The 71,922-nt window shown below is 50.0% G+C and overlaps 2 long non-coding RNA genes across 3 annotated transcripts; both read right to left on the reverse strand.

Moving 5' to 3' along the window:
- Window positions 1-15,012: 15,012 nt before the first annotated feature.
- Window positions 15,013-50,206, reverse strand: LOC122215545. Of its 2 annotated transcripts, XR_006200440.1 has the most exons (4): window positions 50,042-50,206; window positions 38,269-38,357; window positions 36,589-36,817; window positions 36,118-36,319 (listed from the first exon to the last, which is right to left on the reverse strand). It is a non-coding gene; the product is annotated as an uncharacterized LOC122215545 (long non-coding RNA). The 2 variants fall into 2 exon arrangements; XR_006200441.1 differs by lacking the exons at window positions 36,118-36,319; window positions 36,589-36,817 and adding an exon at window positions 15,013-15,217.
- A 17,353-nt stretch (window positions 50,207-67,559) lies between these two features.
- Window positions 67,560-69,838, reverse strand: LOC122215544. The gene is made up of 3 exons (XR_006200439.1): window positions 69,463-69,838; window positions 67,766-68,322; window positions 67,560-67,622 (listed from the first exon to the last, which is right to left on the reverse strand). It is a non-coding gene; the product is annotated as an uncharacterized LOC122215544 (long non-coding RNA).
- Between the last annotated feature and the right edge of the window lie 2,084 nt (window positions 69,839-71,922).

A 71,922-nucleotide genomic window follows, 5' to 3' on the forward strand; every position in this document is an offset into this window, starting at 1 on the left:
AGAGCCTCAAATCTGTAGACAAGACCAGAATGATAAAGGCCTGACGTCATCACCGCTTAGGGAGAGGAACCGCTGACCCTTTGCAGCCTGCATGAGCACGTGTGCGTGTAGCCCTGGGTGTCTCCACGTGCGTGTACTTGGGCACTATCGGATGTAAGTTTCCTCCTGCGGGCTTCACTTTTTTTAGTATTTATTTATTTATGGGGAGAGCACAAGCAGGGGAGGGGCAGAGAGGGGGAGGATAGGGGCTCTGAAGCAGGCTCTGCGCGCCGACTGGCTGACAGCGGCGAGCCTGATCCGGGGCTCGAACTCACGAACCAAGAGATCATGACCTGAGCCGAAGGTGAACGCTCCAACGACTGAGCCACCCAGGCGCTCCGTGCCGCCGGCTCCTTGTATGAGTGCACACTCTCTGTGTACCCACACTTCCCGGGCATGCGCGCGCAGGGAAGGGAACACGCCCAGGTATGTGCACGCGCACACTTACGTGTAGGCGTGAGGTTTGCGTGCCTGCGCTGATGCACGCAAGGAAGGAGGGGACGCGGTGGCCGCACATCCCCGTGGACGATCTGCAAACGGCTGTAGGTGAATGAAAGCGCTAATGTGTGCATGTGTACTCGTGTGTATTTTTAGGAACAGAGAGTACAAATAAAGAGCATAAACAAGATGGTTGGGAGGAGGGGGGGTTTCAAATACTTAGGAAGACAAACAACCCCCACAAGGACTTTGGAAAGCACTCATTAGGTACAAATAATGTATATGCTAATTACAAATTACTCTTTCCTGCTCATTAAAGCAGAACTGCTACACTTTATTAGTTCAGTTCTGGTTACTCTGCAGGCTCGAAAATAATAAAAATGGCTTTGGGGTCAGGAAGATGCCTGCTTGGGGCTCAGGGAGCCATCTCAGGCGATGCAGATGGTCGCCCAGACCAGGGGTCAGGGCGGGGATGTTGACTTCTGTCTGTTCCCCCCACTCGCATTCAATCAGTCACCAAATTCAGTCGAGCCCACCACCTCTCTCTCCATCTCCACTGACCCTGCACTGGTTCGGGTCCCCATCCCTCCTCCGACAGCCCCGGGGCACAGCTACCCAGACTGCCCCTCGGCTGGCCCACCCACCCCCTGCCGACTTCAGTCCATCCCCAGAGATGATGCCCACCCCACTCCCAGCTTAAAATCCACCACCCCTGAGTAAAGCTCCAGCCCAGTAACTTGTCCACTCACGCCCCGGGCCCTGAGTGCCTCCCTCCCGTCACATCCATGACTATGGAGTGACTCCCAGATGGTTTCCTAAGTCCATTCTCCATCTGGTTGAGCAAGTCCTTCTTTCCGTCCCAGCCCCACTGGCTGGCTCTGCGCGACTGGCCTTTGCTCCCTCTCAGAAACTCCTGCTCTGGGAAACCAGCCCCTTGTGTCTCTTCTTGACTTCCTCTGCACTTTGTAGCCAAGCGCGTACTTGTTTTCTGCCTATCTCCCCGACTAGACTGCAGGCAGGGGCTTTGCTCTGCTGACTGTTATGTGCCTACCCGGCACCTAGAACCGTTTCTAGCACATAATAGACCTTCAGTTAATATGTGCTGAATGAAGACTTAATGAATGTCCTTCCTATGCTGCACGACCCTCCGAGTTATCGGCATAACCGACACAAGCTGCTTCATCCCCCAGGGATTTGGGGTTTTATTATGATTAAACACTAGCTTGGGCTCCCCATCCTGTACTCCAAGGCTGTCCTTCTCCTCTCCCAGGACCACTGCTTTTTGATAACTCCCAGTTCTATTCATCAATCCTGCACTTTTCAGAATGGAGCAGCTCAGACTCAGGTGCACCACCTAGGGGCTGAAAGGCGAAACAACTCTCAGAAACGGAAGGCGCCAGAAGCAGCCTCCTGGGTGGCAAGAATGCGGTCACGGCAGTCATTATTGCCAACACACTTCCATCTGAATTCGTTGGTCAGAAGAGGCTCTCAGTCTCAGCTTCGGTGATATGACAACCAGTCTTTGTCACACATTCCTAGGTCCTGGTCAAAAGTCCAGACTCTGCTCTGCACCCCTCCATCCTACTTATGTTTTCCCTTTGTGCCCTTTCTACCCAACTGACTTCTGCCTGTCCATCTTTTTCAAAGAAGATCTCGTGTGGGACCTGGAAAGTCAAACCACTTTGTTTCTCCTGATGGTCCACAGCCCTGTGTGAATATTTGCTCATCCCCTACCTTGTAGCTTTCTAGTCTCAGATACGAAGAAGTATGGACTTGGTAAAACCACAACCATTTTCTGCTTACAACCTTTTCCGAAGCCGCTGGCTGTCTCCTCACTTTAAATCTTCCTAACAAAAGGGTCCACTCATGTCCCTCTTTCCAGAAATATTCTTCACAATAACTTTTTATCCCTCCCTATAACACAGAAGCAGTGCTCCACATTTAAGAGGCAGCGTCTTTTAGCAACAGCCAAATAATTCACTTATCTGGAAACAATATAGTTATTTGTTCATAGGTTTGCCTCCTTCAAGGCATCAAGACTTTATGAAGGCAAGTTTTAACCCATCAATTTCTTTTTCCTAAGCTCCAACCCAGGCTTCTTCCTGAAAATCTGGAACTTCTAGAGGGACGATGATACTACCTATCCACTTCTTTCCAGCTCAGGAGTCTAAGAGTTCTTGGAGTTTCCTAAAAGGTTAAAATCTGGACATGAAGATATCAGGCTACACAGGAGAAGGAAAAGCAGCTGTCAAATCAACGTAAGGAAAATGGGAGTGTTGCTAAATGGACCTTTGAGAGTTTTGCAAGGTCGTGCGTGTAAGTGAACAGCAGGGAATTTCTCCATAAAGGAGGGCAACTGGAGCTTGTCCAAATATGACAAAAAGAAGATCCAAACAAACGGAGAGATATACCATGTTCATGGATGGGAAGACAATGATCAGAAGATGTCAACCCTCTCCAAAAACAATCTATGTCTAAAGTCAGTGAAAGATCTGCCAAAGTAAATAAATAGTGACATACAAGTTATCTTAAAATCATAAAGGTGAGTTAAAAGCAAAAAATAGCCATGATAATTCTGAAGAAGGAGGAGCAGGAAAAGAAGGAAGAGAATGAGGGTGGAGGGAAAAGCTTCCACTACCAGATATAAATAGTAATTATTCTTACAACTCAATAATAAAAAGACTCAGCTTTAAAATAGGCGAAGAATCAGGGCGCCTGGGTGGCTCAGTCGGTTGAGCATCCGACTTCGGCTCAGGTCACGATCTCATGGTCTGTGGGTTTGAGCCCCACATCGGGCTCTGTGATGACAGCTCGGAGCCTGGAGCCTACTTCAGATTCTGTACCTCCCTCTCTCTCTGACCCTCCCCCATTCATGCTTTATCTCTCTCTGTCTCAAAAATAAATAAATATTGTTTAAAAATTAAACTAGGCGAAGGATTCGAATCCGGATTTCTCCAGAGATACCAAATAGCCAATAAGCCCATGAAAAATAATCCTCAACCTCATTAGTCATCCTGCAAATGCAAATCCAAACCACAGTGAAATACCACTCCATACCTGCTAGGATGGCTATCCTCAAAAAAAAGAAAATTCACAGGCACTGATCAGAATGCGGAAAAATCAAAATCCTCATACACTGTCGGTGGGAATGTAAAATGGTGCAGCCAATTTAAAAAATAAAGTCGAAGTTTCTCAAAAAGTTAAGCACAGAACTCCATATGACCCAGCAATTCCACTTCTAGGTATATAGTCGAGAGAATTTAAAAGGCATGAATTTAAAATTTCAAAACAAAATTTCATAACAACATTATTCATAATGGCTGAAAAATGGGGGGGAAAAAAGCCACATGTCCATCAACTAATGAACGGATAAACAAATTGTGGTATGTCCATACAATAGAATGTTATCCAGCCATAAAAAAGCAGTGTGGTGCTATTACATGCTATAGCATGTATGAACCTTGAAAACATTTCATCACAGGTATAAAATTTTCAGAAAAGGCAAATCTATAAAGACGGAAAGCAGATCAGTGGTGGCCGAGGGCCAGGTGGGTGGAGAGGTGTATGGGATGAGGAGTTGAGCACCGATACTTAAAAAGTAACGGGTTTCTTTTCAGGTGGTGAAAAATGCCTGGAAACTGATAGAGGAGACGGCGTGTTAATTATAGTCTCAATGTTTAAAAATGGTGATTTAGCTGTGGCAGCTAAAATAGGCCGGGCTGGCATGAGGGTAAATAAATCACAGAAAAGCTCCCAGAGCTCCCCCTCACGTAAAGGAACTTGGGATAGGAGAGCGCTAACATCACAGCTCAGTTGGTCGAGCATCCAACTCTTGATTTCAGCTATCGTGATCCCAGGGTCGTGGGATCGAGCCCCGCATCAGGCTCCACGATGCACAGGGAGCCTGCTTGGGATTCTCTCTCTCTTCCTCTGCCCCTCTCCCCCACTCACATTCACTCTTTCTCTCTTTCTCACAGATAGATAGATAAATAAATAAATAAATAAATAAATAAATAAATAAATTTAAAACTTTGGAAGAACCACAAAGAAAGTGAAACATCGCCAACAAAGAGCTGGTTTCTGGAAGGTTTAACTCCTAAAATTAATTTTAAAAAAATCAATCGAACGATATGAAAATCATTAGAACCAGCAATTTAGAGAAGACACCAATGACAAATGTGAAAATTTTTCCAAATCGCTAGCAATCAGGGAAACACAAATTACGACAATGAGGCACGGCCTCTCACTCTTCAAACTTTAAGTATTTATGAGTAGCAGTGAGCATGTGAGGAAATGGCAATTCTGATAAACTCCTGGAGGAAGCAGAAGTGGATACAACCGTTGTGAAAAGAATTTGGCAGTATCTGGTAAAGATGCTTATGCCATGATGCTCAGCTAGTCTCGTTTTAGATCTGTGCCTTGCAGGGGAGAAAAAACACAAATAGACAGGGACCCATGAATACAGATGTCCTTTGCAGCCCTTTGTATGTTAGTGAAACCCTGGATACGACCAAGATCAGGGAAATGGATAAGGAAAGGATAGAATATGGCTACAGTTCAGTGTAGAAGTTCAAATGAATTACTCAGACCTCTTTGTAAATTTTTTTTAATGTTTATTTATTTTTGAGACAGAGAGAGACAGAGCATGAACGGGGGAGGGTCAGAGAGAGAGAGAGGGGGACACAGAATCTGAAACAGGCTCCAGGCTCTGAGCTGTCAGCCCAGAGCCCGACGCGGGGCTCGAACTCACGAACCGCGAGATCGTGACCTGAGCCGAAGTCGGACACTTAACCGACTGAGCCACCCAGGCGCCCCAGACCTCTTTGTATCATTGTGGATACATCTCAAAAATGTGACATGCATTAAAACTTTTAAAAATCATAAGTGCAGTACGATATGATTGATGTAAATTTTAAATATTCAAAACACTATGCCTTTTGTCAATATACATTTACCTGTCAATTTTTAAAACATGGAAAGAAACGATATACACCAACTTTGGTCGGTAATTACCTCTGGCTTAGAAGGTAGGGGAGAAAAGAATGGGGTGTCCATTTCTGTATCTGTACTGGACACTGATTGGATCTTTGAACTAACTTATCCAAACAGGGCAAAATACTAATGTTTGTTCAATCTGAGTGGTAGATAAGTGGGTGTGTGTTCTGTCACTGTGTGTAATTTTCACTCCATTTTAAATAGTTTATGATTTTTTCAAAAAAGAAAAGATGTATCAGGGGCCAAAGACTGGAGTCAGGAGGCCAGCTGGGAATCCGTTGCAGTGATGCGGGCAGGAGGTGATGAGAGCCTGGGTTGAGCCAGTCTAAGGAGGCGTATGCAAAGTGGATGGAGTTGAGGAGGTGAGGGGACGGGGGCGGGGGATGCAATTGAACGGGTAGGACTGAGAGAGCTTGACGACTGATTACATAATGTGGGGAAGAGAGAAAGAGAACAAAATGCCATGTGAGTTTCAGCTAGGGGGGCTGGATGAAGGCGTGGTAGCCATTGACTGAGTCGGGAGAGGGGGAAGGAGGGACTGACTTGGGCAAAATAATTGACTAAATGAGGAAAATGTCTGTTTTGAGAGATCAGCAAATAGAGAAACCTCTTGCCCAGGGATCAGAACCAAGATTCGGCGGCTCTCGGGGAACAGTTGGTAAATGAAGTCCTAGGACAGCGTGTAGGGTGCAAAGGGGCAAAAACATGGAACCCTGGGGCACCCCAAAATGTGAGATCGTGGGCCGAGAGAGAAGCCTAAAAATGTGACTGAGGAAAGACCCAAAAGGTAAAAGGAAAACAGAGCATGGGGCCCCAAGAACCAAGAAGGAGGAGGGTTCCAAAATTGCATGCATGTGGCACTCTTCCAGGTGAAATAAGTCCCATGTAACAATACAGAAGTCACTGCTGACCTGGGAGAAGGGGTCTAGTTGTGGAGGAGTCACTGCAGGTGCAGGAACCGGGTCATCAAGTGTCACGCTTACTCTGAAGGCAGACTGCCTGGGACCAGATCCCACAGTACCGTGTGCCTCTGGACACATGACCCCCTTTCCCTCTGCTGTAATTAGATGTCGACCCACCCCGTCTTAATGTATCATAGGCTCACCGTGAGGGTTAAATCGATGAATACTAGCACCTTCGCTGTGTGTTGTCACTATTCTGACAACAGTCAGGGTATACACAGCACAATTACCACGAGCTGGGGTTGAGATGGGGAAAGAGATAGGATAGGATCTAGAAGCAGCATCGGGCCAAGCGATGGCAGATGGCCGGAAGATATTGAACATGTTTAGGAGCTGAGGGAAAATTGGTAGGGGGGGGACGTTTAGAGATTTGAAGAAGAAATGGTGGTTGAAGGAGAGCGTCGCCTGGGGAGCCTGGGGCTGGAGTCCACAGAGTAAAGGGGATCAGTCTTACGTTGGAGGCAGTAAACCTCTTGTATTACGGCAGGTAGACACATGGGCGCGGGCAGAGATACGTTTGAAGGTGGGCAGGCAGGGAGAAGGAGGTTCCGATCGTATCCTTCCTCTCACCACTTCTCGTTTTCCGGTGAGCCGGGATACGAGGTTGCCTGTTCATTGTAAAGAAGAGATTGGATGTCTGAAGATACCAGCTACGAAGGACATGGGCACTTGGGAGAACACAAGAGAGCCAAATAGAGAGGCGGGTTTCTGGGCGGCATGGGGAACCCAGGGCAGGCTGGAGACCAGGAGTTTGCAAGGCACCGAGCACAGGCATCCAAGCATCCAAGCAAACACTGCTCTACCCAGAATTTTCTGCCCTCTGATTAAGTGAGGAGATAGAGGAATGGGCTAGACTCAGACAACCAGGTAGGTGACAGGTGGCACCAAGGAGGTCAGCTGGGCCCTGACACACAGCTGGCAGTTAGTGGCAGGAGGGACAAGGCTGCGGGGCAGGTGGGCAAGACCTGGAACCAAGGCACGAGGCCAGCGCACAATCCTTGCCAGGTCGACGTGATTCTGAGTCCCACAGTGAGGAGCTGGGGAAGTTTAATGGTCTTTCCCGCTACAAGTCAAGGCTAGCCCCGGAGCACTCATTCACCTGTCTTTGAATCTACCCGAGAGCTGGTTAAACATGCAAATTTCCCCTCCTGATGCTTTAAGATTCTGAATCAGTAGATTAAAGCTGGGAAACCTGCCTTCAGCCTCCCACCAAAGTTTGGAAATCACAACTCCAAACCCTGGGGCCAAGTTTATCCTGCTGGTGGTTGTCTAAAGACTCGGCTGGGCACAAGCCAGGTCCCAGACAGGGCTTGACAGACGGCGGCGCCCCGTTCCAAAGTCCTGGAGGACTGAGGGGACTGGCTGACCCACAGCATTCTCCAAGACATTAAGGGGTTAAGAAAAGTGCTGGGAACCTGCATACTTTTATTACATTATAGGGATGTTATTGCATTATAAATAATGCCACAGGATGCATTATTTATACATTTAATATCGGGCTTGCTTATAAGTCCGATCTCTTCACTTTTAGATAAATACTCCGTCTGCAACCCACCTCCAGCAGCCAGGCGCAGACAGAGAGTGGAGAGAGAGCTCCTGCTCCCGCAGACAGCGGAGGGAGGGCAGACACATGTCAGAGACAGCAAAAACCCTGTGATGGGAAGCAGATAATGTCTTTATGAAAACTAACAGATGGCTCTTTTGAAAGCCCTTGCAGTTCTCCTCTGTTCTGATAAGAGCGGGTAAGCAAGATGGGCTGAAGGGAGCTTTATGGGTTTGTACTTATTGTCCTAAGAGCCCCGAGAGTAGGAGACAGAGAGGCCAAGAGCAGAGGGTGGGGCGGGGGGAGAAGGCGGGAAGGATGCCCGGCTCCTTAGGCTGCCTGCCGCTGGCATGGATCAGGGCCCTGGACTGGCCTGTTACCTCTGACTGCATCCATGTCAAATTCCTGGTTGCAATCGATCAGTGTACAATTGATCGGTAAGACACTGTCATTGGGAAAGATCTACCTCAAGGAGCTTCCGGTTTTGCATCTACTACCGTTTTCAAAAAATTTTTTAATGTTTTTTTTTTCATTTTTGAGAGAGAGAGCATGAGCAGGGAAGGGGCAGAGAGAAGGGGACAGAGGATCCGAAGCAGGCTCTGTGCTGTCGGCAGCCAGCCCCAAGCGGGGCTCGACTCACGAACCATGAGATCATGACCTGAGCCGAAGCCGGATGCTCAATCGACTGAGCCACCCAGGAGCCTCCTGTATCTCCCTTTGCTGCAGATTTTTGGTATTTCCGGCACCAGCGCCGTGTCCAGCATGGAGCAGGTGCACAGACAATGGGAAGCGAGGAAAAGACAGAAAAAGAGCAGAGAGAAAGAGAGAGGGAAATAGGAAGGAAAGAAAAGATGGATGGAGAGAGGGAAGGACACCGTCAGTCATGGGAAGGAGGAAGGGGATGAAAAGCAAACCCGCGTGCTACGGGAGCAGCGGGCATCCCAGGCTGGAAGATTCCAGCGACACCTGGGAGCACATCTGAAAATGGGCCAGGGGAGCCAAAGCGCCCAGGCCTGGAAGCAGGGAAGAGGCAGTGCCTTGGGGATCTGGGCCACTGGCCTGCGTCTGAGCGGGCAGTTCTGAACTGCACCCCAGCGGGGGAGGCCCAGGGAAGGGACTGACCTCAGTGAAAACAGAAGCCAGTTTCTGGTGGCTCCTCGACTGCAGAACCATGCCAATGATCTAGGCCGACCCCAGAGAACTTCAGAGGCCGGGACGCTGAACTTGCGTGAGTCCCATTACGGGCTGAATTGTGTTCGCTCAAAATTCACGTGTTGAAATCCTCATCCCCAGTACCACAGAATGCGACCCTATCTGGTGATAGTGTCTTTAAAGAGGTGATCAAGGGTAAATGAGGCTGTGGGTCCTAATCCCGTTCCACGGTGGCCTCACAAGAAGGGAGAGGGGCGGCGGGGGGGAGGGGCTAAAGGGGTGATGGGCACTGAGGAGGGCACTTGCTGGAATGAGCACCGGGCGTCAATCTGTAAGTGATGAGTCACTGGGTTCTGCTCCTGAAACCCATACCACACTGTATGTTAACTAATTTGAATTTAAATAAATGGGTTTTTACAAGTAAAGAAAATAAAGTCTAAAAGACAGCAGGGGAGGTGAAGACAGATCCACACCGAGGGAGGAGTACATGAAGAAACGAAGAGACGACAGCCATCTGCACCCCAAGGAGGGAGGCCCCAGAAGAAACCCGCCCTCTGCCAACACCCTGATCTTGGACCTCCAGCCTCTAGAACTGTGAGAAAATGAGTTTCTGGCCTTGAAGCTCCCCGTCCTGTGGTCGCCCCAGCAGATGAAAACGAATCCCAGCCAGGTGGCCAAGTGCACAGTTGAGAATATCCCAGAGGAAGGGATCCGGGCCCAAAGGAAGAGTTACTGCAGAAGCAGGGATCCCCATGCATGAGTCTGCCCCTTCTCTGGCTTCTGGAAACCGAGCAAGCAGACGAAAGGGGGCGTCGTGGTCCCAGGGACAAGGACGCACACTTCGCAATCGGACAGAAGAGCTTCAAGCCCCAGCTGGGCCACTGACTTGCTGTGCGGCTTCAGACAAATCACCCACACCTCCAGGACTCCGTCTCCTCGTCTGTAACATGAAGACAGCGGTAACAGCCACACGGGAACGTCGCGAGGATTCCAACAGTCTCACGAACAGAAATCTCTCAGCCCGGGGGTTATGGAGTTAGTGGGTCCTGGTGGTGTAATCGTTCTGGTTAGTTTTTCCGATGCCAAAGAGAAAGAGAGAGAGAGCCAAAGAGCCCGCGTTCAGATTTTTATAGAGAAATGAGCCCATGACTCCTGGGGCCACTTGGCAGCTAGTTCTGTGACCCTGGTGCCTCCCTCGGCTTCTTCGAGTCTTACTGTCCTCGCGCACACATGGAGACCCATTTTGTCTGCCCCACCGCCCCGCTGGGTGCCCCTGGGGAAGGCATCAGGGGCACCGAACAGCACCCCGCACAGACAGAGAAGGGATCGCCGCTGTGCTCGGCTTCAAATTCCGCACCTGCAGCTTGAATCCTAGGCTGAGTGGGAGAGACCAGAAGTGCACCTTTACTGACCTTCTGGCCAGGTGAGCCCAGGCCTCGCCTGCGAGCACAGCACATCCCCTCCTCTGGGTGCCCCAGCCCCGGGATCAGAGCCTTCCCTCAGCAAATCATGCCAATAAATATGGTCTGGAGCAACTCCTGCTCTTACAGCCTTAATAAATGGCTTGCCACAGTGGCAAATTCAGACGCAGAGAGCATCTTTTCAATAAAGGCTGAGAGGGTTATTAATAACGTTAATGTAGTGCCTCGTGAAGTCACAGCCTCCCAGAACGAGCCTCTCGCCCTCTTCCCCGGCCCGTCTCTTCCAGGACCGGCCGGCAGGTCTGCCTGGCTGTGGCCGCCGTGGGGTGTGACCCGGGAGAGGCAGGAACCAGGCTGGGGACAGAGCCGGCGGGACCCCGGCGGGAGTTCACAGAGAGGAGCACTCCCCCCCACTTGACCATCCTGCGAACTTCCCAGCACCCACTTTCCACAGACCATGAAGGGCACAGCAGCCTAGCAGAGAGGTGGAGAAGACATTCTTTCAAGGTGAACAGACCTGGGCTCAGACCCCCACTGAGCTCTCCTCTGTGTCCTCCCGGCTGCATTATGTAAGACATGAAAAGGTCCTGGGGCTCCCAGCAACTTCCCACAGCACTCGTGGCCATCAGAGCCACTGGCCGCTCACCCAGCATCTCCGGCCCTCCACCTCCCGAGACTGCGGCAAACCTGGATCCCTTCTGTTGGGTGATGCCCGTAAATCCTGAGCAGAAATGACACATGTCAATTCCGGGTCAGGCATTTCATCGTCCCCGTGAGACTCTTCAGAATCCCCCTTTCCCTTACAAACACTGAAGATTGTGGGTGCCCCACGGGCCTGGGTCCCTGACTGATGAGTGGTGTTTCCAGGCCAAACCAGAAGGACCGACCGAAGCCTGGGCAAGCAATAATCCTTGGTTGTTGTAAGAAACGGGCCACATCCCTTTTGGAGTTTTGAGAGCCAGCCGGGTTCTGCTGTAACTGCCTGGCCCTGCCTTTGTAGCCCCAAAGCAGGCGTGGATAGAGGGACGTGACCGTGATCCAATAAACCTTGATCTTTAAGAAGAGGTGACAGGGGGCGCCTGGGTGGCTCAGTCGGTTGGGAGGCCGACTTCGGCTCAGGTCACGATCTCGCAGTCTGTGAGTTCGAGCCCCGCATCGGGCTCTGTGCTGAAAGCTCAGAGCCTGGAGCCTGCTTTGGATTCTGTGTCTCCCTCACTTTCTTTACCCCTCCCCTGCTCATGTTCCCTTTCTCTCTCTCCCTCTCTCTCTCTCTCTCTCTCAAAAATAAACGTTAAAAAAAATTTTTTTAAGTGCTTCATAAATGGTAGCTGATATTTTTGGCCATGTCTGGAACAACAGCCTGCCAAGGCCAGCTCTAAAGCAGACCTTTTGCCTGCCGACAACTCAGGCTTCTCCTCTGTAAAATGGGGACACAGATCCTGAGTCAACGTGAACTAAAACGGATGTGAACCTGCACATAGAAAGATTACTTCCTGGGGATATGCCCTCTAAATCAGGAATTGGCGAACCACTGCCCGTGGACCACATCCGTGGGCTGACTCTTTTTTACAAATAAAGTTTTATTGAAACACAGCCACGCTCCTTTGCTCCCACGGTGTCTACAGCTGCTGTCACTTTACGGTGATACAGTGGAGTGGTTGCAACAGAAGCGGTAGGGTCCTACAAGCCTCAAATATTTACCAAAACTGGTGCCAACCTGTGCTCTAAATGAAAATGGAATCCACGCTTGGGTTTGCATAACTGGCTAACAGGATCAAAATGCAAGGGCTGCCCTTTCTACCCATCCAACCGGTTAGGAGATGGTCCGGGATTCCAACCCAGAGTTTGTCATTTTTCTTTCCACCCTATTACGTGGCCTCCCACGTGGACAATTATGACTCCAGCTTGACGGGAAAAATCACATAATTCACCTTTCTTCACCCTCTCCTCCAGGATACTGAGGATTTGGCACAGCATACCGTTCATTCATTCACTCATTCATTCAGTCCATAAATGCCTGTTGGGTGATTACTCGCTGGGAGTGCCCACGACAGATGTGATTCCTGCCTTCACCGGGCCTGTGATGTAGGGCACATAATAGGTGCTCAACAAATACCGGTTGAACGAACTTATTTCCCAGATGCCGGAATTTAGATTTACTCTAAATTTAGATTAAATTTGGATTTAATTTAGATTTACTTGGCCATGCTGTTTGCCCATCAAGGCAGCACTGTGTGGCAGAAAGGCCTTTAGAAGCCGCTAGAGGTAAAGAAACGGTCTCATCCCTCTTATACACCAGCTCTGTGACTTTAGACGAGTCACTTGAGCTCACTGAACTTAAAAACTTTTGTCTGTGCACTGTACCAACAATCCACAGAGAAGCCACGGGGATTCCACGAAACTATGCTCCAGGAAGTCCCCAGTACTGGGCCTGGCACTTAAAAAGGGCCAAGCTAACCGCCAGTGGCGATAACGGCTAATATTCATCAAATGCCTAGTCAGTGCTGTGCTCATTTCTTGCACTCCGCACACGTCGGCTCACGCGAAGCCCACAGCCAGCCTGCAAGGTAGGACCTGTGATCACCCCCCAGGTTACAACTGAGGAAACTAGCAGAGAAAGACTGAGCACCTTACCCAAAGTCCCACAGTCACTAAGCCAGAAGCCAGCCACCGAGTGTGCAATAAACCTTGGCTCTCTCCCTCTCCTCCTCCCCAAATCTGCTGAAGGAGAACACTCCCCGTAAACATATCTGCCGGTTCCAGTGGTCCCTGCTCCTATAAGAGCCTTTCTTTACCCTGCTCTAGAACCCACCAGACCACACAACCAGCTCGCTCTCAGCTCCTGTGGTTTCCAGCTGGGCTTCTCAGGGCCCTCGGGTCCTGCTCGGATGTCTGGGGATGCTGTGGGTGTAAAAAGAAGTCAGCCTTTCTGTCTCCCCCTCCCCCGTGTCTCGTGGGGACCATGGGCTCCTTCACCTATCAGGAAACTTATAGAATAGCAACTCCTTTCTTGAGTCTTCTGGGAAGACCACTGGGCCGGCTTTGGGCATATTTCTAGAATTTGCTCAGGAACTGGAAGGCGGTGTGTTGAGATCTGTGGTCCTCTGAGGATTTCTAGAGATGTGACCTTGTTTTCTAGTGACCTCAGCCATCGTGGAATTCAGCACCACTTAACTCTGCCACGTCCGCAAGGAATGAACACCCGTGATAGGGAAGGCCTAAGACCTGATTCTGGAGCCTCCAATATTAGGTGACGTTGGGCAAGCCATTTATCTCACCGTGCCTCAGTTTCCTCCTCTGCAGACAATAGCACCAACCCCCCAACATTACTGATAGTAGTAGAAACAGCACCTAGCACGGTGCCTGGTGCACAAAGTAAGCACTGACTGAATACAGGGTAATGGTGAAAGTGCGTGCCTCTGTATAGTTTATCTTCAGTGGTACGTAGAATATTAGAAATAAAGATAATGATCCCAACAGCGGCCACTATTTTACGTCCACTCTACACCCCGCACTACGCTAAGCTCTTCGCAGGCTGCTTTCTCTTTTTCTCCCCGCAGCGACCCTTTGGGGTGGCCACAACTGTCGTTCTGCAGGGAAGGGCAAGGCGCCAAGATCACGCAACTAATAGGTCACAAAGCTGGCATGCAAACCCAGGCCCCTCCTGCTGGAGACCCAGAGGGCTAACCCACCACTCTCCACCACTTCCGGGACTCCCACGGCCCACCCAGACCCACGCCCCTGGGAGCCCAGCCTCCCCAGCGGCCCCAGGCCCCCTCCTGTCCAGACTGGCACCCTTCGATCTCCTTCCTGCTTCCTGAGCTGATGCCCGAGAAGTGACCCACTCCTTGCAGGGCCCCCGCAAAGCCCTCCGCCTGACCCCCACGTAATGAAGGGAATTAATATGGCCGAGCCTCCAGCCCAGCCGAGCAGCTTCCCAGCAGCCCTGGCCAGGCCTCTAATTGATTAGGCCATAAAGCCTGGGCACTAAATTGAAAGGAGCCGCACTAATTCTCTTTTATGTTAAATTTCTGTCTTTCCCCTTTATCGAATCCCGCGCCCAATGTCCCCTTCCCTCCCCATCGCGGGCTTGCTGTGGGCCTGTTTTTTCCGTGCACAGATTAAGTACCTAATCAAAATCTTGTCTCCCCTAATGGCATAAAATTGAAAGATAGATATTGCACTTTACACAGCTGATTAAACACTCGAATGTGGCTAAATGCTTAAAGGGCTTGTTACATTAACTAACTCTGTCATCTGCCCACTGTCTTATAATTGCATGTGCTCAAGCTGCTTCGGGGGAGGCACACACGGCAGACAGCCGTCCAGCCCCCTCCCAGGGGCCTCCTGCACCATTGCTGAGCGGAAGTTCAGGGAGTCAGAGCCCGGGAATGGCCACCACACTCCCCTCTGGCTTTGGGTGGCAGGGACTGGGCATTCAGACGCCCCCTCCATGCCCAGGCGACGAGTGCCCTCCCCTTCTGTCGCTGGGACCCATCCCACCCCTCACTCCCCACGCCAGTGCTTGGCCTCTTGCCTCAGAGGGGATAAGCCTCCCTCCGGCCCGTTCCCAGAGTACTTGCGGCCAGCAGTGTCCCGATCATCTGCAAAGCCTTTCGAACCTTGATATCCTTCTATCACCCCCAGGCACTCCAGCATGCCTGCTCCTGGAAAACAAGGAAGTTTGATGGCTATGACCGTGAAATCTGGCAGGGGTGGGGGTGGGGCATGAGGAGAGGGACACACACCGTGCTCCTGGGTGCCCCTGGCATGGTGTCTCTGTCTTAACTTAGCACAGGGTACTCTCAGCCATGGGGCTGGCACAGTTCCCCAGACAAACTCAGCTGATAGGAGATGATAGATAGATAGAAAATAGATATATAGATGATAGATAGATAGATAGATAGATAGGGGGGATTGTCTTACACCACCAAGGAGGATCACAAGTCCAAATCTGCAGTGTGGGTGGGCAAGACCCAGGAGAGCCAATGGTGTAGTTGAAGTCAAAGGCCGTCTGCTGGGGAAGTCCCCCTTGATCACAGAGGCCAGTCTTTGTGTTCTATTCAGGCCTTCATTTGATTAGATGAGGCCCACCACATTCTGGAAAACAATCTGCTTTACCCAAAGTTGACCTATTTAAATGTTTATCTCATCCCCAAACCCCCTCCCAGTTGGCACATAAAATTAACCATCACACGGGGAGGTTAAGAGACACGCAGGAAATTGACCTGCCTAAGTTTCCACAGCAAATTACTGCAACCCTGGGTCTTGAGCTGAGTTGTTCTGACCCCCTTGGTTCTCAGCACTGTGGCTCATGTCAGAGCATAACATGGGGCCCACCGCTCAGACTGGCAGGAAGCAGCCCTTTGTGCCACAGCTGCCAACCCAGGCAAAAGGCGCGTCTCACAAAGGCGTAATCGAACGTGGGGAATTTCATGGCATGACAGTTCAGGAGCGTAGACTTGAGTTGGATCAGACTGGCTCAACCCCCACCATGGCTATTTGTCTTCGCAGAGACCCTGGCAAATTTCTCAATCTTTCCATGCTTCCATGGCCTCGTGGGTAAAATAAGGACACCAGCAGGCCTTCAACAAACATTTATTGAACACCATCTATATGCCAAGTTCCAAGTGAGGCAGGGACATTCCACAGTGAAAACACAGGCCATTCCTGTCTGCACAGAGCTTACAGCGGCGAAGAGAAGAAAGGCGTGGGTCATCAAATCTGTGCACGAATAGGAAAGGGACAAATTGCGATGAATGCAACGTGGACAAAAACTAACCCGTGAAAAAATAACACTGACAGCACGTGAAAGGGCTCCACTCTGGAATAATGGGGTGGAAGGGGTCCTGCAAGGCAGGGCGACCAGGAGAGTGTCTCAAGGTGACACTAAGCTGAGGGCTGAAGGAGCAGAAGCAGCAAACCACACGGACGTCAGGCAGAGGCGCTGTGACAAAGGGACAAAGCAAAGAGACAGCAAGTCCGAGGCAGGCAGCCTCAGTCTTGCTTCTGTGCGCCCCCCCCCCCCCACCCAGTGTGGACCCCCAGGCACTTGTCATCACCAGGCCTTCATCTCCTCAACTGTAAAATGGGAAACGAAACACAGGGCCGTGGGGAGGATCCGGTAAGAGGGCATCTGTCCCATGCCTGCCTGCGCAAGGACTGGGTACCAAGACCCAGAAGCTCAGCACTGGGCGGGGGGGGTGGGGCTTGAATTCATTCAAACCCACTCCAGGTAAGGGAGGAGGAAATCCTTATCGCTTCCCCTCTGTCCCTGTCTCTGTCTCTGTCCTTTGACCACTTTTCCCTACAGGCGGCTTCAGACTGGCTTCCTCCACTGTATGCTGTGTGCCCGCCCACCTCCCACCTGCCATGCGACAATTCAAATATATGAAGTTGTCGGGACACTGACTCAGCCCCCACCGGACGTGAAACTCCGTGCACATGCCTGGCACCAACCCCTGCCTCGACACCTCCAAGGTAAATTCTGGAGAGAGGACCCAACATGAGGAGACAGCCTCGTCTGACAACTGACAGGCAGGCCTTAGCGGGTACCCCTCAGGGCAGTCGATGTGGCCAGAGGCAAGAACGAGGCTTTGGGCACCACGGGCGGCCAATGGGAGGGATCCAACTGGCAGGGCTCGGAGCCATCTGCAACTTGAGTCAGGAAAGCCTCGGGCCTTTGGCTCTGAGAAGAGACACCCTGGCCCCACATTGTCACACTTCCCAGGCCACCCTCCTTCTCCTGCCAGCCTGACCAGATGTCAGTCAAACACAAGGATCCTCTGTCTTTTTAGAGTCAACCTCCTTGCAAGAGCTGCACCCGAACCAGAGCCTTGATGGTTCTTAACCACCCGCTCCCCATGGTCCTGTGGGAACTGCAGCCCTCTGTCTACAGGAACCCCCTCTCTGTCTCTGGAAACCTCCCTGTCTGTGGGAACTTCCTCTTTCCTGTCTGAGGGACCCTCCCTCCCGTCTTAGGACCCTTCTCCCTGTCTGAGGAAGCCTCCTCCCTGTCTGTGGGAGCATTTTTCCTCTGTGAGAAACTCCTTCCTATCTGTGGGACCCTCCTCCCTCTGTCTGTGGGAACCTCCTCCCTCTGTCTGTGGGAACCTTCCATCCCCACCCCCACCCCCAGCAGCCCCTCCTCCCTGCAGCCTCTGTGGAAAGCGTTCATCTCCCCAATGGCCTCCTGTATATAGCTCAGTTGAAGGATTATGGACTCCTCGCTAAGTGCTTCGCATTAAAGATTCATAGAGGCACAATATATATTTTAATAAGGCAGGTTGCACAATACAGAACTCAACTCTATGCAAAGCACAATGCAGAGAACCGGGCCAAGGCTCCTCTGGGGTCCGTGAGCACCGTGCCGGGGTGCAGAGGAATGTGGTGGTTTCGGGACCCTCCTCTCCCCACACCCTGGATCCCCCCCCCATTCCACACCCACCCACCCCCTAAACCAGGAGCCACCCTGAAAGCTTCACACGTGCATGTGCACGCGCATGGAATGGCACGTGCTTACGCATGCCTACACACGCACACACACATTCACACAGATGTGCACACCATAAGAGGGCGCTTAGCCACACTCCCCAGACCCGCAAGGAAATGACAGCAACGACTGCCATTGGCCGAGTGGTGACCGCGAGGCAGGCCCTCCAAGACCTTGGCAAAGTCACCCGCCCGAGGTCACGCGGCCAATAGTGGCTGTGCAGCATCCGAACCCAGATCCATCCAGCTCTAAATTCCATGCTGTCGGCCGCTGAGAGCGGGGGCCCCCTGGCCGAGAAACCGTCACGCAGAACCACCTCAGATCCTTTCTGGAAAGGCAGCACGGGGGGAGGAACAAGCAAACCCGCATTTAGATATCGACAAACTCCCGGCAACACCCTTGTGTCGACACGCTCCCTGGCCCATCCTGTTTTGTGTAACTCTGTGTCTACCCACTTGTACAGATCCAAGAACTCACGCACTCATGCACACAGGTAGGGTGACCAGCCTCCCGCACTTTCTAAGACTGAAGGGGTTCCTGGGACACAGACCTTCAGGAGTAAAACCTGCACGGTCCCAGGAAAATCGGGGTGAGTGGGTCCGCCTACACACAGACACACACAGAGACACTCTTTGGGTACCACACCCACACCCCTAAGTGCTCAGCCACTCAGGAATCTCAGATCCGCTGGAGGCAGGAGGATCTGAGGTTGGAAATGGAGAGAAAAGGGTCCTTAGGCCTCTACCTTCAGGGTTTCAAGGCTGCACTGAGTTCATCTCCCTGGTTCATCCGCTCTGCCCTCCTCCTGACCTGCCCTGGCCTCCAGGATCCAAGCGTGGCACGAATCACAGCCACGGGCCCACACATTTCAAGGAAGCGGGAACCCTGCACCCCAGATTCACCCATAGTGAGAGCAAGAGGCAGTTTGAACTTCCCAGATGCCTGCCCGGTCCCGGAAAGCCGGGCGTCCGCCCACCACACCCTCATAGGCACACATGCCCAGACACCCCTCTTGATGCCTCGGGCAGGGCCCGGAATCCACTCTGTGTCCCTCCTCACCCAGGAACCACAGACAGAGGAAGAGGAGGAAACCCTCACTCTCCAGGCCCCCCCCCCCCCGACGGAGCATGGCTGATCGGGGCTTCGTTCCTGGCACAGCCCCTGGTTGGCAGGATGACTGGGGAACGTTATTTACTCTCCAAAGCCAGCCTCCTCGGCAGCCCGATTCTCGACACCTTTTGACGCCGGTAGCTCCTACGGCACATCTCTGGGATCCCATCTCCGCCCACCACATCGTCTCCTATCACCCTGGCCACCGTCATCTCTTACCTGGACTGCTGCTCTGGCCTCCTAAAAGGCTTCTCACACGGTTTCTCCCCAACCAAGCTAAAGGGCCGGTGTTTGATAGCTTTATTGGGGTATAATCGACATACAATAAACCACACGTGTTCATATTTAATGTGCTGAGTTTTGACAGCTGTATACACCCAAGAAGCCTCATGGCAATCGAGAGAGTGACCGTATCCAGCAACCCCAAAAGTTCCCTTATGCCCCGTTAATGTTTTTCTTCGTGTAGGGTTTTGAGAGTTCTTTATGTATTCTAGATACTAGTCCTTTAGCAGATACATAGCTTGCAAAACTTTTCTTTCCATCTGTGGCTTGTCTTTTCATTCTCTTGACTGTGTCTTCTGAAGAGGAGACATTTTAAATTTTGATGAAGTGCAAGTTATTCATTCATTCTTTTAGGAATCATGCTTTTGGTGTCCTATCTAAGAAATCTTTGCCTCACCCCAGGTCACAAATATCTTCTCCTGTTTCCTTCTGTAAGTTTTATAGTTTCATATTTTATATCTCGATCCATGATGCATTTTAAGAAAAATTTTATGTATGGTAGAAGGTATGAATCAATATTTATATTTTTTGTATATGGATGTCCAAATACTTTAGCACCATTCATTAAAAAGACTATCCTTCCTCCATCAAATTAGCTATGCTTTTGTTGAAAATCAGTTGTCCATATATACGTGAGTCTATTTCCAGACTCTGTAAATCGTTACCTTTATCAATTTATATATCTTGATAACAACACTCACTGGCTTCATTACTGTAGCTTTATAATAAATCTTAAAATCGGGTAGTGTAAATCTCCAAATTTTGTTCCTCTTTTCAAAGTTATTTTGGCTACACTAGATCCCTAGCATTCCCATATGAATTTTAGAATCAGTGTGTCGGGACGCCTGGGTGGCTCAGTCGGTTAAGAGTCCAACTTCAGCTCAGGTCATGATCTCGCGGTCTGTGAGCTCGAGCCCCACGTCAGGCTCTGTGCTGACAGTTTGGATCCTGGAGACTGCTTGGGATTCTGTGTCTCCCTCTCTCTCTGCCCCTCCCCCCACTCACGCTCTGTCTCTCTCTCCTTCAAAAATAAATAAACATAAAATAATTTAGAATCGGTGTTTCCATTTTGATCAGAATTGTGTTAAATCTATAGGTTATATGGGGGGAAACGTACTTCTCGACAATACTGAGACTCCTGACTCTTGAACAAGGTCTGTCACTTTATTTCGATTTTTTTTATTTCTCTTAGCAATATTTTGTAGTTCAGGGTATAGGTCTTTCACACCACTTGTTAGATTTATCCATAAGTATTTCATATTTTTTCATCCTATTGTAGTATTTATTGCCATTTTAATTTCAATTTATAATTATGCATTGCTAATATATATACAGACAACAGATTTTATATATTGATTGTTGTATCTTGTATCCTGCAACCTCACTAAACTCACTTGTTAGCTCTCATAGCTTTTTTGTAGACGCCATGGGGCTTTCTATATAAACGACAAATCATCTGTGAATAAAGATAATTTTACTTCCTCCTTTCCAATCTAGATACCTTTGATTCTGTCTTGCAGAATCCCACTGGCCAGAATACCCAGTACAACGTGGAGTAGACTTTAATGAGAGCAGACTGCTTTAATTCATCCCTTCACCTAACAAATGGTCTATGGCAGAAGCCCATGAGGGTCAGAGGTTTCCCGAAGCATCCTCTGACCCTCATGGGCTTCTGCCATAGACCATTTGTTAGGTGAAGCGATGAATTAATGAATTGGGTGTGGCTAGGTTGTCCGTGGGAATATTCCTAAATTTTCTGGAAGAGCTTATGTTGAACTGGTATTATTTCTTCCTTAAACACTTGATTAAATTCACCAGTGAAGCCATCTGGGCCTGGAGTCTTCTGTGTGAAAAAGTTGTTAACTACAAATTCAGTGTCTTTAATAGATATAGAGCTATTCAGATTTCATTGATTTTTCTCTGTTGTTTTTCTGTTTTTTAATCTCCTTGATTTCCACTCTGAATTTTCTTGTTTCCTTTCATTTGCTACCTTCGTATTAAATTTGCTTTCTTTTCCAGTTTCTTTTTTTTTTTAATTATTATTTTTTTAATGTTTATTTATTTTTGAAAGAGAGAGAGTGCAAGCAGGAGAGGGGCGGGGGGCGGGGTGAGACACAGAATCCAAAGCAGGCTCCAGACTCCGCACTGTCAGCACAGAGCCCAATGCGGGGCTCAGACTCACGAACCTCAAGATCATGACCTGAGCCGAAGTCAGACGCTTAACCAACGGAGCCACGCAGGTGCCCCTCTTTCCTAGTTTCTTAAGGTGGAAACTGAGGTCATTGATTTGAGATGTTTCTTCTTTCCTCATACGGATACTTTGTACTATAAGCAACCCCCTCAGGACTGCTTTAGGCTCTTTGCATAAATTTACATACATTGTTTTAATTTTCACTTTGTTAAAAAACACTTTCTTACTTCCTGCTTTGACCTATGGTTTATTTTGTTTCCAAATATTTGGGGATTTCCCAGAGATCGTTCTGTTATGAGTTTCTAACCAAATTCCATTGTGGTCAGAGAACCTATTATGTATGACTTGAATCCTTTTCAGTTTATCACGACTTTAGCTCAGTTTGATGGCCCAGAATATAGTCTGTAAGTGTCCCATGTGCCCTTGAGAAGAATGTGATTTCTGTTCTTGCTGGAGGGAGTATTCTGTAAATAAATGTCAATCGGTTCAAATCGGTTGAGTGTTAAGAATGGTAACATCCCAGAATAGGAGGATCTTGAGTCCCAGAGTCAAAGACATAGACCAGGAACTCCAATATAGGACTTCGTGTAAATGAGAAATAAACTTTTCGTCCACTGCACCATTGAGATCGGGATTCTATTTGACCCTACAGCACAGCCTATTCGCGCAGGGTCTCACTCCTGAAGGACATTATGCTCCCACCTCTTTTTCTCCAGTGGAAAACACAAAGAAACATGGAGAGGAAAAAAGTGTCTTTTCCCACTATATAGTATTCCACTATAAAATGAGCTGTGGCCAGAATTAGCTGTTTGAACAGGCTGCTCCTCTTCTCACGCAATCTGGTCTCCCACCCTCATCTTTAAACAAAATTCATCAGCAGTTTGCTCATGACAATGACAGGCTGTTGGATCCAACCCTTGGCCCAGGGAGAAGTTTGTGAAGGGGCACGCTGTTCCCTTGAATCCTTCAGGGGAGTCTTGTTAACATATCTGTGAGTTGCCCCCTTCCACTCTCCTCTCTGAGTCTGTCTTCTACTATGCCCGTTTATTAGACGACAGGTGAATGATTGGCTGAATGAATGAATGAATTGGGTGTGGCTAGGCTGTCCATGGGAATCTTCCTACATACAGGTAGACTAGAAAAGGTCCCAGCCAACCCTTGGGAGATAGGGTAGAATTTTCCATACCAGCCTTATCTGAGGTTAAAGAAAGAATTAGAAACTCCTTTGTTACCGGAGTAAGGAAGGTAAGGCTAACCAGTTGCAGAGTTTAGGGAGCCATGGCAGAATATTTTCACTGAATCAGGACTTAGCCCTCTGTTATGAAACAGATCAGACGTGTCCAACCCCTGTTGGCCCCCAGAACATGGGTATCTGATTCCCTGACTGACTGGTCTTTCCCTGGTTTCATGTAAATGGGGTCATCTTCAAACTAATGTCCAAAGCTATGACAGGCGAGGTACATTTTAGGGGCCACCTAACCCTTACATTCGAGAGTCATCTCCAGATGATGGTTCCTGCCCACGGTTCAGCCATGATGGCCTCCACAGAAAATCCCTGGGCCAAAAACCCATCTCCTATAATACGGCAGACTAAGTATTGGAATGAGCCTTCCTGCTAACAACTAAATATACTGGCTAAATACATTTTGTTCATCTTCCTAAAGCCACGATGGGAATTATCAGACCAAAATCTGAAGGAAGGTTAGACCTCTGAGAGGTGTTGAATGCATAAGAAGCTTTGCCCTGAAGGCGTTTGCCAAACCTGGACAATTTAAATTTCCATTTTCACAGCCTTTTAGAAAATGGGGGACCAAAGACAAATCCCAAGGCTCACTCACGATTCTAAGTCTATGAGGAGCCCTTCCTCCATCACGCTGATGCCTCGAAGGTCTAGACTGTCCGTGAAAAGGCAAATGCCAACCCCCTACCGTCCCCAGAGCACCTGAATGAAAAGTCACTCAACAACAAGCAGGGCAAGATTGGTTAGAGCCCTAAAGAAGTGGTACCACAAGCCAGCCCCCCAGTGACCTTGAAACTCAAAGCAAAATTCCCAGTGGTCCAAAAATACTACAGGCCATAAACGTAGTGCACAGTGACCCCACATACCCTTCGGGATAAGGCAGAATTATACACAAATATTCTCCGGAGTGATGCCCCTGTAGTCTAGGCCACAAAGAGCCTCCAAAAATAATTTTCCAGCAGGATCCCTAGGACAACACTTGGACTCCCCACATGCGACATCAGAAGCTCCAACTAACATCAAATAGTCTAGGACATGTCCCTCCTTCCCCTCAGTCAGCGTGGATCTCACACAGCCGGGTTGGGCTAGACTCCAGCGCATCTCTGATCCACAAAGAAGAGGTCTGATATAAATTGATGGTGGCAACAAGACTGGGGGGAGATGATTAAAACCAGCCAAGATCGCACCGTTCTGAATCTCCCTCAAGTATTTCAGAAGCACCTATTACTGAAATGCAATTGATATGCTGATTACAAATCGTTCCTATTTATTGATTAAAATAATAAGCAAATCGTGGTTAGCCTGATTCCAGTTACTATATATACTCAAAGGTAAGCAAACTACATCCGTGAAAATGTCATCAATAATTACGTTTCTTCCCTAGGTCAGACTTTGGGATGCAGATCTGCCCCATGCGCGTGTGTCCTAGAACGCGGACCACTGTTGATGCCCTTCACAGCACACGCTTTGCTTGTTTCACTTTCTTTTTTGGAAAATCCCTTAGGTTTGTTTTTAAGCAAACCTTCAGACTAGAATTGGGGCGCAAGTAATTTATCTGAGAGGTGATTTCAAAAAATACCGTGAGGATTGAGAGAGAGAGAGAGAGAGAAAAGCCGATAAAGGGTATGTTAGTGAGCGACAGAAATGGGGCTCAGTCCCATTTGGGCTCTGACTTCTGAGAACACAGCTCAGGGTTGTCTTACTAGGGGGGAAAGCCGGGGGTCTTTATCTACCAACCCCCGGTCCCCATTGGTTGAGGGCTGCTCCTGGGGCATTAACTCCCCCGTACTTCTGACCAGCCCCATTTGCAGGCTAAGTCACTCCCTCAGGCAAGGCACATCCTCCAGCAGAAACAGGAAGCTGGGGAAGACCAGAGGGGTACAGATGGGGCACCAACCCTATTGGTGCACCACTATCAGCCCAGCTGGGTTCGCCATCAACCAGAAGGGACACCTAATATGTGCAAGTCTTCATTCACCCGTTTACCTGGCCAACCAACAATGACTGTGTAACCACGATGCCCCAGGAGCTCTGCCGGGCACTGACGGTGTAGGAGACACCGGACAAGCATGGCCTCTGGGCTCAGGTTTCTTACAGTCTGGACGCTCCTCAAACTCCCTCCCCTCTACTTCATGCAATGAACACCGAGACTAGATGGCATCGTGGCTGAGATCCTGGGCCCTGGAATCAAGGAAGCCATGATTCTGAGTGACCTTGGGTAATTTACTAACCTCGTGGAAACTCCTTTTGTTTATCTGTAAAATAGAGATACAGTAACCGTTGGGAAAGCCAAAGACAACAATTCATAGGAAGCATTTAACACGACACCCGGCACTTGGTACCAGATCTGCTAGAGAAGGAGAAAAAGGGAAAATAGCCAGTGCCTATCTTTGAGGGGCTCAGGAGCTAAAAGGGGACACACGGACACTGACATATAATCATAAAGCAACATAGACGTGCACTGATCCAGGGACTATTGCTACGTGCAAACTATTTTATTATGCACATGGCTTCTGTGGGTCGGGAACACATACAGGAGTTCAGCTGGATGGTAGAAGGAGGACAGGGACTCAGTCGCTGGGGTAATAATCACCTAGAGGGGCGCCTGGGTGGCTCAGTCGGTTCAGCGGCCGACTTCAGCTCAGGTCACGATCTCGCGGTCCCTGAGTTCGAGCCCCGCGTCGGGCTCTGGGCTGACGGCTCAGAGACTGGAGCCTGTTTCAGATTCTGTGTCTCCCTCTCTCTCTGCCCCTCCCCCATTCATGCTCTGTCTCTCTCTGTCTCAAAAATAAATAAACGTTAAAAAAAAAATTTAAAGAATCACCTAGAGCGTGGACTGGCAAACTACAGTCCGCGAGCCCCATCTGGCCATGCCTCTCCACTTACGTACTGTCTACAGCTGGTTTTGAATGGCAATGGGCACAGTTGGGTCTTGACAGCCGAAACCGTACGGCCAGCAAAGCCAAAAACTATTTACAACCTGCCCTTGACCGAAAACCTTTGCTGACCCCCTCATCTGGAGGCACTTCCTTCTCACGACTGGCAGTTGATGCTGACTGTCCCTTTGGGCCCCCGCTGGACCATCAGCGGGCACATGTGACTTCTTCACACGGCCTCTCACCTTGAGCTGACTCGGGTTCCCTCCCAGCATGGTGGCTGCGTCCCAAGAGACCAAGAAGGAGTCTGCCTGGTATCTTTATGACCCAGCCTCAGCAGCCACAGGGCCTCACTTCCCCACTATCCTACTGGCCAAGACGGCCACCAAAGTCCACCCGGGGTTCAAGAAGAAAGGACATAGACCCCACCGCTCACTGGGAAGACTGACAAAGTCACATTGTAAAGCAGCGCGTGGGATGGAAAATGTCGTTGCTGCCCTCTTTTGAAAACATGCTATTCTGTATACCGGGGCTTTAAAAAAGTGGCTTGAGGCAGAAAGGAGGACGCTTCTCGGAAAGGCTGCCTGGAACAGTTTAAGCTTAAGCTGAGGCTAAGAGCATAGATAAGAATCGGCCGGGAGACACTTTTCCCTTGGTGATATTCAAGCCCTCTCCATAGCAGTACCCATCTGGGTTATCTGCCTTTGGAAGCATGCCCCAAATACGGGCAGGGGAGAGGGCGTGGGGGGGGGGGTGACCTCCAGTTCCAGAGGATTCCTGGGCTACACCTGAGGCAGCAAAGAAAAATGGACCAGAACAGGTGCCATCGTTTTGGATTTAGATCGGCGTGGGCCGAGAAGAACAGGGCCGAAGTACACATGCGGCAAAATCATTATCATTATAATAACAACCAATATTTGTCGAGCCCTCAGTATGGAGTGAGCATGATTCAAAGTGTATGATTTAATGCCTCCCCACCAAGTCCAGTAGGCTTTGTTTCTGGTTCTGTTTCCTTTCTTGTTTGTTGGTTTGCTGCTTTAGTGTAACATCGGATGGCTTTTATTTATTTATTTTTTTTAAGACGTTTCTTTCAAGACAAACACATCTCAGGTCGAGACTGACTCCAGCCCTTTCTGCACCTCGACACGGGGGGGCCACCGGCTACCGGGAATCTGGGGACCACGCTGACGGCGTGATGCTAGATTTGCCCCCGTGGCCGTTCGACACGGCTCGCGAAGCCAGGCACGGCCCGAGATGAAGGGTGTTGTCTTTCACGCCTGGAGAGCTAAAGCGCTTGACTTACAGGCTAAGTTTCCCCTGTAGCAACTCTTCTGAGATACAGCCCAGCCTATTCGCAGAGCTGCACGAACCAGGGAGGCGCTCCTTTTCCCAGCTAGGGAGGAGACAGGTCGGTGGAGTCAAGGGAGGAGTCGAGCCCCGGCTGTGTGAGAAGGACACCCCAGCCGGGTCCTCAGAACCCCGAATGTCTGCCCTGCACCCTGTCTCTACAGCCTTACCTGCGAGTCCTGGCTGGAGCCAGCCAGGCCTGGGCCTGCGCGGCTACCTGTCTCCACCTCTGTGGCCATAGACTCCAGGTTACCTGGCACGGTGACCGCGCTGCTTCGAGAGGCGGGACGCTGTGGGCGGGATCGAGGCCGTCGTCATGAGCTCTTTCTCTGTGACGCTCCTTGTCTGCACTGGGTCGGGCCTGGTCCGAGCTCCATCAACTGCTGGGTAAAGGAGCAGGTGAAAGGCTCCGATACCGTGGCCTGCTCTCATCGTGCTGCTCCGTTTGCCCTCGAAGCTTTGGCCTCGGACGTTGGGAAGCTTGGACCTCCATCACGGCACCTGGGGCCTACTGCTGCCATGCCTCCCGAGGTGGCTCTGCCTTCCCTCTCATCTCGGTAGAAAAGAGACCTTGGGAAATCTGACTCTTCTGTTCCTTTAAGTACAGCTACCCATCAGCAGGGGGCCCATCTGCAGCTGGACACCTGCCCACACTTTGCACCTGGGGCCCAGGATCCTCTGCGCAGGCGAGTCACGGGCAGGCACAGCGCGTCCGAAGCCAGCTGAGCATCTAGGGTGCAGACCTCCGGCCTTATCAGCGAAGGAACCAAGCCTAACGTTGGCGAGATTCCATCCAAGATACCTTTGCGGACGTCTGAGCCGGAAGTCTTTCTCTATGGAGAGACGTCAAGCTGTCCTCCTTGCCCCTCCCCCACACTTAGAAAACAGCCCCCCCCCCCCTCCCGCCCAGGCCTGGCATCACAGATCGGACCAGGTTTTGCGGGCTGGACCGATCGCATTCGCCCCTCAGGATTGTGCGACCCGCGTCACCTATCTCCGTTTGTAATATACACGTGCTTCTGGGATTATTTGAGGCGGTAACGAGTCATTGAATCCACAAACGAATGAACGGTTGAACTGCAAGGTCGGGTAAGGGTTGAGGCTTGCTTCTCCGAGAACCAAGGAAGAGTCCACCCGGCAGCAGAAAGGGGAAGCCTTGCGAAGGAAGCTGGTCTCTGGAGGGGAATGGAGCAGAAGGGCCCGGCCAGGGTTCTTGGAGGCCTCCAGCAAACCCTCCGACTGGGCTGGCTTGAGTTGACTTCGGTTCCCTGAAGCTGGCTGTCTCTTAAGTGTCTGCGGTGTAAAACACCTCTCGGCGAAACGAGCTCGAGAGAGACACAACGTTCCCTCTGGAAGAGCCAGTGGCCTCCTGTGAGTGCACCAAGGCTGCGACTACAGTGGCCCGACCTCCAGGGAAAATGCAAATACGGCCCCTGGCCGGTCGGTGGGCCTTTAAGTTAACCGGCGTAAAGCATCCCGGCGACTGAAGGAACGGTTTGCTTCACCGCTAGACGGAGGCTGGGAGGAAAGACAGTCCGGCTTCCGCCGCGTGTCGCAGGTGCCCCGCTTCTCCGGGACGAGAGGGAACCACCTCTCTCCTCCAGGCAAAGCCCGAAGGCTGGGCAGAGTGATGGTACCCGAGGCTGCTCCTTGCATCTCATCGGCCAAGCGGACCCGGTGACGGCCGGCGGCTGGCAGCCCTCGGGAGAAATCCAGGTCGTGTCCTCCACGGCTGCAACAAGCCGTTCACACCAGCCCTATCCCTGCGTCACCCTGCCACCCCGGGACGGGGCCGCTGACAAGTGAGGGAGGAAGACGTTCACACTCATGTTTGCAAACTGTCACCTTTACCAAACAGGCGGCATCTTTCGATTACAATTAAAAACACTTATGTCAAGTTGGCTTTTAATTAAATCCCGCGCCTTCGCCTCGCTAAAGAGCAGCAAGGAGTGGCCTGCGATGGCGCCGGAGGAAAATGAAATAAATCCAGAAGCTTCCAAGAAGGCTGAAAACCCCTCTGGCAGCGGCTGACCCTAGCTGGGGTCAAACTTTACTTTAAAAATCTGCGGTCTTCGCTCAGGAAGGCAGGTGGGAATATGAAGAGGCATCATATGATGATGAAGGACATCACTATGGTGTCCTACCCCGTGCTTCTTTCTGGCCGACGAAACCCCAACTCTGTTCCAGTGTCAGGTAGCGATTCTTTGACCCAGGGTATCACTCTCTGATAATCAACGTGACCCTGGGGAAAGTTTCCTCTGCTCTTGTGTGACCCTGGGGAAAGTTTCCTCTGCTCTTGTGAAAACGAGGCACTTAAAGAAAAACTGTCTGCTCCCCTACCGTCCCCAGCTCCCCGCCTGCAAGCATGGCGTAAGGACGCAATGATTGGAGCTGTGGCAGCTATTTTGTGACCATGAGGGAAAAGCCAAGAGAATCATAGGGAGACCAGCCCCGAGACATGACATTGTTGAGCTGCTGAACGAACATTTCATACCTCTAAACATATGATATGAGAAAATGATATGCTTGCTTATATCTCCTGTTACTGGATGCTGAAACATTCTTCATTGGCATGAACCGAGCAGCTAAGTTTACACTGAAGAGGAAAAGGGGCATTAACTTCGTGCCTGCTTCCGGTTACACCGAGAATGCAACGGAAACCCCTTTCCTGATCCGCTTGCTTCATTTCAGGCCACACCTTGTCCCTTTCTGTATATTCCAGCCAAACCAGGATCCTTTCATTTCCTCCAATGCGGCATACTTGTTCTTGCCTTAGGACCTTTGCACATGCTGGTCTGCTCAGCCTTTGAAGTGCTCCTCTTCTGCTTTGTCTGTCTGTCTTCTCTGCGTATTCTGACCATTTGGGGTCTCTGATCGGTCCTCCCTCCCCAAAGCTTTCCTGAGAATCCAACCTACAGTAGCCCCAACTTCCCCCTCGGTACACATTTCCCTCGGACACAACTTTAGTTGACTTCTTATTTTCACTCTCCCCCAGTGAAGTCTAAGATCTGTGACTACAGCAGCCCCGTGGGCCTCGCTCACTATTATACTCCCCGTGTTTAACACAGGCCTGACCCACCGCAGCCCCTCACATTTTCAAATAAGCGAGCGGACGTTCTGGTCACTGTGTCCATCCCTCTGTACATGTAAGCACATTGCATTCCATCCATCGGTCCGTGAGGTGAGACCGCTTCTCCATTTCACGGACGACAAAACCAAGGCTCACGGAGTTGACGTCATTCGTCCAAGCTTACACAGCCAGTGAGCGATGGGCGGTGGCTCAAACAGACTCTCCCCCCGTTACGTTTATCTGGCTGAGTTTTGTCAACTTTTTCAGAAGATGATGGGGCAGCATTTCCAAACTTGGCATTGGGGAATCTCGGCTCACCAGCCGATTTCACAGACGGATAGTGACATACGCAGCATCCACAGGCTGCTCGATTCAACAGCGACTCCGGGCCAGGATGCCAGAGAGCTCAGGACACGACGGGGTCTCACAAAGGAAATCCTCAGCCCCAGTCGCCAACAAAACACCCAAAGCTCCACTAGCCAGGAGGCCAGCAGTCACTGCTGGGAGAATTCTGACCTCCACGATAACTTAGAACTTTGTTCCCATCACTCTCTGCGGGTCCAATGCTATGTTAAAATAAAATTCAACATTTTGCCCAGTCAAGATGTAAAATCAGCCATTTTCTAGAGACTGAAGTCTTGGGAGGTTATGGCCCAGAGTCAGCTGTGTTTGTGGAGTGTATTACCGGAGGCCAATCGGTGAGGCAGGGTGTAGACGCTAACACCCAATGAGCAAATGCTAGGCAAAAGGAAGAGAGGAAGGAAACGGCATTTATATGAAGTATCTAATGTGTTCTAGGCTCCAGGCAATGGCGTTTGATAAGCATCAGCACACTTAATTTATGCGGTAATATTTCAAGGGAACAGGTAGTGATCAAGACTCTTTCAAAAATGCCTCAATCTACTTCTGCTGCTGGGGCTTCCTCTGCTGGAACAAGGCCTCAGGCAGCTCTACACTAGGCCCCGGGGATCTCTGACCTGCCCTGAAGATGGAGAGGCAGAACGAGTTAGTCTGGACTTGATAGGTGCCAATCCCCACCACAGTGATTCTACAGTGAAAAGCTGCCGTGAACTGCTGTGCAGGCTGCACACTGCACAAATCCGGGCAGTGCCAGTCCCATCGACTTGATGTGAGTGGTACCCCCGGTGCTATACAGGGTAAACGTGTCCAAGCACGATGGCATTCCTGCATGTTAGAATCTCTCAGTAGTTTTGCTGGCGTATGTGTATTTAACACAGATTTCTGGGCCCTGCCCCTGACTATTGGAAGTCTAGCGTTTGTTTTGTTTTTTTGTTTTTTTAATTTTTTTTTTTAACATTTATTTATGTTTGCGAGACAGAGAGAGACAGAGCATGAGCGGGGGAGGGGCAGAGAGAGAGAAGGAGACAGAATCTGAAGCAGGCTGCAGGCTCTGAGCAAGCTGTCAGCACAGAGCCTGATGTGGGGCTCAAACCCACAAACCGTGAGATCATGACCTGAGCCGAAGTCAGATTCTCAACCGACTGAGCCACCCAGGCGCCCCGGAAGTCTAGTGTTTTTAAGTGGGGCCGGGGAATCTGTCCTCAGACCTACCTAGGCTTCTGGAAACCTCTTCATGTCTCCGGGCCCAGCACAACTGATACTTCACCAGAGAAAGCACCCAGATGGAGGCCATGGTGACGTTAACTGGTGTCTCCTCAGTTCTCCACCCACATCATGTCCGTCAGTCTTACCCCACTGTGCCCTTGTGCCTGGCCAGCTGTGGACCCACCTGTCTATAAATACCCAAGGTGGTTATGACACAGGCCATCCACAGACCACCCAATGAGAAACCCTCCACTGGAAATGGCTATGGTTTTTTGGCCTTTATAGTAAATCCCAGACAGGAGCTAATATCCCTGACCATTCCTTTCTCCAAAAAAGGGAGAACGGAAAACATCCCGAGGAATGTGGAGCCCTAGTGAGCTCGCTTCCAGAGCGATATGCTTCCATTAAATCCTGGCAAAACGTGAAGCTCAATTCTGGACCCTGCAGGTACGAAGTCAAAAGTTTCCTAAATGTGAAAGAGACTATTGTCCGGGCCAGGGAGGGGGGGTGGGCAGGGAGGGGGGCGGGGCTGGCCTTCCCCTCCTGGGGAAATCCTGGCATTGGCACAATCCCTGTAACACGACTCCTCAGGCAGGTGACTGAGTGGGGACCCACCCACGCCCCTGAGCAGAGATGAAGGGGTCTACAATCGCCAGGATTAATGCTTGCAGCCTCCACTCCCTTCTCGTAAATATGCTTCCATTCAGTCAGCTGGAGGAGTTTTTTCTCCTCCCCACGGATACATATCCTTGACTTTCCAATGGAAGCCAAGGGGAACTAGGATTTGTTTTGCAGCCATCTTGCTCCGTGCATCCTTAGCCACACAGGGGCAGAAACCGCTTTAGCACGTTCATCCAGACAGGAAGGAAGGACGGACGAACTCAGGAGGGTTCCCTCTAATTTTCCAGTCATGTGAGTTCCATGCCCCCGACACACACAACAGGCTTGCACGCTACAGCGTCTCTGTCCATAACATTCCCCTGGACGGAGCGTCCTCAGACCCATCTCTGCTTCTGGAAGTCTCTTTCGTCTCTCTGGGCCCAGCACCGCTGATACTTCACCAGGGAAAGCGCCCAGATAGACCCCACAGTGACGCAAGTGGTGTATCCTCAGGTCTCCGCCCCGGTCATGTCCCCCAGTCTTACCCCAATCTGCCCTTGTGCACGGCCAGCTGCGGACCCACCTGTCTCTTTGGCTGGGACACAAACTCCTTCTGGGGAGAGCCCGTGCCTGGGTGGTGCTGAGGAAACGAGCACGGAAGGCAAGCATGCCCGTACGATTTACTGCGACTTTTCGTGATGTGGCAATGCGATAGGGTCTTATTAATTCATGTTAATTTGGGGAGATCTGAATTAATGCGAAATGGGGGTAACATAAAAGGAACAATAGCTTATTTACTCGGAGTATCATGCAGAAAATCAAATTAACCCAAGAGACTTGCTGAGGGGCGGCCTTGCCTTCTGCATTAATGAATAAGTAAGAACGTGTCGAATACGGCACGTAGCCTCGAAAACAGCAGCTTCCCTGGGCGGCTGTATCTAAGCAGCTAAGAGCTGGGGTCAGCTGATCCTGGGCTTTATTTTTACTGCACCACTTACCAGCTGCTTAAACGCTCTACGCTGCCTCAGTTTACTTGTCTGTAAAGTGGGAATAATAAATACTTTCCTCCCGGGGCTGTTGTGAGAAGAGGCCGTGTCTGGCATGCCCTCGGCACATCGTAAGTGCTCAATAAATGTTGCCTGCCAATTTCATAATGATTCTTCGATCGGTGGAGGAAGGGGTTTCCCGAATGTGAACACAGTTTTGTTTTTTTGGTTTTTTTTTGGCCGTGCCCTGGGCACGTCCCAAACGACAGAGAAGAAACTCATGAGGTCTTTAGGCATCAAGGACCCTAGATATGGAGGTCTCAACTCCACCTGTCTTCTTATGAGCTCCCCGGCCAGGGCCACAGGCGTGCAAAGTGACAGCAGGCAGAACAGCACCCATGCCTCGCCGCCCCCCTTTCCAATCACTAATATCCTTCAGGATTCCGAGAGATCAGCCTTCTCCCCGAAGTGGCCTCACAGGTAAAAATCAAAATATTCCAATGGGTTTCACCCGAACACGGGCTACCAACATGCAGAAACACCAGCAAGCCAGGCTCAATTTGATGGAAACCAGTCCCCACCCACCCACCCCCCTCCCCCGGCCCCTCTCCCGCCTCCCTGGCCAGCACATTTTAAAGACACAAAACCAATCAATAGGGAGCATTCAGAGAGTTTCTGCCAGTGGCTAGGAGAGAATAGATACCGAGAAAGTCATAACGATGATAAATCCAGAGCCTGTTCCTCTCTGACTAATGTAGGCACTAAAACACGCCATGAATATCCTGCTTTGAAACATGTCACACTTCTGAGGGACCAATCAATCTCTGGCTCTCGGTGGACCACATTAAAATAAATTTGTCACTGTGAGTTTATGAAATATTGATGGTGTTTTTTAGTCAGGGTGTTAGGAGGTGGAAAGGTGTATCAGAAGAGGGAGGCAGGGAGTGGGAGAGTTGCTTTAATGAATTATCTCCAGGCTGGGAAGGGAAACGTGTGCGGGCACTGGAGAAAGACGAAGCGTGGAGGAAAACACATTGGCGTGGAGAGCGCGAGAAGCTTCCGGAATGAGGAAGCCCAGAGCCGTGGTGTCTAAACAGCCCCCCAAAGGACACTAATAAACAAGTACTCTTGGGAGGAGTCGCTGGAAGATGGGGGTTTTCTCCTAAAAACAAGGATTTGCGTGTGTGAATCCGAGTCTTGGAGAGACACGTGCACATTAACGGAGCACAGGTTCTGGGAAATCCTGCCGCGAAGAAGCTCGTTCGATTTTCTGTAACCGGCCGTTTCCCAAACTTATTTGATTTGGCGAAGACAAGCACCTTGCTGGACGCTAGGTTTCCGTGGAAGCCAGAATGGAAATGCTGGCCTAGATCTCTGCTACACAGGGCGTCGCGCGTGGACCCCAGGGCCGGGTATCAGCAGAGAGCCGGTCAGCAGGACCCCCTTCCCCGATCCACGGAAACAGAATCTGCACCGTAACAAGATCCGGGTGATTTAGACAGAGTCAGGTACGGAAGGGCCCGGTCTGAGTGGTTCACCAGAAAAAGAGGACCGCGGAGGGCAAGCTGAGATATGCCCAGTAATGGGGCACATCCCAGCTCCACGGCGTAAGCTGCCGTGTGACCTTGGCTGGTGACCTCGCCTCTCTGCGCCTCGAGGCCCTGGCCGTCTTGTTCACCGCTGTATCTCCAGCACTCAGCACGCGCTGAAAACGCAGAAGGGCTGAAAGCATGTGTGGTGCACGAATGAAAATACTGTCTAAGCCACGCAGTGGGGACCATCACAGTTCCTGCCGCTCAGGGTTATTCGGACAACTCATGAAATGGGGCCAGGGAGATGCGAGGCACGTAGCAGGCACTCGAAATGGGCCTTTGCTTTTCCTTGTCTCTTGGCTGGTCCCAGGGCAGACAACTGAGGTTTTTCCTCTCTGCTCAGGCTTTGGCGGCTTAGGTGGTCAGTCTGGCTCCGGGCTTTGTTAAAACCGGATCAGTCCTCTGGTTGATTGAGGAGGCGGAACAGGATTCTGCTCCCTCGGGTGGCTTCTGAACTTCCTTGTTGCTCAGAATTGCCCTCCCTCATCCCAGGTTACGCTCTGCAGATCGGTCCTCAAGGTCTTGGCCTTTGTCCGCCGACCCTCTAGAACCGGCCGCTTCCCTGGAGAGTCAGCTCGGGAAAGTAGCTTATTCTTTTCCTTAAACGTCTAAAATAGCGTCAAGAAAACACCAGTCCCTGGCACCCACGGGGATGGCCCTCTTCTGTCCTCTCCTACGTACCACATGGCCAGGATAGGCTACCACACCTCTCTCCTCCCCTCGTGTCTGAACACACCCTGCTTCCGTCCAGTCTTCCCTCAGGTCCCCCAGTTAACTGCATCTCAGTTTTCCCTCCTGTAAAATGGGGAGAACGAATTCTTCCTAACACAGTCGTGAGGAGGATTCAATGAAATGCTGCACGCAACTGATTATTGATGAATGCTTTATTGATATTGACCAGTGGATGATGCCTCAGCTGAACGAAGCACTCAAGAAGTTATATGAACCACGCAGCTGTTGCTGTTAAGGATGCTTTTCGACCTCAGCAAGGGGTAGAGAAGACACTCGACGAACCTGGTTGAACGAAGGAAGGGCCTGACACACCCAGCGGAAAACAGAATCTACTGTTTGAGAGGTAAGAATAACAAGTATTTAATGATTAATAGATGCCTGGCAATGTGCTAAAATCTTTTACATATGTTATCTCATGGAATCTTTAAAAAGAACCCAATGAGATGGCTACGATTATGATTCCCATTTCACGGGCAAAGAAACTGAGGCACCAAGAGGTTAAAACTCACCTAAAGCCACACAGCTAATAAACAGGAGGGCTGGAATTCAGATCTAGATCTTTCCGACCTCAGAGACGGAGCTTTGGGTCACAAAGTTATATCACGCAATACTTCACAACGGCTAAAACTGCATCCCACCATTCGCCTGTAGAAGACTAAAATCCACACCCCAAAGAGGTGCTTCACTAGAAAAACAAAAAGAAAGCCAAGTGGCCTGAGACTGCTCCACATTCCATCAGACACCCCACAAACTAGCGATCAGTCCCCCCCCCCCCACCCGATGAAAGAAGTGGCCACGAGGAGAGGTAGGTTTGTGTCCTTGGCGTATCTTGTCGTCTGTGAGACCCGGAACAAGTGAATAAATCTCTAAATCTCCATTTCCCGTCTTGCTTACAGTCATGGTAGGAGTTAGAGTAAGCTGTTCAGTGAAGCAACCACATCCCCACGTGCGTACCCCATGCCAGGCAAACTGGTGGGTTCCCGGGATACAACGAGGGCCTTCGCGAATTCACAGACCAGTAGAGGACGGCGTGATTATATCAACACAGAAGGTGAAGCAAACAGCTCTATCCTGGGGAGGGGCAGTCAGAGAAAGGCCACAGAGTTCACATCTGAGTGGGCTCTTGAAGGATGAATAGGAGTTCTCCAGGTCGACGGGGCAGAAGCAGCACTTCCAGGGAAGACTATAGACGGGAAAGTGGTAAATTGTGAAACGCGACTGTTTGCCCCAGTGTCCAACCAACACTTTGTCTTGGGGGAGAGTCAGTTTCGCGTGTGCATCCAGGTGTAGGACCGTCATGCAGGTGTGACCCTCACCCCCACTGTGAGGTTCGCTGCCACACACCGACTACTAGAGTGACAGGATTTCTGGCGTGGTCCATCTGGGCCACCAGGGAGGCAGGTTATGCCGGATAGTTCAGCAGAGGACAGTCTCCATCAGTTAAGTGACAAAGTCAGCCCGACCAGGTGACTGTTACGCTATTACCACACCAAGTATATGACTAACCGACTGTTTGGCTTTTCAGCCAAGCCCGTGGTGACACTATGTAGATTGCAGATCGATTTCGCCACCTCGGTGCTTGAAACCTTTAGAAGGCTTCCTCAGTGAAGTTCCCAGGGGAGCCATCAATGTGAGCCAAAGCAAAGAAGGATCAAAGTGGCCCTTGATTACCAGCTTTGCATGTGCCTAACACCCCAACACGGAGGTCTAGTAAGGCCAGAAGAAATGTCCAAGAGGCCCAGAGCAGAATTTGAATCATGACAACTTAGCCCCCTCAGGCTAGTACACGGGAGTGGAGAGTCAAAGAGATGAATTGATAAAGAAGATGTGGCTTATATATACAATGCAATACTCCTTGGCAATGAGAAAGAACGACATCCTGCCATTTGCAGCAACGTCGATGGAATTGGGGGGTATTATGCTAAGTGAAATAAGTCAGTCAGAGAAGGACAGCTATCCTATGTTTTCACTCATGTGGATCTTGAGAAACTTAACAGAAGACCATGGGGGAGGGGAAGGGGGAAAAAGAGTCACAAACAGAGAGGGAGGGAGGCAAACCATAAGAGACTCTTAAATACAGAGAACAAACCGAATGTTGATGGGGTGGGGGGACGGGAGGGCAGGGGAGAGGAGAAAATGGGTGATGGGCATTGAGGGGGACACTTGTTGGGATGAGCACTGGGTGCTGTATGGAAGCGAGGAACCACGGGAATCTACCCCCCAAACCAAGAGCACCCTGTATACGCTGTATGTTAGCCAACCTGACAATACATTATATTTCGGAAAATAAAAATAAAATAATAAAATAGAAAGAAAATCAAAGAGAATAGGGGGGAAAAGTGGCAATATCTGTAGGACACAAAGGACCTCCGTGACCAGCTTACCCACTGGGGTAGATTGTGTTATTCTTCACAACAGTCACTGCCCTCCCGAAGGAAGAATTCTATGTCCTTGTCCCACGTAGGTTGGATATGGCCAGGTGACCCGTGCTACCCCTCCCTGGAAGAGGATTAAATAACCCTGCCTTATTGAAACCAAGAATGGCCATTTGACTTCCCATGGCCAATGCAACGTGGACTGCAGTAACCAGTGTCACCTCTGAATAGAAGCTGTGGGCACGGGTTCATGATGTACCATGTTTTTCCTTCCTCCTTGGCACAGACTGGCAAGGTCCCATCGTCCCATGGAGGCTTCCTCGTCAGCCTGGATCCCCGAGTGCAGACCTGTGGAAGAGAGCCAGAAATAAAAGTCTTGCTATTTTGAGCCACGGAGGTTTGCGGGGTCTTTGTTACCACAGTGTAACTTGTCCTGAACTGCCTGTTACATCCACCCAGCAACGTGGAGTGGAAGAAAGAGAATTGCAGAGAACGACCGCAGGCACTTGTAACGTCCAGAGATGCCACCAACTAGTAAAGAAACAAGGTCCAAAGAAGTTCCAGGAACTTTTGGCTGTTCCTCTGCCCTTAAAGCAGAGGACCTCGACCGAGTCCTAATTTGCACCCCTCCCCCACTCCCAGGACATATGGCCACGTCTAGAAAAATTGGGGGTGGTCACGACTTGGATGATGCCACTAAGAATCTAGTGAATGGAGACCAGGGATGCTGCTGAATATTCTACGGTACACGGGGCATCCCCCACAACAAAGAGTTATCCATCCCAAAGTGTTAGTGCTGAGGCTGAGAAACCCTGCTTTAGAGAGAAACCAGGAAGGGGGAAAGGAGAAGTGGGCTATCTATCACGTTTAACAACAGAAGCATGTAGCATCTACATACCATTATTGAATTTACAAAGTGTTTGCTCATACATTCTCTCATTTCACCTTTACGCTTCTCCTGAAGGATGGGTGTGATTAGCCTATCTCATCAATGCGGTCACAGAAACCCAAGCACGCAAGCTTACCTGAGGGCACGTTTACAAAGAGAAGATCAGAATTCTAACCCAGTTTTGCTGCCCCATTTGCCTACCATGTCTCATTAAACCGTGGCTGTTTACGATGTCATTTCCTCCAGGACATAGATCAATACTCAGTCACTCATTTGGGGGCAGTGTCTAAAGACAGACCTGGTTAATTTCTAAATCTTCTAATCCCTTTGAACATGGGATTCAGCAAAACAGGCACACTGCTTAGTGCATTTGTTTTGATAAGCATAGCTTTGTTTTAATTATTTATGATAATACCAAGTGCAGACTAGTCAATTACCCTGGTATATCTTGTCAAAGTAACAATGCCTTGGAGAAGTCTCGAAACCACTGACCTCTTAAATCTTTGCTGAGAAGCAGAGCAAAACCGTGGCGGGGACTCTTGGTGGAAAATCATCTATTGCCCGACCAATTAACCAAACCACAATGCGGAATGCTCTCTACTGGAGCGCCCCAGCGACGCAAGAGGCATCTTGTTGCATGGGCTCATCAACAGAGGTTGGCAAAGAAAAAGCCAAAGGCTTTTGAACAGTGGGAAAACCGCCATCCAAAAATACCACGCGGGTCAAGCGGTCCTTCACTGACAAAAATATGTCGTGCAGTTCCCATCACGGTCCCTTCGCTCACATGTATAGAGGTACAAAACTAGACACTATTCACATCAGTCATCTGCGCCTACTCATTGCCAGGACTCGGGCAATCTTTCCAAGTCTATCCCAGGACTTCAAGCTACCAATTCTGCCAATCAGCCAGAGCCTAAACATTAGCAAGAGGCATGGGTAAGGATAACAGTAACAATGGAAATCAGTATGTGGCTGAAAACAATTTATCGTCAATAGAATGATCTATTACATTTCGCAGTGATTGTTACGATCGTCATTGCATTTGGAAGCTGCTTTTATGGCAATGTATTAATCTGGTATAAATTAAAGAATGGAGTGAGTGTGGAAAACAGTCTAAAGGCTCCTCAAGAAATTAAAAATAGAACTACCATATGATCCCGCAGTCTCACGTCTGGGTATATATCCAAGAGAAACAAAATCATTATTTTGAAGCGATCTCTGCACTCCCGGTTCATGGCAGCAATTATGCACAAAAGGCAAGATATGGAAACAACCCAAGTGCCTGTCAATAGATGAGTGGGTCAAGAAAATGTAATACACACACATACACACAATGGAATATTATTCAGCCTTAAAAAAAAAATGAAATCCTGTTATCTGAGACAACACGGAAGAAACCAGAGGGCATCATGTTAAATGAAATAAGCCACGCAGGGAAAGACAAATACTGCATGATAGCTCTTGTATGTGGAATCTAAAATAATAATAATAATAATAATAATAATTTTTTTTTAAAAATCTAACTCATAGAAACAAGGAGTGGTGGTTGCCCGGGGCTGGAAGGTGGAGGAAATGGGGAGAGGTTGGTAAAAGGCATCCAAACTTCCAGGGATAAGACGAATAACATCTGAGGATCTAATGTATAACACGGTGACCACAGTGGATAATACTGAAGAAAAGAAAAAAAAAAAAAAGAATTGACGAAGAAGGCTCATGGAATATGTGTGACTTCAGGAACACGCGTGAATGTAAATTCTTAAGTCCCCCATTTCTGACCTTGTCCCCTCGGCCCACGGGACCTGCCTCCAGCAGCGGATGGAGACGCTCCCACCGGCACACCCCAGCGGCCCCGCTTGCTTTTGCGTCCTTTCTTCTCCACCTCGTGACTTTTTCTAGCAATCTTTGAGAGTGCTCATCTCCTGCAAGCGCCAGTCCCCCGCAGCTATAACGGTACACTCGTTAACATGCCATTTGTGGGGCTTTTCATCCTTCTCTGTCCTGCTTTCCCTACTTCCTCCCTTGTGCTTTCTGGGGTCACCTTCCAGATAAATAAAGGAGCCCACACGCAAGTCCTTGTGTCTAGAAGACATAAACAGAGACCCTACCCTCCAGTAAGACGGGAGCTCAGACTCTGACCCTCCTTGAGGTTCAAGGATATAGAAACACGTACAACAGACAAGAGTGAAAGGGAAGAAAGCCAGGTGACGGGGAGGACCTTGAGTCGGAGAGTGAATGTTGAGAAGGCAGAGACACTAGACCAAGGGGGCCAGTGCAACCTTGACAGGCCAAGGGGTGGGGAGAGCTTGGTTCCATGCAGATGGATGAAGCTGGTTCCAGCTCTTTCCTTGACCAGGGTAGCACCTTCCCAGGCGTTGTTACTCCTTTCTAGTTTCCTCTGAGGTAACTGTCTCTCCTCTTTGTGCACGTCGTTGGCTGGCGAGCAATTACAGGGGACCATTTCCCATGTGGGAAGCCAAAAACAAATGATCCTCTTTCTTCTGGCCACCATCTAAGCAGGACTAGGGGCAGGCTAGTGGGTTAAGGTTAGAAGTCTGAACTCACTACGACCAAAGGCAAAACATTAAAGCTTTAAAAAAATTGGCGGGCCTAACTATAGAAATTTGAAAATTAACAACAAATTAAGAAAAATATTTCCAACATATGTGATAAAGATTTGATATCATTGGGGCACCTGGGTGGCTCGGTCAGTTAAGCGTCCGACTTCGGCTCAGGTCATGATCTCACGGTCCGTGAGTTCGAGCCCCGCGTCGGGCTCTGGGCTGACGGCTCAGAGCCTGGAGCCTGTTTCAGATTCTGTGTCTCCCTCTCTCTCTGCCCCTCCCCTGTTCATGCTCTGTCTCTCTCTGTCTCAAAAATAAATAAACGTTAAAAAAAATTTTTTTAAATAAAAATAAAAAAAAAAAAGATTTGATATCATTAGGGGTTTCTTAAGGGCTGGATCCCCCTTAAGCAGAATAGAGAAATGTGGTCCGAGGGCAGACGGAGAAGATTCACAGAGAACTATCAATGGCAAATAAAGAAGAGTTAAAAGGTGCAGCCCACTCATGATCAAAGAAACGCAAATTAAGACCACCATGTGATTTCATTTGTAACCTACTACATTTCCGAAGATTAAGAAAATTCAGTGCCATTGACAGCGGAGCAAGTTAGACACGCTTATACTGCAGGTGGGAGTGTAAATTAGTCCAGATTCCTAAAGGGCGATTTGGCAATACGTATCAGAGATGCTGAAATTATTCATGCCCACTTAAGGATTCCATCCTAAGGAAATAATTGGAAATGTGAACAAATATTTATTTACAAAAACATTCATCATAAAATGACTTATGGCAGCAAGCAAATGGATGAACCTGACAGTAAAACAACAGGGAAATGAATAAATAGCATATGGTTCATCCACACTGTAGAATATTAGGAAGTCATTAAAGAACACACGAAAAAAAAACATGGTACAAGACAACATATAATAGGTCGTAACTGTGTAGAAATAAAATTTTATTTATGCATATTGCATATGCATAAAGGACGGACATTTTTAAAAAATTTTATTTTTGAGAGAGAGAGAGTGTGTGTGAGTGGGGGGATGGGGCAGAAGGAGAGAGAGACAGAATCCCAAGCAGGCTCCTCACTCAGCACGGAGCCCAACGTGGGGCTCGATCCCCGGATACAACCAAGAGTTGGATGGCTCGACCAACTGAGCCACCCAGGCACCCCAAGGACTGGTATTTTATACTTCAAAGTGTACATTGTGTTTACCCCTGGGACATAGCGTAAGAAAATTAGTAAGACTTCAGATTCCACTCTGATTGATCTTAGCAGCAAGAAGGACTTTCTTTCTTAATGGTATCTGATACTCACGAGACAGTAACACTTGGGTTACACAAATTTAAGAATGGAAAAGGGGATATGAGAGCAGATAGGAAGGAGATTTTAAAACTGGGGCGCCTGGGTGGCTCAGTCGGTTAAGTGTCCAACGTCGGCTCAGGTCATGATCTCATGGTTTGTAGGTTCAAGCCTCGCATCAGTTTGTAGCCCACTTCAGATTCTCTGTGCCCCTCTCTCTGCCCCTCCCCTGCTCATTCTCTCTTCTCTCTCTCTCTCTCTTTCTCAAAAATAAATGAACATGTTTAAAATTTTAAAATTAATAGAGAAAATGCTGTACAGGGATATACCAATGACCTTGGAGAAAGTCTGTAGAAAAATTACACTGTTCTAATGAACAAAATTGACTCAGTAAGCATTGCAAAATCAGAATATGCTGATCTTGATGGACGTGCTTACCAATGCAATCAGCTAAAAAATGGGAATTAAGTGTTTAACTATTAACAAGAAAGAATCAAAACAGGTATTGTTTGCAAACATTATTATTGTACATTTAGAAAACGTAAGACAAGTGATAGGATTTGAGAAGCTAATGATAGCATTTCACTAGATAGCAAAGTATAAAATAAATATATATAAATCCATAGCTTTCCAGGGGATCAGCAATAAACATTTATAAGTTAAATGAAAAATATCCAATCCACAGTACCAAGGTAACAGATAATCATTTTCAGTGCCCGAGGGCCTTCTGAACGCATCTCTCTGGCCACCAGCCACTGGGCATAGCGTCCAAGTGACATGCTAATTCTATGCTCTAGAATTAGCATAGAATTCCTCTAACTCTATGCTCCCAAATCTGGCCGTTCTAAGGACCTCAGGAGCGATTACCGTCTGAAGCATGTTGAAGAAAACCAGGGGTTTTCCTACCCTTCCTATTTGGTTAAACTCAAACTTCTGCTCTTCCCTGAATAGAATTCCATCTTAATGGAACTTCAAGCTACGCTCGGAAATCAGTCATTGCTTTAGTTAGATAGTCTCCGTTTCCAAGTAGTGCTTCTCCAGGACATAGGAACAGGTCATCTCGGACTCTCCTCCCATCTTTGAAACTCTAATGACCTATTTATTCTAAGAGAATGTTAAAGCAATGCTGAGACGGGCATAGTCCACTCTTCCACCTGTGGCTGGGACTTGTCTTCTGACATTTTTTATAGGGTACATTCTGAATGCAGAGGCATTGACATCTATGAAGGGAGGGAACACGCACCTTAGAACCAAGGAAAGGGGATTATCCTAGAAATTTAAAGAATACAGCCAACTTATTTATGAGCCCAGGAATAGATTCCCCTACCCCAGATGACCGAAGGATTCCTTCTCTTTGATCTTTCTCATAGAACTTCTAAACCAATCCCAATTCTCGCAAGTATATCCGTCATGTGACTTGCTTCACCCTTGGCCTCGGTTACACCCCCCCCCCCCCCCCAGCGGTGAGCACACGAGTGAGCGAGCATCATGTCAGGTCACCTGCAGGAAACTGAATAGGAAGATGAGTTAAAACCCTTAGAAGACCACACATGCAGGCTGCGGGGAAGAAGGATGTAGAAGCTTCATTTGACACTTATTACATATGCAGGCCTTGTCCTCTGTGTCTTGTGTATATTTTCTCATTTAATCCATCCAGCAGCCCCAGTGATAAGATCCTAATACCCCCATTTTGCAGATGGGGAAATGGGGGCTCGTAGCCTCCCTCAACCACACTCCCCGTGGAGGCAGGGACCACGACCATTTCGCATGCCAATCTCTCTCCAGGGTCTAGAGTGTCGCTGGCACACGGTACGTACTCAGAGACTGATTACTAGATCGATTATTGCAAACCAAGGACCCCAGCTGGCAAATGGCGAAGCCAAGACCCCCGCCTGAGTCTGCCCCTCTCCTGCGCTGTGGTTCCAGCACACTGGGGGGGATTTTAGATTTCCTTGGGTTTTCAAAGGAAATTATCAAGTCAAGCCAAAACTTTTCCAGTTCTCTGTTCCCTCTGGAAGCATCTGGTGTGCTTTGAGGGGACAGGCACACGGGAAAGATGAAACTGAAGGGCGGGAGTGGCTCCAGACATGACTGAGGTCCCCACAAATATTCCCCGTGGGCCTCATTACACATTTGAGCAAACATTACCTTCACTCACAGCTAAATTTCCTGTTTGCTTGGCTGATCAATTCCTCATCAAATTTTAATGCGGGGTTCAAACCGTCTGTGGTGTTTTAATTAGGCCCAAGATTGCAAAGTGTCTGAGGCAGGGCTGAGCCTCATCCAAATCCCCACTGCCCGCTGGGGTGTTGCCGCCGGGGAAGGTGGGGGCGGGAGCTGAGCAGAGCTGGGCTGGGCCGGTGCCTGGGCTGAGCAGACCTCCTTCCTAGGGACGCTGTGCTCTCTAGCGGTGACAGTCTGGAGAGAAATGGCAGCACGGTCCCAGGGGCTTGCAGCCCTCTCCCTCTAGCCCCCGAGGATTTACCAGCTGCCTTGTCTCGCGCGCGTTCTTCCTTCCTCCCTGCTTCCTCTCTCTTCCCTTCCGACGAAACAGCATCCTGTAGCTTGATGGAACAAGCGGGCACACACCGACCGACCCAGGTGGTGTGCCTGCCACCGTGCGAGGTGGGTGGGAAGGGGGAGAGGAATAAGACACGGGACTTGCGCTCCAGGGGCTCGTAAGGGAGAGGTCGGAGACACATACAACTCCACTCGATGGACGGTATGACTGAGGCATCGATGTGGCACTGGAGACAGACGACATGGTGACAGCCCCAGTGCCCAGGTCATCAGAAGGTCTGGCAGGCCTTGACCAGAAGCCCAAGTGGTGCTTTTCAGAGCCAGAGGGTGGGCCGGATAGCTGGGACATGGAAATGTGGATGGATATTGACCAGAGTGGATCAACAGGTAGCTGCGGATCCTCGATGTCTAATACCCCCCAGTACCGCTGCCACTATTCAGTGCCGCGCCCTCCCTCAGCACACGGCCTCAGGAAGGCTCCGTCTCAGCTTTGCTTCTGCCTCTGACCGAACAGACCAGGGTGGTCAGAAACCAACCACCTAGAAACTTTCCCTTCTGGGAAGCCTCCCTCCTTGTCCAGCCTGGGTCACTTGAAGCTGCAGCTCATTGGCCCTTTGGGATACCCAGTGCCCGTTACCTCATTCAAGGCCCTGAGAAGTCCTGCAGAAAAGGAACCTGGGTCACTCTGTTTAACCCCATGTTCTCCAAGCTCACTTGCACCCAGAACACTCGTTTCCTCGAAAGACTAGTGAACATCTCCCTCCACCGCCAGCACTTCCTGAATCCAGGCTCTGCACAAAAGAACCGAGCACAGGTCGGCACCAAGCCCCCTTTCCAAAGGACGGGGTGAGGTAAGTTGCAAAGTGCCCAGCATTACAGCCGATGGCACGTCTGAGCGAACGAAGCGTGCTTTCAGTCATGACGGCAAAGACACAACTTTAAAGCAGACAACTTCGTGGGGACCGGGTACAGGAGGCCGCCCACGTTCAACACAAGTATGGGAAGAAACGGAGACCCATCTGAGGGCGCACGGATTGATGCTCTTATTAGATTCGGGGAGAGAAATGGTGAAATCCATGTCGGATGGAAATTGCCAGTCTATGCTTTTAAGGCGTGTGTTAATAACAGAAGGTAATGAGCTGCATGCAGTTGTTTCCAAACGTGGCTGAGCATGAAAATCACCCCCGGGCGTCTGTTACTTTTGCCGGTTCCCGGGCTTCACCCGCCAGTGCTCGGACTCCACAGAACTCAGGTGTTGCTGACGCTGTTCCTCCCAGTTCCCTGAATTGCACTTGGTGCCACACCAGTTTCGCAGGATGCCAGCACGTCGTACCCAGAAAGTGTCCCTGTTCACGATGACGTGTGCGGAGCTCACAGTGTGCACCATACTTGTTAAGGGAGAGACAGAGAGAAGGAGGAGGGGAGGAGTGAGGGGGGAGAGACAGACAGACAGGCGGAGAGTCAGGGAGAGAGAGAGAGATCTCCCTCGATCCTCACACGGCCCAGGGAGGTCACCTCCCACTTGCTGGACAAGGAGACCAGGCATAGAGAGATTAATAACGTGCCCCCGGCCCCCTGCAGTTAATAATGCCTCCATCCTTGAGAGGCCGAGGGTGATGACCGGCTGATGGCTGATGGGATGGGGGCGTCATTCACAGACATGGAAACAGGAAGCGATGGGTTCAGTTTCAGACACGCTGCATTCAGGGCACCGTGAAATATCCAGGTAGAAATTTCTACCAGGCATCAAATGGATGAGCTGTAAGGACCAGGGAGATTATTTGGGCGGGAGCCAAAGAGTTGAGCGGTGACGATGGACAGGTGACCGTTACGGCCGCCAGAAGGCCTCCGTTTCCTCTTCTCTGAAACGGGAGTTAACGGTTATCTTCGATATGCCTTACGTAAGTTTCTCAGTAAGTGAAACACAGAGTTAGCCTATGACCAGTGGCTCCACTCCCAGGAATCTCCCCAAAAGAATTGAAAACAGATACCCGACCCGAAGTCTGTGCACAAATGTTCACTGCAGCAGCTTTATTCATGAGAGCCAAAAGGTTAAGGCAATCCAAATATCCAAGAGTGACGAATGGATAACAAGATGTGGTCTATACAGTGGAATAGTATTCAGCCATAAAAAAGGAACATAACATTGATATAGGGTACAACATGCATCACTGGACATGTTGTAAGTCATGTTGAAGAGTCTTAAATTTGTTTTAATGTTTATTTACTTTTGAAAGAGAGAGAGACAGAGCGCGAGCAGGAGAAGGACAGAGAGAGAGGGAGACACAGGATCCAAAGCAGGCTCCAGGCTACGAGCCGTCCGCACAGAGCCCAACACGGGGCTCGAACCCACATACCGCGAGATCATGACCTGAGCCGAAGTTGGACGCTTAACCGACCGAGCCACCCAGGCGCCCCAGTCATGTTGAAGAGTCTTAAACACATTATTGTAATTGCAAAAGACAGACACAAAAGGCCATGTTGTACATGATTCCATTGATACGAAATGTCCAGAACAGGTAAATCTCTAGGGACAGAAAACAGATTCGTGGTGGCCAGGAGCTGAGGGGTGAGGGGACAGGGAAGCCACTTCTTCACGGGAACATACGTACGTACGTTTTACATACGTAAAACTCGTATGTGCGCGTGAGTGGATAAGGGAATGAATAGATTCGAACCACCTTCATTCAGTAAGGTCGCCCTCTCCAGAGGACAGTCCTCGAAGGCAAGAGACCATCTGCCACCCAACATGTCTTCCCTCCTGGTGACCAGCTCCCGTGAAGACTGGGTTGCTCAAGCCACAGACCAGAGTCTTGTCGACGCCCTCCCGTTCACCTTCGCACTCAGTCCATCGTAGGTTCTGCCAGTGACGTCTCCAAAGCCCGTTTCAAGTCTGCCCACCTCGCCTCCGCTGCCACCACTCGGTCAAGCCACCCAACAACTTCTGCTGGGTCCAGGCTCTGCCCGTCTCGGACCCCTTCCTCTGGGATGTTCTCAATATGTATGCTTGGCCAACCAGTTGGGATTTGTATTAAAGTACCTGGAGTTGGGCAGACAACGAAAGTTGGTGTTCTCATGATTCCGAAGCCCAGAGGTCTGAGATTAAGGTGTCAGCGGAGTTGATTTCTCCTATGGCCTCTCTCCCTGGTTTACAGACGGCTGTCTTCTCTGTGTCTCTTCACGTGGTCTCCCCTCTGTGTCCTAACTGCCTCTTCTTACAAGGACGCGGTCGTGTTGGACCTCCCCTAACCACCTCACTTGACATTAAGCATCTTGGTACAGACCCTGTCTCCAAATAGCTCTAAGTAAGCTACTAGAGGTTAAGACTTCAACATGCAGATTTGGAGGGAGCACGGTCCGGCTCGTAACGCTCTGCGGCGTTTCTAGCTTCGACAATCAGCAGTTCCCTCGACGTGTCTGAGCCTGGGCTGCCCCGTCCGTACAGAGGGACGCCCCCCCCACCCCCCGCCTGTCCACGTTGGAAGCCATCAGAGAAAACTGACAAGCATCAGTAAAGCCCACCACTGGGCCCCCAGTGGGATAAGTGGCACAGAATCAGCACTTATCCCCGGGGGCTTTCCTTCCTGGCCACCGTGGACGGAGGCCCCCTTGGGACAAGGCCTTTGGCCAAGCCAGTCCCACCGCCCACGCTGCCAGCCTCAAAGGGTTAAGGCAGCAAGCGGACTTATCGACTGGCGCTCCTTGGCGGGCCCAGGGAAGCGTGACTGATTGGAAGCCTGTGTGGAGGAGGACCCCGCTTTGTGGGCCCGAAATAAATAAGGGGCTGTCAATAGCTCAGATCCCCACCATCGACAAAGTCTGCCGTCTCAATAGGCAATTAACACTTTACAGGGGCCATTACCCAGCGGCCGCCCGCGTTTTACTGCACATTTTCTGCCATCGGCTCTGCTATCGAAGCTTCTAAATAAAAACATAAAAGTGAGCCGGAACAGGCCAGCGCCTTGCCCGACTGCAGTCACAGAGCCCACAGGCAGCAGACAGAGCTGACTCACCCTCCCGGCTTGTGCTCTGCCCTCGGCCTGCACACACGTGTGGGCAAGCGGGCCCACACACACACGCACACGTGCATGCATGCCTGCGGCCATCTCCTGAGCGCGTCTGAGGACGCGCTGGGGCACGGCTACTGCAGTGGCGGCGGGGGGGGGGGGGGGGGGGGGGGGGCGGGGGGGGGGGCGTCGGGAATCAGACCGCCCGGCTTCGAACCCCACTCCAACTCATCGGCTGTGTGGCCTTGCACACACAGTTCAGCCTCAGTCTCTTTATCTGTCAAATGGGGATAAGAATAGAACCCAGTTCACAGGGCTGTCGTGACGATTAGATGCCCTGAGCGCAGTACCTGGCACGTAATAAGGCCTCCATACGTGCTAAAGGAATCGGTGCCATTGTGGCCATTTTCATCAACAGAAGGAAGTGGATCAACTTAATGCCCACACCGACTCAGCCTCTGCATATTTCCTCCAGTTTCCGCCACGAGTGTCCGGAGTGAGCAAGGCACATTCGTTCCGTTGAATGGAACTTCCTCTGCCCCTGGGGCTGCCCCCACCGATTCGCCCCTGGGAAACCAGATCTCGAAGCTCCACCCCAAAGTTGGTGGTCTTTGGATCGACAGGAGTTAAATCCTTGGGCACGGATTCAAAGCAATAATCAGGAAACCTGGGGGGAGGGGGGGCCAGTGTCTGGGAACCTCACTGCAAACTTGGGGTCTCAAAGGACTACACCGTAAGGCTGTAGGACTGACCGGAAGCTTTGTCCACGCACGCCAGAGCTCCATGCTGCGTCTGTGGAATCCCAAGGGGCTGGGAAGGGGGCTGCTCCCCATGCAGAGAAGATGCTGGAAATAGTAGAGGGGCTGCAGGGCCTCTACTCCACACAGACTCTAGCACTCCTCGTTGCCTCTTACGCCTTCAGGACTCCTCACAGCACCTGATGCACAGAAAGGGATCCGCAGTCAAAGCAAAGCGTTAAAAGCCATGGCCGATCCCAAGGCACACATGAGAAACTGAGGCTGTCGTAGGCTGGGCTCTCCCGGAAGGTTTGAGTGTAGGTGCTCTGGGGAGACCCCCATAAGGGTGTGGAGGAAGTGAGATAGAAAAGGAAGGCACAAAGGTGTGATTTCTGGTGAAGTCTCAGCCTCAGCCTGACCCTGCAGGCAGCTCTGGGACGTAATTACCCCTTAGATCGCACCCAGCTTCGGGCACAGGAGCTGGGCTTTCGTACCTGCACGCCACTCTTTGAGGGGCTGTGGGCCACGGTGTGGGGTGGGGGACTGTGCCCGTGCCCGAGGGCAACCCTCTGAAGATGGTCACAGTGGGTGGCAAAGCCCCTGGCAGCACGCAGAGTTGGTGAAAGGAACCATCCAGAATCTGGTGACAATACTGAACTTGATCTGAGTCTTTGTTTTTTTGTTTTGTTTTGGTTTTTGTTTTTTTTAATGTTTATTTATTTTTGAGACAGAGAGAGACAGAGCATGAACAGGGGAAGGTCAGAGAGAGAGGGAGACACAGAATCTGAAACAGGCTCCAGGCTCTGAGCCGTCAGCCCAGAGCCCGATGCGGGGCTCGAACTCACGAACCGCGAGATTGTGACCTGAGCCAAAGTCGGACGCTCAACCGACTGAGCCACCCAGGTGCCCCTTGATCTGAGTCTTTGATCAGGGAGAACTATGGGGAAGAAATCTCCTTGCCCTTTAGCGTTCTAGGAAACAGATTACTACAAAGGTCCACCCATCACCGTAAGACTTCGGTAAGATGCACAGAGGCCCCCTGCCACCATTTTCCCTTTGACAGGCCAGGCGCCAGTCTCCCGTGTTCCCATTCTTTGCCTTATCGATGATCAGCTGAACAAAATGCTCTCCTGACTTACAGATCCAGATGTCCTCGTTGGACGCTGGACAGCACTCAACGGTGCCCGCTACAAGGCCATACAGACCAGGGCGGGGCCAGAGTTCAGGCCTCCACCCCCAGATTCATCACCTCCCGCGGTACTGGAGCCTCCTCTGGTCTCACCCCCACGCCTGCCTTTATCTATGGCATCCCTCCCTTCCCAGGCCCAGATTCCCCCCTCAAAATCCTGCCCATCCTTCCCCGCTCACCTCTTCCCGGCGTCTCCCCAGTACACTTGGACCCAGCAGAAAGTTGTATTTATTGAATAAAGCTCATTCCACTCACTCGCTTGGATGGGAAATGGGCTCCAGGCTGTGGTCAAGACCCCCGGGGCAGTTTCATGGGCATCCACCAGGCGAGCAATGACAAATCATCTCCAAAAGACACACATGGTCAGTTCAGGTTTCAAGCGGTTGCTAGCTAGATAAGGCAGAAATTTAGTTCTTTTACAAGAGCCGCGAATGAGCATCTCTGCCAAAGTGCATCAAAGAAGCACACTGCCCTCCCGGCTCTGGGAAGAGTGACTTGGGTAGAGGTAGATGGGGAAGGATTTTATTTTATGCAAATTAGTGGGAGGAGACATTTACGGGGTGGGGCGAGATTAATAACGTGCTCCCGGCCCCCTGCAGTTAATAATGCCTCCATCCTTGAGAGGCTAAGGGTGATGACCGGCTGATGGCTGATGGGATGGGGGCGTCATTCACAGACATGGAAACAGGAAGTGATGGGTTCAGTTTCAGACACGCTGCATTCAGGGCACCGTGAAATATCCAGGTAGAAATTTCTACCAGGCATCAAATGGATGAGCTGTAAGGACCAGGGAGATTATTTGGGCGGGAGCCAAAGAGTTGAGCGGTGACGACGGACAGGTGACCGTTACGGCCGCCAGAAGGCCTCCGTTTCCTCTTCTCTAAAACGGGAGTTAACGGTTATCTTCGATATGCCTTACGTAAGTTTCTCAGTAAGTGAAACACAGTTAGCCTATGACCAGTGGCTCCACTCCCAGGAATCTCCCCAAAAGAATTGAAAACAGATACCCGACCCAAAGTCTGTGCACAAATGTTCACTGCAGCAGCTTTGTTCATGAGAGCCAAAAGGTTAAGGCAATCCAAATATCCAAGAGTGACGAATGGGTAACAGGATGTGGTCTATACACACGGTGGAATAGTACTCAGCCATAAAAAAGGAACATAATATTGGGCTCTCCTCACCTCACACAGGTGCTTCTCCCAGTGCTCCTAGGATGCCAGAAATGTTTTGGGAAGGAGAAGTGAGCCACTTTTTCCAAGAATCCTACTGCCAACGAAGGGATTGAAATCCTGAACCTGAGTTTAGGATTGAGGTGTCTGTGTGGCCTCAGACATCTTTGAGGTGATTGGATGCCCTGCCTATTATCAGAGCAAAAGGACAATAAGGGCTCCGAGAAAAGATTCACCAGAAGGGAGAGGGAGCTTGCACTGCTGGCCCACGTTCACCCCAGCCTGAAGGTTTTACGGTTCTGGGACACATAACCAAGGCTGGAATCTCCACTGAGCCCAGAGCCTTAACACAGCTTCAAGATCAGGGATAGAGCATGTGACTGTGGAACAGGATATCCGAGGCACTCCCGAACAAAAATCGCTCCTGGTTCATTTCTACCCTCTAAATCTTGCCTAAGGATGTCTTCTAACATGAAACATTTAGGAAAGGGAATTCTGGAAGATGCAGGCTGATCCAAGTTGACACATTATAAAGCGACTCAGATAACTCACAAAGAAACACAGTCAACCCCCTGACCAAACTGTGCCTGAAGCCCGATTATCTCTGAACTAGTCAGTGACGTAAGCCAAGGAATTTCCTTTGTCAGTTAAGCTAGTCTAAATTGGATTTTCTTAATTTGAATTTGCAGACCAAGTTTTAAAAGTTGTATTTATGCTTAATTCGCAAACCAAAAGTATCATAAGTATGACAGCCAGGGATTAATATCAAGGTCCAGCACTGGGCCAAGAAGAAGAATGGGGAATCTAAATATCCTGTAGAAAGAAAAGAGGCACCGAACAAGAAAGACTGGGTTAGTTCTTCCCATATCGAGCTAGTACTAAGGACTCTTGCCCTGGAGCGACTTAAAGGACACCAACTGTTCCAATCCCAGAGCCTACCCTGAATGCTGGAGAAAGGAGCAAATATCATCCAGTCCGTTCCTGGGGCACTTAGCCAGTCTCTGCCCCATGGCGTTTCTTGCCACTCTGTCCTCTGTGGTGATTAAACTAATTCATCATCATTTACCTTTCCACATGAGGCCCTCGTCGCTCTCATCACTAAATGTGACTCGGCGGGTTTTACAAAGAATGGGCTCTGATACACACTGAGAAACTTCCAGGAGTAATGGTTGGACGAGTCTTTGAAGGCAGTTCAATCTGCGTTCAAGCCTGGACTCTACCGCCTACTGAATATAAAAGCCACTTGACCCCGCTGAGCCAGAGTTCCTGCACCTGTAAAGGGCCAGAATGACTCCGATGCTACAGAGTCACCAAGAGGGTTAAATAAGGTAATACATAAAGACTTCCAGAGCGTTGGCGCTTAATAAACTGTCCCTCAGTAAATCACTATTAGGATGCTTCTTCCTGCCAGTTGCAACGTTCTGCTAGTACTGTTCCAGAAGAGATATGACTTGATTACAAACGATTAGGGAAACATAAGTAAGTGAGAACTCAAAGCTGTATTAAAAAGCATGTCAATCTACACGTTCATCTTTCAGGAAGATCTGAGACACGAATGAGGAAAACGCACCGGGTGCAGAACCGCGTATCGCGAGCTTATGTTTACGTAAAACTGATATATGACACAAACACTTGTGTTTACAGATACGTCTTTCTAAGTAGAACATGACTCGAATGATACGCCAGAACCCGCTACCAGAGGCTGCCTCCGACGAGTATGATGCAGACGGGGTGGGGCAGGTGGAGCGAGTGAAGGAACACTCATTTTTACGCTGCCTGAATTTTTTACCATGACAATGCGCCCTACAGATTTATCTCACAGAAGTTTTATAAACGTCAATACTCGCTCTTCTTTATTCTGTACGTAAGTCGGTAATTCTCTGGGGGGGGGATCCTCAAACCATCAGCCTCAGCATTCCCCTGGGGACGTGTTAGAAATACAGATTCCCAGGTTCTACCATAGACCCCGTGAACCAGGAACTCTGGGGGTGGGGAGCTCCCACCTGTGCCTTAACCAGCCCCCCACCCCCACCCCCTGCCCCGGGTGATTCACATGCGCCTAAAGTCTGAGAACCACTACTGTAAACGGGTTACTTTTGCCAATGAGACTCTTCTCTACTTAGCAGAAAACTGTTCCGACTGACCTAAAACTTAGCCCCTTTGGAGCAACTACGCCGCTGGCTTGAGATTTCACTCACTTTCCACCTCTTGCCCTGTCTCTGGGCAGAGCTTGGGTATGAGGGGCTCGCCCGGGACTGGAGGCCAACAGGGGGTGCAGGTCCGTGAGGGCCATCCTAACTCCGTATCCTCTCCACAAAGGTGGCCCAGACTCCCTCACTTTCCATGTCTCTCTAGACCCTGCGGGATTGGGGGATGGTTTCCTGCCTCGTCCGTGTGCAGAGCACCTGTGCTGCCCTCAGGCCCTTCAGGCAGACTCCCCACAAACACATTCCCACTCTACGTCCGAGGGGCCATTTGGCCACACGGCTCCTTTCTGAAACTCATCACTTCTCAAGGGGGACCCCCGAAAGCCTGAAAAAGGTCCCGTCTGTGCTGGGACTCTCCAGATTTCATGAGTCGTCTACGAAAAATTCTTTCATTGTGGCAAGTTTTCCCAAAATGCAATCAATGAGGTACAGCATCGGGCACCTCAGGGACCTACCAGTGTAGAAACCTCTGGGCTCGCCACTGAGATCCTGTCTTTCTTGGACACCGGGAAGACTTTGATCTCTTTCTGGGCAGAAGAATGACTCATGTCATCTCCAGTCTTCCCTTCTCCTCATTTCATGGCATAGGGTCTATGGTCCAGACTTTGGCTCTTGGAGACTCAGACATTCCTTTCCCCCACCTTGATCCCAGCCCTTGACTGAAAGCCATGGCTATAAACACAAGTGTCCCTGCTATTGTCCTGCAAATGCACATTAATGCGAACTACCCTTGTTTTCTTTGTCCACTGGTCCTCTACACCCCCCACAAGAGTGTGCCTGGACAGCCCTTCCTGCAGCGTGAATGGGGCAGGCAGAAAGAGCAGGAAGGGGATTTTAAAAAAACATATAACTAGGGAGGAAACCGTACCTGATAAGGGCCTAGTATCCAGACACATGAGAATCCTTACACCCCACCAACAAAAAGACCAACCACCTGATTAAAATGAGCCAAGGACTTGAGTAGACCCTTTCCCAGAGAAGTTGCACAAATACCCAACGAGCGTATGAAAAGACGTTCCTTGTCATTAGCCATCGTGGAGATGCAAACCAGGAGTTCAAACCAAACACTGGTACACAAATGCTCACAGCAGCTCTGTTCGCAAGAGCCAGAAGGCGAAACAATACAAATGTCCATCAACTGATGAATTTATGGATAAACAACATGTGGTACATCCATACAAGGGACTATTATTCAACCATAAAAATGAAATTCTGACCCATGCTACGACATGGATGAACTTTGAACACATTACGCTCACCGAAAACAGCCAGGCACAGAAGACCATATATTGTATGATTCCATTTCCATGAAACATCCAGAATTGGCAAGGCCACAGAGACAGAATGCAGGGCAGCGGTTGCCAGGGGCTGGATGGGAGGGAGGAACAAAGAAGTGGCTGATTATGGGCATGGGGTTTCCATTTTGTATGACAGAAACGCTCTGGAACTTGTAGTGGTAATGACTGCAGAACTTTCTGAATGTACTAAGAGCCACTAGAGTGTACCCTTCAAAATAATAAAAATGGCAAATTTTATGCTGTCTGTATTTTACCATAATGGAAACCTCATAATCTAGTTCTTATCCCATTCTCTAGAGACTTTTCTATAGAGAGCCTGTGTAAAAGTCTATTTTATGATACAGGGTCTATTCATAGACTTTTAAAAGTCTACCTATGATACAAAACCACTCAGACAGCTCTAAATGGTTATCGGCAGGGGAACAGAGAGAAAGCACTGTCCCCAGATTGCTTGTCTCGACTTTGGAGTCAGGATGCCTGACTCAAGTTCAACGTCAGGCTCCGCCACTTTCTAGGGAACCTACCCGAAGCAATGCTGTGTGTTTCCCACACTATTTCCTCTGCCTCTCCACGCAGAAAGATTACTTTTCCCAGACTCCCTCGCGTCTAGGGTGGGGGCAGGGGGCCAAGTTCTTACCAATGGGGATGTGAGTGAAGTCCCTTCAGCTCCAAGCCTGTTCTTAACTCAACGGTGCGACTTCTCCACGCTTTGTCTATCTGGCATGCGTGGTCGACGTAAGAACTTTGAGAGGGCAGAGTTACAAGACGGGAACCTCTGAGGTCCCTAAGTCACCCTTCAGGTCGAACCACCAAGGAGAGTCACCTGAATGACATCAGACCTCGGCATGGTCAGATCATGACGTGGTCGGACCGTAACATGAGTGAGAGAGAAAATTTCGCTTTGTAAAAACCATTGAGATTCGGGGATTTTGTTTCCACAGAGTAATTTACACTATTCTGACTAATACATCATCTGGGTAGCTGTAAGAACACCACTGAACCTCTCTAAGCCAGCTTTCTCAGCCTCATACCCCACTGAGCACCTACCTAATAGGGTTATTATGAAGGTTAAATAAGATGATCCACAAAAAATTGCTGAATGTAATGCCAGGCACATGTCAAATGCTCAATGCAGTTCAGCCCTGTTTATTTATTATTAGCAAACAAATTAGCCCCAGTCCCACTATCCTCACACAGCCATGGCTTGAGGTCAGAACTTCCCAATTTTTTTTTCTAGATATATTTTTACATAAACAGAAAAAAAAATCATTTACGCAATTCCGTATTGGTGTTTGGTAATAAGCATTTTTCATGTCACTGGACAGTCTTCCAGACCATTGTGATCAAGCACTGCGAGCTTTCTACTGGAAAGCTGTGGGATTTAAGAGCAGCTCATCTGTCTGGGTTCAGGAATTCCAGAAATCCTTTCTTCATCCATCGATCTGCCTATTAACGGTCCTTAAGTTCCCCCCCCCCACCCCCACCCCACCCCCACCTCCAAAATAAGAAATCTGGGCTTTCCAAAAGTTACCCAGGACCGTCTGGCAGTAAGCAAATGAGGTTCCATTTCATCAGTCAATTTAAATCCAATGTCAGGTTCCTTTAACAGCTAAATGCTTCTCTAGGAACTGGCCTGTCCCTCATGAAGCCTGCATGGCATGCTTCCAGAAGGTGAAACGTGCTTTAACTGCTTTGCTTGCAAATATAACTTGGCTTCTGTCAAACTCCAGTTATTCTCCTATGTTAATAAACGCCACGCGTGGGAAGGCGGAAACCAGAGGTCATAGTCACAGGTATATGTGTATCTATATGCATGTATTAAACATGCATGGAGCATATATATTCAATCATTCATTCACTTATTCATTTAATAACGGTGGTGGAAATGTTACTCTCCCTAGAGCTAGAAATATAGAAATGTCCCTTTCTCCCTGAAGGGGTTGGGGTGATGGGGGGCCAAGGACACACCATGGATCTCAGAATAAATGCCAAAATTCCTACCTTGTTTTCTAAAGCAGTGCATGATCAGTTTCCTGTGGACTTCAGTTCTTACCAAGCATAATGGTTAATGGTATGTGTTACCTTAGCAGTGCTAAGGGATGCCCAGATAACTGGTATACCATTATTTCTGGATGTGTCTGTGAGCGCATCTCCAGAAGAGATTAGCATTTGTATCAGTAGACTGATACCCTTGCCAGTGTGGTGGGCATCATCCCATCTACTGAAGGCTTGAATAGAACAAAAAAGATGGCAGGAAGGTGAACTTGTGCTCTCTGCTTGATCTGAGACAACCGTCTTCTATCCTCAAACATCTTCCCCTCCGATTCTCTGGCTTTCGGACTCAGACCAGGACTTACACCATCAGCCCCAAGTTCTCTGACCTTTGGACTTGGATTGAATTACATCTCCAGCTCTCCTGGTTTTCCAGCTAGCAGATGGCAGAGTAGGAGACTTCTTTGCCTCCCTAATCACATGAGCCGATGGGCTCAGGGTAATCACAAGGATTGCTTCAATGGGGAAGAAGGAGGAGGAAGAGTTAGAAACAGAGACATCAGGAGACACACTTGACCGACGATTCACTGTTGGCTTTGAAGACGGAAGGGGACCATGAGTCAAAGAATGCAGGCAGCCACCAGAAGCCGAAAGACACGGAAATGGACTCTCCTCTAGAACCTCCAGAAGGAATACAGCTCTGCCGGTCCCTTGCTTTTAGTCCCATGAGACCATTTCAGACTGCTGGCTTCCAGAATTGTAATACAATAAATCTGTATCGTTTTCAGCAACTGAGTGCGTGGTAATTGGTTAAAGCATCAATGGGAACCTAGGGCAGATTTTGATGCCCGGAAGTGGGATGCTGATACAACAAATGCCTAACAAAGTGGGAGTATCTGTTACAGGACGAGAAGACAGAGTTTGGGGGCACGGGGTGTGAAGGGTAAAAGAGAGGAAAGTAATACAGATCCCAGCCTGAGAGAAGAGAAGGCCACAGCTGGAGCTGCCCAAACCGCACTCTCCCCCGGTCGTTATCCTGGAAAAGCTTCCCAAGAACTGGGATCCCCCAAACAGCCTCACACTGAGCACAGAGAAGTCACATTCTCTGACCCCAGCGTACCGAGCAAGAACATTTTGACTTTGTTTACCCATTCCATGTAACCTAGGAGGCAGAGTGTAGCCCGATGGCAGTGAAAAGAAGGGTTAACCTCCTCTCTGGCTAATGCAAGTGTCCTCCTATCTCTCTATAGGGCCGAAATCAATGAAGGCTGTTTTCATCCAAGTAAAAATAAATCTTAATCACCTTTGTAAGGCAGGGGAAGATAAGCAGGCAGTGTTCTAAAAATGAACTCCCCTATTTAACAACTGTTAAGTGCTATATCTTGAACGATACGAAAGATGACATCACCTTCAGGTTATAGGGCAGGCGCGATCAGCTGCTGATTAGGGAGCAATCGAAAAGGGGGGAAGGAAAGTAAGAGGAGACACATAAATAGACTTTTTTTCCAAGTCTGTGGAGAGAGCTCTCTGAATGTGTAAAGCACAGAGGAATGAACAAGCCAGCAACACCCTTCGAACATGGGAAGCTGATATCAAAGAGGACATCCAGGCACCGCCCTCCCGCGCCCACATTTCACGTGGTGCTTCCATCATGATGTCCTGGGACGGGTGGACTTCGTCACTGACCCATGAGGCTGTGCGAAACGAACAGCAGCGGCCCCCTTGCCTTCCGTTAGCTCCCGCCCTCATGCCTCCCATGCTTGCCCCGAAAACTCGAGGGTACAGCTTCCAACTTCCCTTCCTTCTACCACCAAACATGCCCGCATGCACACTCTGGATGGCTCCGTCCTCCATGGTGGATTGTAGCGCTCCTGGAATTATTTATTTCGTCATTACCTGTAAAGACCGCACGCATTTTCTATCTCATGGACTTTGGGCTTGGACATCCGACATGCTTTGGCCCGTAATCAGTGAGCAGTTTGACCTATGCGATGTCCAGGCGGGAGTGAAGATGTGTTCCAGGTCTCCACCTGATCTCTTGAACTTCCCTTCTGCCATGAGACTATCGTGTCCTGGACTGGGGTGACTCTGTCTACACGAGTCCCAAAATGAAAGTCATACTGAGTAAGGCTGCAGCTCTAACCTGCAGGTGTTAAGATGTAACATAAGACGGAGATGAATTTCTGTTGTTTGATAAGGTACCGATTTTTGAGGGGCTCTTTGTTACCACTGCCTTACTTAAGCAAAAGCTGACTGTAACACAATGCACCTCCGTGGGGTCTCCCCACATTTATCCTGGTCTGTCTCTGCAAGAACATTTCCCAAAGAATGTGTCCAGAGCCACAGTTATGAAAGAAGCTTAAGAAGAATCGGGTGAAATCAATTTGGGAAATTCTGCACAGCCACTCTTGGAGACTTACAGTGCCCATCAGTGTAGTAAAGGCACTGAGAAGTCCCGTAGGTTATGGCAACGGTTAAAAACATGGGCTCTGGGGTTGGGTAGAGTGCCTGGATTTGAATCCTCAATCTACTACTGCTTACTAGGTGAATGACTCTGGACAGATCACTTACTTCATCTATTCGAGCCTCAATTTTCTCATTTGAAAAGTGAAAATGATAATAGTGACTTCACAGGGTTATTGTGACGGTTAAATGAGATAATGCAAATGAAGTGCTAATGGACTACTGCCCAGGTCACAGAATGGCCTAATCTTCTTTTCCAAACTCACATAAATGGCACATAAAACTTCAAAGTGTTACAAATATAGGTATAATCAGGCTCAGAGATCATATTCCAATCTCCTTCGACTGGGAATGAAGTGAAATTCCACAATTCCGAGTGGGGCCCAAGGCTGAAGTTTCCAACAGGCCCTGGGACTATTACCAGGTAGTGAGGACTAGGAGCTTAACACCCACAAAAGAATGGGAACTGAGGGGCGGGCGCCTGGGTGGCTCAGCCAGTTGAGCGGCCGACTTCGGCTCAGGTCATGATCTCGCGGGTCGTGAGTTCGAGCCCCGCGTCGGGCTCTGTGCTGACAGCTAGGAGCCTGGAGACAACTTCAGACTTTGGGTCTCCCTCTCTCTCTGCCCCTCCCCCACTCACGCTCTGTCTGTCTGTCTCTCTCTCTCAAAAATAAATAAACATTAAGAATTTTCTAAATAAATAAATACAAATAAAATAAAATCCACAGGGCAAGCCATCAGAAGGGAATGCTGACCCCATTGGGCACAGACTAAACCTGCTGATGGCTCTCAAATTTCGTTTCCCAGTTCTGCTCTTAAGGACTTCTCCCAGATTGAACCAGTCCAGTCCAGATTATCTAGGATGATCTCTCTTACTTTAAGCCACCTGATCACTCACTTTAATCAGATCTACAAAATATCTTTGCAGCAACACCTAGATTAAAGTGTTTGATTAAACAACAGGACTGTAATCCGCCATGTTGGAGAGTCCAAAAGCCCATCATGGCACCATTGGTCTTCCATGATACTCCGCAATCCCGGTTCCCCTTTCTCTCTCTGGCCAGATTTTCCTCCTCCGTTTCTTTGAACGTAGCCTACCCCACGGACGAGGCCCACAGTCATCCCTGCCCCCTCTCTCCAGACTACATCCTGTCATCCCGTCTTTATCATGTTTTATCACACCGTATCCACGGTTTCATTTTTGGGCATCACACTCCTACTCAGTAACTCCAGCTATGACCCTTCTTGTGAACTCCAGCCCGGTATTTTCAACTCCTTGCTAGAGATCCAGGGAGAGAGTTTTTAACTTCTGTGGGCCTCAAGTCTCCTATTCCATAAAACTGGGTTGTTGCTGGAATGAAAAGATAAGCTATGTACACGGTTCTGCATGTGCCTGGTACATAATCAATGTTCAGCAAGTGTGAATTGCCATGATTACTGCTAACCTTCTGAAAACAATAAAAGGTATCAAACGAGGCAAGACCCAAGTCTGATGGGCCTCCACTGAGGACCTCCTTCGGGGCCAACACTGAACTAGATCATACTTGAATGGGAAGCCATTCTTTATTAATTCTTCTCACGTTACTCATCTACTGCTGTCGCAAGTTTCCCTGAAACTTCAATGTAAAACCATAAACACTTATTATCTCACATAGTTTCAATGGGTCAGGAGTTTGGAAGCGGCTCTGCTGGGAGGTTGGGGCTCAAGATTTCTCATGAGATTGCAGTGGACATTGGCCAGGACTTCAGACTTAACCGGAATGGAGCATCCACTCCCAAAATAGCTCATTCATATAACTGGAAAACCCATGTTGACTTTGACCTGGCCAGGTCCTTGCCTCATGAATCTCTCTATAGACCTGGCCGTAAGCCCTCACCAACATCCTCCTCTTAGACCATCAGACTTCTGGTACGCGATCTGTTCAAGACGATTTGCGCTTCCACGAACGCTCTCCATCTTCTGCCACCAACCATTCCCAAAGCCACCACCGTAGGTGGGTTGTAGAAGCACCTACTTCCAGGTGCCAAGTTCATATCAGTCATCCATGGCTGCATAACAAAGTCGTCCAAACCTTAGCGACTGAAAATAACGACAACCATCCATTACCTTCCATAGTTTCTGTGGGCCAACTGGGCAGGACTGGCTTAGCTGGGTGGTCCTGGCTCAGAGTCTCTTATGAGGTCTCAGTCAAGACGTTGGCTCAAACGGCGGCTTTGTGAAGGCTAGACGGAGTCCGGAGGACCAGATTCCAAGATGTCTCCCCCAGTACGGTTGTCACATCTGTGCTGGCTGGTGGCAGGATATCTTGGTTCCACACGACACAGGCTTCTCCCCAGGGCTGCTTCAGTGCCCTCACAACGTGGCAGTAAACGATCCAAAGTAAGCAAGATGGAGGTCAGCTCTTGTTTTCCAACCCAAGCTCAGAAGTCACACCATCATTTTCGCAGTGTATCATTGACTGCACAGATGAGCCCCGTGCGGTAGACTTACGCCGTGAAAATACCAGAATATGACTATGAGGAAGCAACGCTCATCGAGGGCCATCTTGGATTCCAGATGCCATATAAAGGGACACCCAGCACTTGCTGTCAACTCTGGCTGGCTTCCCGACTCCCTATCTTCCTGTCTTATCTGAGCCCTTTGTCTCACCCATTGCTTGACTTACCGGACATACAGTGGATCCATCAGTCTAGTACTGGCACTTGGCAGGTAGTGAATCAACCGATATAAATTACATGAATGAAGGAATGAATCTGTAAACTCCTCAGTAACACTCCTCATAATGAGCAGAAGTGTTACGGACTGAAGGTTTGTGTGCCCACGCCCCAGATGCATCCATTGAAACCTTAAGCTTCAAGGTGATCGTATTTGAAAGTGGGGCCTTTCGGAACTAACCGGGTTGAAATGGAGCCGTGAGGGTGGGGACTCCGTGATGCGATTAACATCCCTGTAAGAAGAGGAAGAGACCAGAACCCTCTCTGTCACGTAAGGACGTAGTGAGAGGTGACCATCTACAAAGCCAAGTATCTGTAGGGAAATACAGGCTCCGCAAAACAATAAAAACCGTCCGACCAGACCAAACCGCTAAGAAGAGACAGCTCCACAGTTCAAATCCAGCTTTCGGACCCCAGACACCTGGCTTTGCCACAATACTGTGGCCTTATCATAATGCGGTGGGGGAGGACAGTGCAGAGATAACAGGAGTTCCTGCCTCATAGGGTTAAAAGCAGTGAACGGACAAGCACAGAGTTCAGCATACGGCTTGGCACGTAGGAAGGACTCAATAAACAGCAGCTCTAGAGGTTCTTTTGTCTGGCCCCTAAACTCCTGGCTTGGCTGGCCTAACTTGATTAATCAAGCCTGCTCTCCGTGCCATTTCACAGGGCCCCCTGACCCCGAGCCCTCCCACAAGCAGACGCCAGGAACCTCAGGCCGAGGCTGGTTATTTCACCTGCACGAGGCTCAACATCTGATGCTTCCCCCGGAACCATCCGCTCTCCCAGATGTTTTCATGGCCTCTTGTGGCCGCTCAGCGATGGTGAGGCTCAAAAGGGCTGTGGGGCCTTCGGCCCTCCTCCATCTGCCGGGCCAGCTTAGGGCTCCCAAAACGGCCTGCGGGTTTTCCACCTCTGGGCAGCTGTGGGGGAAGTCGGCCTCTCTCTGCCCCAGCACATCACAGCTGGACCATCTGGTCACACCAGGGGACAGAGAAGTTCATTTCGAGGGCAGCCTCCTCTGTGCTCTGCTTAATTCACCCATTTCACAAGCGCTCATCAAGCACCTAGTAAGTGCCAGACCCTGACCGAGGCATTAGGAATACAAGTTTGTCCCTATAGAAGCTCACAGTTGGGGAGGGAAGATAAATTTTTAAAAGAAGTCAAATTATGGATTCAGGTAATGAGTAGAAGTAAGGTAAGCATAGACGTCTTTGGGTGTGAGAGGAAGAAACCCCTACTCTAGCTTTGGTGGGTGGAGGGAAGGAGGGGCTCGAGAAAGAGAAGGCTTCCTGGAGGAGGTGGTTCATCAGACGAGAGAAGAAAGGCAGAGGAGAGTGATCAGGGTGGAAAGGAGAAGAAAAGGTGCTCCAGGTGGAAGGCACAGAGCCACGAGACACGGTAATAATAAATGATGGTTCGTGTCTTACACCACTAAGATTAAGGTGGTTTGCTCGCAGCAACATCCGAAGCACAGAGAAAGCCCTTCTCTAGTGAGGGAGGATCAGCTGGCCCGCTGGAATAGAAGGAGAGATAGCAATGCTCCCTGAGTCCCTGGTCTGGTTGTTTGGGAACTCCTGCCCCTGCCCTCCCCGCACCAATTCCTTGAGTCAGTGAACTCTCCTTAGTACCTAAATTAGCTGAAGTCAGATCCCTGTCACTTGCAACCAAATTAATACAGGTGATTTGGGAAGAGCCCAAAGAGCGTGATGAGTTTAGAGCACACTGTGGGGGGCGAGGGGGTGGGGGATGGGATAGTAAGAGATGAAGGAGAGCGGATGAGCCCAGGACAGATCCCCGAGGAACTAACGGTAAGACCCAGCAAGGAGCTTTGCTGTATGTAACTTCTATCTCGCCCTTCTCCACAAATGATTCCGGGAGACCACTGAGGACTTTGAACTTCATTATAAAGACAACGCCGGAGCCAGTGAACAATTCTCAACCAACGCATAGCGAGCTCAGACGTGCATTGTGGGAAGGTCCCCCTTGCCAGGTTGGATGACGTGTTGGAGGGAACTGAAGTGGTCAGGAGTCTCCTGATGTGATGCGGGGAAGAAACGATGAGGGACGGAACCAAGGTGGGGCAAAGGGGGTGGAATGAGAGCGTATTAAGAGGTAGAATGGACAGACCTGGAGTCTTTTGTGGAAAGGACGATGAGAAAAGGCGACGATGGTTTCCAAGCTCATGGTCTGAGTACCTGAAGAGGCAGGGGTGCTTTCGCCAAGAAGCCAGAGGAGGACTGAGTCAGGAGATACGCATGATAACTTGGGCTCGTATGTGAAGGGTTTGAAGCGGCTGTGAAGCGTTAAGTGGGGAAAGCTCATTCGTGAATTTATCCATTTAACACTTGCATCGAGTACACGTTTTAAGCCAGACTCTGGCAAGGTGTTGGTGAGCAAACTGGGTACAGGGCTTACCTTCATAAATGTTACCGTCTAAAAGAGCAGGTAGTGAAAACCGAATGTTTTCACTCTTATGTGGATCCTGAGGAACTTACCAGAAGACCAGGGGGGAGGGGAAGGGGGAAAAAAAGTTACAGAGAGGGAAGGAGGCAAACCATAAGAGACTCTTAAAAACTGAGAATAAACTGAGGGTTGATGGGGGGCGGGAGGGAGGGGAGGGTGGGTGATGGGTATTGAGGAGGGCACCTGTTGGGATGAGCACTGGGTGTTGCATGGAAACCAATTTGACAGTAAATTTCATACTAAAAAGAAGAAGAAGAAGAAGAATTCCAGAACGAGAAAAAGAAGAAGTTAATTGAACCTGTAAATATAGAACTACAAACTCTTGAAGAATGGTCTGAAGGGAAAATATCAGGAGTTATGATGGCACATTATAAGGAAATCTAATGGAGTCTGGGGACATATCAGTTACTGTGGTTGCACAACAACCCCAAAATTTGGTGGCATAAAACAACGATAATCATTTATCATTTCTCACAGCCTCTGCAAGTCAGGAGTTCCAAAGAGCACAGTGGAAGTAATTTGCCTCTGCTCTGCAAAGGGGGCTGGAGTCACCCAAGGGCTCATCACCCACATGTTTGATAGGCAGTCAGCTTTCCAAGTGGCTTCTGCATGGGCTACTTAGTGGAGAGAGGGATAGAGAGAGACAGAGAAAGAGAGAGAGAGATGATGCCTCTTATGACTTAACCTTGAAAGTCACACAGCATCATTTCCGCCACATTCTATTGATCAAGGCAGTAACAAAGGTCCACTCAAGTTATAGAGGAGGAAACACAAATCGACCTCTTGACATAGTAATGTCAACATCACATTGTAAGAAGGGCACGTGGGATGGGAGATATGTGTTTTTAAGGCCATCTTCGGGAAATACAATCTGCCGTGGGAGAGGTCAGCAAAGACTGCTCAAGAAAACGGCGTTTGGACTGAGATACCCGTGAGTCGACCGGGGCTGGGATGAAGGCGGACTTTTGGGGACGGTATTCCTGGCAGAGATAATATCATGTACAGAGGCCCCTGCAGCGTCCAAGACTGTGATGTATTTGAGAAGCCGATGGAAGGCCGGAGTAGTTGGAGTGAGACGGAAATGTAAGTCTGAATGAAGCTCAAGGAAAAGGCCAACATTGGGAGCAAAGTTGTGGAAGCACAGATACATGGCAGTGGAAGGGATGCCACGGGGGAGCGAGTAAAGAGAGAAGAGAACACGTTTCATAGAAACCCAAAGTGGCTTGGAATTGATGCCCCTGGTGCTGAATATCACCGAGCTCAGAACTTGTCTTCCCCCTTCCAACCAATAGAACCTGGCTACCTTGCTCTGACATCTGATTGTCTAGCATAATGGCCAATGTCCAAGATCCTCCCCTTAAGGATCCTTGCCTCTTGGTATTTACACCTGTGTGTATTCCCCTCCCACACTGAATCAGGCTGACCTCTGTGACCAAGAGAAGACTACAGAAACGATAGTGTGTGACTTCCGAGGATAAGCCATAAAAGACATTGTAGCTTCTGCTTTGAATTTCTTACTCTGAGACCAGCCATCACACCATGAGGACTCGAGCAGCCTTCTAGAAAGGTCCATGTGGTGAGGAACTGAGGCCCCTGGCCAAGAGCCAGCACCAACTTGCCAGCCATGTGAACGAACCACCTTGGAAATGGATTCTTAGCCCCAGTGACGCTCTCAGATGATTCCAGCCCCCTAGTCTGCAAGACCTCAGGCTGAGGTCTCAGGAATCATGGAACAGAGACAAGGTATCCTCACTGTGCCCTGTCTGAGTCAATGACCAAAAAAGCTATGTGAAAAAAAAAAAATGTATTGTCGTTTCAAGCCACTGACCTGCTCGAGTGATTTGTTACACAGCGATAGCTAACCACTACACTGGCCCTGACCCTTTTACTACCCTCCTCTACCTCACATTTCCCCTGAAAATATCTGGTTCCAGGAGACTCTCTGAGCTAGAAGAGGTCACCCATTTAAAGTTTGGCTCTATTTACGGCTTTCCAAGCAGGCAAAAAAAAAAAAAAATTCATCTCCATTTGCTTACCTCTACTGACGGAGAACTCACTACCTCCCAAAGCAGCACATTCCATGTCATGCCAGACTTCCTGTAACAGAATCACAGGAGGGCCTTCCATCCCAGCCGGGACTCCCGGGTCCCTTCTTTCCCAGGAGCTGTCCCTGACCTGGTGCTGAAACCAGACTCCCTCCAACCCCCCTCCACCCCTCCCGAACCAAAAGATCAACTTACAATTCCAAAAGGCACGCTTGACTTGGAAACATCAGCAAGAAAGTTCCATTTCCCTGTATCTCTAAATGGAAAAAAAGGCTCCTTGTCAGTTTGGAGCAATTAGCTGTGGGAGATGATGACGGAGCAGCGAGAGTTGCTTCGAGGGGGCAGAGCGGCAGCGGAAGCCCCAGCTCAGACAGACACGCTGCAGATGGCACGACGAGATAACGCCTTTCACGTCTCAGAAATCACATTGTCAACAATGTTTCTAGACTCAGAAATTAGCTGAAGTCATCAGGAGCGCCTGGCAGCAAGCAGCAGGCGCCTTGGTGGGGGCCCCTCATTTGACATTATGCACTGATGCAGAGAGAAACTGGCAAGGTTCACAGAAAAGGCTGGGGAGCCTACTGTCTCCTGAGGCTGCGGGCAGGGCAAGCCTGGGGCACGTTAGAGGCATTTCCTCAGGACAACACTCCAAAGCCCGGATCTTCTCTCCCCTGTCCCAATAGTAGGGGATGGACTCCAAGTGGCAGAATGTGACCTCCTTCTGCTCCGTGCCTTGTGGATTGATGTTTCCTCTTTAGAGGGTTGCAGAAAGTGAAAATGATGGATTCAATCACCCGTGTCTTAAGTAAGAATTAGATTATTTTTGACGAAATCATCCTTGTTAAAATAAAAAATACTCTCTTGGCTGAAGATAAGGCCCCATCTGATGCAGTCTATACCAACTGTCTGACCTTTCCATTACAGTTGCCCTGCCTCTGGCATCCCCCACCCTTAGAAGAGCCAAGAAACAGAATCCCAGAGGCTGGAACCCTGCTGCCGAGAATCCTGCCCCCCCCCCCCCGCCCCGACAATCACAACGATTAGGAGGGGCAGGGGTGAGTCAGCTGTTGCTGCAGCAGGGGCAGGGGTGAGTCAGCTGTTGCTGCAGCCCTGGGAAGCGAGCATGAGAAGCGACGACGGGGAGTTAATACCTCACGTCCTCACAATAGTTTAGGAGAAAATGCAACCCTGCCCCTTCTGCCGAAGTGCCTTCTTAAGCTTGCTCTGGAAGGAATCGGGGTTATTTCCCTAATTGCAGGGTCCCACTTATTAGGACAAAGAGTAAACGATTCCCCTGGGAACTCGAAAGGACAAAAGCTACACCTGGACACGTGTCTGTGTGTGGTACTGGAGACAAGGCTTGCAGAGTGTAGCAGATGGGAATGAGGTGTAGAACGTTCTCTGGCAGTTATGACGATTCAGATCATCGAGACTCAGCCTGATGCTTCCAGCCAAACTGCCCACCCTGCAGTGAGTGTGAGAGAGCCCCAGGAGGTAGGCATCTGAGACTCTTCCCATCTGGTCGGAGCCCTGCAAAATTCGGGGACCCTTCTGCCACTCAGGGCACCCAGCAACTGGCAGACAGGTCTGGACAGAGGGACGCAACCCCCGAGGAGGTGGGATGAGAGAGAAGGATAAAGTTGAGGATTTTCCCTAGAGATAGTGGTACGTACGAGCAGCCTGGGGTCTTTTATGAAGGTCAACCACCTGGGACCCGCCACACGGTCAGCTCCTAGCACTGCGAAAAGGTGAAAGGAACAGAACCCAGGAGAAGCTAGCCCTGCCTCTGGGGCACATAGGGTTAAGGACCTGGGAGACCCAGCCTGTTTTACCCTCATTCCCAAGATGCTGCCCTCAGCACAGCTTATTCTGGGGCTCAATTGCAGCCAAACCTGTCTCTATGAGGAGTCAGAGGTGGACGGGGAAATTAGCCTTGACTATACATCCTCCGTAAGCCAGATCGTCCTCCGTCTCAGGCCATCCCCCAAATGACCTGTGGCCCAGGAACAATTAGAACAGCGAGCATCCGAATGGAACTGGAGTTGTATGGCTCTGGTAGAAATCTGCTCCAGAAGCTCCCACCGCCCTGAAGTCAGCCGGCCACGCCTTAAAGAGTCCCCGTCAGTCACCCTAAAGGACTGAGCTCTGTCCCTGATTTCAGGGGCAGGGCCCCCCGGGCAGGCTGGAAATTAAGCGGGAACTCACAGCCCAGAGAAACCAGAAGAGCTTAGAGTCCCACAGATCCCTAGGGACTGAAGCAGGACACGGACTGGCCTTTCTCTAAACCAGTGTGAACCCCAGGCCAGTAGCATTGACATCACCTGGGAACACGTCACAGGCGCAAATTCCAGACCCCGCCCTGGACCTAGTGAATCAGAGATTCCGAGGGCGGTGCCCCACAATCTTTGTTTTGCCAGGTCCCGCGGGTGATTCTGACACGTGGGCGCGTCTGGGAACCACCGGGACTTCAAGTTAATCCCATCCAGGTCTCGAGAAGGCAGGTCCCCGGATCAGGGACGGGCAGGGCCCTTTCAATGTACCGAGGCCCCCTCAGGCCCCCTCTTGCGCGCAAATGCACACAGCGGCGCCCCCGGCCCTGCCTGGCCCTCCCAGCCTCATTGTTGAGCGGTTATGGGGGGACACTCCTGTCTCCGGAACTACTGGGGATGCTGAGGGGGACTGTATCTGGGGGGGGAGGGGGTCCCTGCTCCTCCTGGGGGCTGACGGGGGCGGGGCGGAAACAGGGGCCCTGTTCAAGAGGTGCCCCTTCCCCAACCTACGATGTTCCCAAAGACCCCCCAAGAGTGAAGGGTCCAGTCACATGAGGCTCCCACCAGCCCCGGAAAGCCCTCCAAGCGGAAGACGCAAGGGCCCAGCCCAGAGGCCCGGAGCAGAAGGCCCGTCACACCTGAGGAGGCCCAGAGGTGCCAGCTCGGCAGCTGGGATCGCCGCCGGCTGATGGATCGCTTTCCGATGAGGGCGCAGGCTCCGGATCGCACGGCTCCGCCGCTGCCACCCCTCCCGCACTTCCGGAGCGGGGAAACATCACACCGCGGGCGAGCGGCAATTAATCTGAGCAGGAGACAGGCCGAAGACAGGACAGGGGAGCTGCCAGAGAGCTGACGCGCCCCGTCTGCCTCCGCGGAAGGATGGGCCCGGCCCTCCAGACACACAGTCCTCCAGCCCCAGATGCACCAGCCAGCCTTTCCCCCGGCAGCTCGGTGGGGAGGAAACGCAGGGAGCCCGGGCACAGCGGAGAGCGCTGGACTGAGCGTGGCCGGAGGCAGGTTCAAATCCCGGCTCTGCCACTGACCAGCTGGGAGGCCCTCGCACAAGTTTTGCCACCTCTCTGGGCTTCGTTTCCCGCATCAGGAAGCCGGCCTGCAAATGACTCGGGCCAAGTGCCTGACGCACGGCGACTTGCAACGGAAAGTGATTTGTCTCCCCTGTCCTCAGCTGTCGACCTGTAACGAACCCCACGTATGATCTCCAGGCAGGCAGAGAGCACCTCCCCCAGGACGATGAGACCCCAGAAGAAAAGAGGAAAAGGTGGGGCAGCCAGTATGTTTCCATGAATCATCCATTCTGGGGACAACCTAATGGCAGCAAAGAAAGAAGCAGCCCCATGCAGGCCCCTTGGGTCCGGCTGGTCTCCCAGCCCCTGCCTCAGCCCTGTCTAGAACCCCAGGAGGTGAACTTTGGAAGAGAGCTCTGATCACGCCCCCTGTCCTATTTTTAAAGCCCAGGTGGCTCCTTAGTGCTGACGGAGTGAAGTGCAACTGCCCCAGCGTGGCATTCAAGGCCAATTCCAAACCTGCTGAGTGTCCCCCCTCGCCATGAGCCTCCCCCTTCCGGCCACCCAGAAAAGCATGCCATGCCCAGAATGCATCAGGGTGTGGCAACACTGGGTCTTTGCACATGCTGCTCCCCTACCTGGAAAGCCCACCCTGTGGTCTTATCCATCTAAAGCATTGCCCCTATACGGCTCGACTTTAGAGGGATGTCCCCCGATGCCCCTGCCCCATGGGTAGTGATGTCGGGCTTTCTTGCACCCGGCACAACTGTCCATCAAAGCCTTCTGCCTATAAACATCTGTTTGATTCTTGGTCCTCTCCATCACTGAGCAGTGAGCCCCTCCAGCCCAGGGGCCACACTCGATTCCTCGCCACACCTCTGGCTCCTGCAGAATGCCTGGCATATGAGACATGCTCCAGAAATGTTTAGCAAACTTAAGTGCCGTTCACATACACCCCTAGAGTCATACCCATTACACCATAAAGTAATGATTAATGAAGCCACAGCTGATCGACCCACAATGAAGCAGATAAACCTGGTCCTCTCCAGCCCTGATC

Source organism: Panthera leo, chromosome A3 (assembly GCF_018350215.1).
Source record: "Panthera leo isolate Ple1 chromosome A3, P.leo_Ple1_pat1.1, whole genome shotgun sequence".
Classification (NCBI taxonomy): domain Eukaryota; kingdom Metazoa; phylum Chordata; class Mammalia; order Carnivora; family Felidae; genus Panthera; species Panthera leo.